Source organism: Apus apus, chromosome 8 (assembly GCF_020740795.1).
Source record: "Apus apus isolate bApuApu2 chromosome 8, bApuApu2.pri.cur, whole genome shotgun sequence".
Taxonomy (NCBI): Eukaryota; Metazoa; Chordata; class Aves; order Apodiformes; family Apodidae; genus Apus; species Apus apus.
Genome location: NC_067289.1, coordinates 8677418 through 8749506, shown reverse-complemented (window position 1 = coordinate 8749506; position 72089 = coordinate 8677418). Strand labels below are relative to the sequence as shown.

The window sequence follows — 72089 nt, the reverse complement described above, 5'->3', positions numbered from 1 at the left end:
GGGCAGGACCTGAGTGTGAGGAAGCTGCTCAGTGCCTCGAAGAGCCAGTACAGACCCAAGGCAGATCTGGATCAGCACTGAGATCAGTCTGCAATGCTGCAGTCCTGTCAAACACAAGGAACCTTTTCAAAAAGAGGCTAAGGATTTCCTGCAGAAATCTTGCACAGTCCTGTAACTGGAAATCTTTTTGACGTAGTGAACAACCATGGAAACTTTTCCAGGAAACGTGTTTCTTTATTTAAATAAAAATTAGTGCCAGTAGAAACAATAAACTTTAAATACATGAGACAATTATATACAACTCAATGTTAGGAATCATATACATCAGATTTTTACAGATACAAATACCTTTATACCAAAGTAAAAGGACGAAGGAGAAAGCAATGGAAAATGTGACAACTCGCGCATGTCAGTCTCGTTTGGAAAGTTTCAGGATTCAAGTGATTCCAGGCAAAGTGCCAAACTTAATTTGGCTTCTTTCAAACTTAAAACAGCCCCCTTTGGAGTAAATCTACCAAAAAGCTTTATATGGTCTGATCCAAAGTTCACTGAAGTGGATGGAAAAACTCCCACTGCCTTCAGTCTGAGCCGAATCAGGCCCTTTCTGAGCACAATGGAGCCTTTGTTCAGAGAGAGACAGCGATACCTCTGCAGGCTACATCCCATCCTATTAACCCTCCAAGCCAAAACCAGAGTTCCTCCTTCTAAGTGGCAGAAGAACAGCAGGCTCCTGCCTCAGCTCATTTCTGCTGTTCAGTGTTCAGATATTTCAAGCTGCCTCTCAAGCTCTAATGCCAGTGGATAAACCACAGAGCTATTTTAACACAGGAAATATGTGGAAACGTTTTGCAAACATTTTGCTGTGCAATGCTTTAGATTCAGGCTCTTTGGCCCTCATGGTTCAGAACTAATCCAAACATTGTAATAAGTTATTCAAAAATATACAGCATGATTAAAATAATCATACACTGCTACAATATTAACATTACTTCTTTCAACAGTGCAATAATTTAGAAACTAATTTAACGAGCATTTGAAAAAAATCACAGTACCATTAAATTAGGGGAAGTTTGTGGTGGTTTTAAAAACTAGTTACTAATGACTTTATAGAAATGCATGTGTCACACGCAAGCTGATTTAAAACAAACAAACAAAAAAAGATGTAATGCAATGTTTATCTACACTGGCTTAAACACAGCAGAAAGGCCAGATTCTCTAATGATGTAAATGGGTACAGCTTTATTGATCTGAAACGGAGAATTTGACCCCAAGAGAGAAGCACAAAATCTTGTGCATGTCAGGAAGACTCAGCTGATTACTTCAGTAGGGCCTGGATTTCACTCTTGCTAGGTTAAATTCTATTTTGAATTCCACCTATTTTTCAAGGGGGCGTAAAAGAGCAGCATTTGTTCAAGCCTTTCTACGTCTTACACCTTGTAGCAAAGATCTTTTAATGTCTTTTCTTAATTTACAGATCTTTGCCATTAGTGACCAAATATACAAGTCTTTAAAAAGTACAAAAGAAAAACAAAAAAAAAATTTTCCTACTAGTAACTCATTCAAAGGCTGGATTGCAGCAGAAGTTAGTGAACCCGACCCAGCCAGTACAGGTACAACTTAAGCAAAGATAGATATAGTGGCACGGACCTGAAACTGAGCTTTACAAACCTCCTAGAAATCTGGTGCCTCTTTTTATTTTTTTCTTCTTATTTTTTCTGTGCCTGAGGTCAGGCTCCAGCTGTGCTGCAATCTGCCTCCAACTACAGTATTGACAGCTTTTCAGCTTTTGAGGTCTCACTGAGCTGGTGGCTGTGGATTGTTATAAGAAAAACACAATAAAAGTATTTCTAGTCTATCACACTCCTGTGGGAATGAGCATTACCAATTGTCTTTAACAACCAGGCACTTGTGTTAGGGTAACTTTCCTAAACATTTCCCAGATATTTGCAGAATTCTGAAATATGCAGAGACATGCCAGTAATAGTTACCTCTTTAAAAGTTATATATATATATATTCTCCTTGTTCTTAGCTCTTATGGCAAGAAATAGTAATGGAAAAATTAATAGAAAAACTTCAGCATCCCAATTATGTGCAAGTTGCACTTTGAAGTTGGGCACCACTGCTTCCTTGTCCTGCCAGCTCTCAGGAACACCTCAGGCCCTGGGGCACAGGCACCTGTTGAGAGTTCATTGGGGAGCAGGAAAGTAAACCAGAAGATCTTAGTGGAAGCTCCACTCACGCTTTGGCAGCTGATCAAGGGAGCCCTGCAAGTGCTAGGAGTTCTTGTGGATGTTTTCTGCAGATCCCTCACTGCTCTCGTTCAGGAGCGTTTCTGACACTTCCCCCAGCTCAGCATCCAGCACCTCCTCCTGGATGGTGAAGTGCACGTCTGGGGAGGAGGATTCGGAGCTCACGCTGCTGCCTTCCATTGAGCAGATGGCGCAGGACAGGGAGGGCACCATGCTCTCCTGCAGCATGTTCAGCATCATGGGGATCTGGGCAGATTTCAGCCCCGCTATGGTTGGTAGGGGCTTCACAGCTTCCCCCCACTCTCTCTCCTCATCTTTGTAGAGCAGAAGCAAATTGGATGACTTCTCTTTTCTTTTGGATTTCATGTAGCCCAGCATTATCCCTATCAGGAAGATCCCATAGAAAGACATGACGATCAGAATGTAAAAATACTCATTGCTGTTGTTCTTCTCCACGTTGCGGGATTCAGCATCAAGCATGGCTTGAGTCATGTTTGCATGGTCCATCTTCAGCATGGAAAGTGGTCTGCCACAGCTAAAGCCTGGAGGAGATTATGTATGTGTAAGACCAAACATCAGATCAAAGATGTGAAAGAAATATCTGAAAAATGATACTCCCAAACTATTCCTGGCTACTTGTAATTTTGCCAGCTTTCAGGACACACCTGATTGAAGCTTGCAGTCTATCATACCTCTGCATTAATATTGTGAGTGAACTGTCATTCAGATACAGAAAACATTAGTGGAAAGAAAATAATTAATATTCAATCATGCTGAGTTCTATGCTGAATTATAAAAACCCCAATCCATATGATTAAAGAACGAAAATTATGCAGAAATACTCTGCTAGGGACTTAAGCATAGTTTTATGGTACTTGACTGGGTTTCCATCAAGAGGGAAAAAAGTTAGAAGTATTATTTTATTCAATGGTGCAGCAAAAAAATCATAAAGCAACTTACGTCGGTATGCAAATAATTCCTCCTTTTGCAAAGCTCCAGAGACCTTTCCTCTAGCAAATGCCGGGAGTTCTGAAAACTTTCCTCTGCTGCAGTTGGAATAAATAGCTCTCAAGAAATGTTTCATCACGTGTTTTAGAGGCACAGTTTATAATAGTTTTGTGTTGGAGTCAACAGATGAACTTGAAGGATTGCAGTTCAACCCACTGAACTCTTAACAGCTGTGAAAAGAAAAAGAGTTGGGAATTCAGATTTTACTCTTTCCTAACCAGTTCAGCACTGGCTCTTTCACTTGTGAATCTGTTTCTTTCATTGCCATCCTAATTGCTAAATCTGACCTGTTACCCTGACAGATGCTGTGTAGAATGGAAAACCTGCAAAACACTGTTGTGTGTCTTGTTTTAATATATATATACACACACACGTGTGAACTTTACAGTAGACACTATCAAGTTATTAATATGGCTGCTATACACTGTTTCCCTAAAGACATGGAGAATGAAACAGGTTATTTTCACTGCCTGGGACCAGCAACAAAGCTTTACAAGGTATGTGCAAAACAAAGTGGTGACTTTGGCAGCTCCTCTTTGCACAAGGTGTGGGGCTGTGGAGAGCTGGGCCCTGGGTCTCAAGTGAGTTTTGGATGGAGGGGTGCTGGTGCTGCCTAACTTTGGCTGTCACAGCAGCAACTGTGGGATTTTGATTCCCTGTGTAATCAGTGGAAAGGTGCAGACTACTCCAAGGAGTAACTCAAAGCTCCTGAAGTTAGGACAAGGAAGTCTGCTGCTCCCACTGTTTGTAGAAGAAGCCACAAGTTACATGGTCTGCAAGCTGTTTATGCATACATAGATCTGGAACTCTGAGTTAATGCAGATTTTAACCTGAGGGGATGTTAACAACTTCTGGGCAGAGGGATGCTCTCTGAGTGGCTGCTGGGCTGAGCAGGATGCTCTTAGGCCACTGGGGAGGGCAGAGTTATGATGCAGGCTGGGTGGTGGGGCCCACAGAGTTCCTAGTCATCAGTTCAGTGGTACAGGAGGCGCCGAGACCCTTTTTCAACACGTAAGCAACAGTACAGGCCATGGGAAGAAGGAGGCCCTGCTTGCACCTTGGGGATTTCACTTCCTTATCCTCTACATTCCCTTCTTCACACACAAAGCTCAATTAGTCAGGCCCCACATATGTGATGTGAATGTCACCCCTTCTGCAATGCTTCAAGGATGCTTATGGAACAGAACACTCCACTTCCAGAAAGTAGCTGGAAGTGCTGCAGTTTCCCAATGGTAGGTCTGGGGTTTTTTTTTCCTCTGCAGTCACTGGTGGATTCTTTGCTCAGACAGCAAATTCTTTTCCAAACTCTGCCCTCACAATCCCTCTGAGGTAAAGGCAGACAGGCTTAACCTCTCTTCACATATAGAAAAAGACAAGAGAGAGGAGTTAAGCAACTTCAAGTGAAGAATTCAAGGAAAGACCGCATTGAATCTGTGTTAGGACCCAGCATTTCCCAGCATTTCCCTGAACAACTCAACAAGGAAAAGAAATTTTAAAAAATTACATTAGCCAGATTCCCTTTTCTGCCCGTTAAAATAGAGGATCCACCCTTTAGGATGTTGGTTTTATCTCTTTACGCATTCCCATGTGATAGCTCAGGAGCTGTTGATGTTGGACTAAAGTCTACTGGGATTTCATCTGACAAAATCTGTCTGCAGCACCAGCTCGCCAAGTCTGGATTCTTCTTCCCTGCTCCTGACAAATTACTGAGCAGGCAGCAGGAGCACATTAGCTGGTAGGCTGAAGCATAACCCTGAGCAAGTCTCTGGATTTTCTAGCTAACTTTAGGGAATTTTTATTTCACATCTTTCTCAGCTTCATGCAATATTTGCTGCCCCATTCAGCTCCAGAAATTAGGAATTTGAAAAATTAAAGACAAAGTGCACTAGATTTTACCAACACCCTTTTAGGCAGGGCTTTCAGAAGATGGTGAGGAAACTCCCAGCATTGCTGGGTCAATGCAAATTGGGGCAGTATGAGGAGAAATTCTCTCTGTGCCCATGACACCCTAGGAAACCAGCTCTGAAGCTGCTTAATTCTGGGAACAAGAAGACATAAAGCCTGTCCAGTTGCCTCCTGCTGTCAGTGCTACACACGGAGCATCATCCACCCTGACCCAAAGAGCACTCTCGGGTATCCAGAGTCACCAACACCCCACAGCTCTCACTAGTGAGTCACCAGCTCAGAGGCCCACCAGCTCTCTGCAGCTGCCTGCAGGTGCAAATGGGGTCTCTTATTTGCTCCAAAGCCTAGCATTCTTCATGTAGGTAAGCTCTGTATAAAGTTACCAAGATGAACAGCAGCACGCAACAGAAATCCAGGAAGACTGCTCAGGCTGATTCATAGTTTTATGCAACCCCCCAAAGTTAAGCCAAAAGAAGACTGAATTGCATAATTATGCATAGTTATTGCTGAAAAGTCTTTGCAAATATATTTACTTTGGCTAGTTGATGACAACAACTCACCTCCATCTGTTAGCCCGTGATTCTGAAAAACAGTCTGATTTTTAAAAAGCCTGGAAGGAATCCCTGAGCCTTCTATGGACATGAAGAGGAGGGATAGGAAGACACGGGGGAATAACCACCTGAAAAACATATGCCCCATATGGTGCCTAAATCAGTTGTCTCAATCTGTACCCTGGAGAAACTAGATTTTTATCTAAAAAACAAACCTAGAAATTTGAATATTGGAGCCTTTTAACTTTGTGTTTCAAAATTATTTTTGTTGCAAATTATATTACACATTGCATAATGTGAAACTGTTGACCATGGCAAAAATACTTGCTTAATTTGAAGTAATTAATTTTTTGGAGTTAAGGTCACTAGCTATTTCTTATTTGGGGTTTCTTTCTTCCTTTTGCATCAAATATCTTTTTCCAAACCTCACAGAATTTCCACTGCAATTTCTCTTAGAGGCCTTTTACACTTCCAGCAATTGCCTCACACATGTTCCTCTTCATCTTTGCATCACCTCCCAGCCGAGGCTTAAGGCATTTAAGAATGATCCTTATGCTGTTGCTCCCACTTTCCAGAATCTCTCTTTGGAAAACATTCAGACTAATAAAGCAGAGCAACAGCCAGGCACTCAAACGATGAAAAGGTCACAACATAGTTGCTGATGCCAGATTTTTTTTCTCAAGGTCCCTGTCTCCTAGAGAGCCTTTTGTGGCAGCAACCTCCGTCACCAAAGGACGCAAGAGTTGAGGCTTGAGGCATCCCACAGGGCAGGGAATTTTTCACAACATGGCTTAAGGGATAGTATAATGTGAACCCTTTCTCCAAATAAAAATTTGAGGACAATCAGAAAACTGAACAAAGACAGACTCCATTATGAAGACAACATGGACTGTCCTCAGAGACTCAGATGATTCTCTGCAGGCTGCCACAGAAAATATATGCCTAACCCATCGTTGCAGGCATAATCCATCGTCTGATGCTGCATTTGTCTCGCTTTTTCCAGCTAATGAGTTAATAAGACTAAAATAGAAGACACAACTGTTAAAGGGCTAGCTCCTAGGAAAAGCTGGGACTGTTTGCAAAGTGTATGCTGACAGTACAACTCTAAAGAGGACCTGGGCATGTGCATTTCTAGAGTAATAATCTGAAAACTGAAAGATAAATGGGAAGGACAGAAAAGTTGGGTTTTCTTCCTGTACATGGGCCTTTAATGGAAGCAATGGTTGGAAATTTACTGCTAGGAAGAAAAGCGGGGGGAGTGCCAATATTTATTAGTTATGACTTAGACCTTGCAGACAGTGCAGCTGGGAAAGGACAGCAAAGATGATCAATATCTTTCACTCACATATATTATTCCAATTCCACCATGAAGAGAGGCACAACGGAAAGGGCTGTTTGTGCCCTGCATCTGGTCTTGCGGTCAAAGACCTGCCCTGCTGAGATGTATGACATTTGGTTCACTGCAAAACAAAAGCCTCACTCAGGACCTCATCCAAAGTTCCTAGAAGTCAAAGCCCCTTAAAGTCAAGGCAGAGCCTTACCTAAAGCAAATCAGATCAGGAACATCACCTGCTCCTTTCAAGTTTCATGCAACTCAGAGGCAATTCTCAGTGATGCTTATGAATGTCTTGGAATAAGAAAGCTAGTGTAAAAGCAGCGAGCAAGTCATGCACTCATTCCCAGAGTAGGGAATGAACAGCAGCTCAACACAAGCCATGTGCCTCCTCACTAGCAAGCTTTCTCACAGGATGAAATTTATGAGCTTTACTATATACTCTTAACATTTTTATGCCTCAGTTCACTCACCTGTAAAATGGACATAATCAGACCTACAAAGGGCACGTGCTGAGAGGGTGCAGTAGGTAATGCACTTGCAGATCACCACCTGAAGGGGTAATAGCTGTGGTGTTCATAACCACAACAGCATTGCCACATGGCTGGGCTGGCATCTGAGCAGTTCTCACACAGCTCTAAGTTTGCTGTCATTTTCCATCACTCTGCCTTATTTTTCATACTGCAGAAATAGATGACTTTTAAAATATACTTCACACAAGCAATTTCTAGAGGAAGGTGGCAATTTTGTCAGTGTCATCCACAATATACGTGGCTACTGAATGGAAGTAACATTCTGCCTGGTTATTAAATGTGAAAAGCTTCGTAAAATGCCCAGCTCTGCCTTACAATCCTCACTAGGGAAAATTTGCAGGTATAAGTCCAGAAGACACATGCATCAGCCTTCTCTCCCACTGCAGCTTTTAGTTTCCTTTAATTCCAACTCGATTTAACCTTTGTAGCAGATGCCCATATCATGCAGCTTCAAGTTTGTCAGGCATTCCCCGTGCCCAGAGCAGCAAAAGCTCTCTATATTCATCAACAGTAGCAAATAGAGGATTTAGAAGCACCTCACAGCCAAGGTGGCCAACTGCCCTAGCAGTGACAAAAGATTTCCCAGAAGTCACCTCTGGAATATTGCAATTGCCCTCCAACCACACAGAAAAAGATTTGTTACAGCAAATTGGTTTCTGATCCTGAGAGATTACAAGCAACAGAAAACCTCAGTGATATCCACAATAACAGTTTACAATAAATTCAGTATATTCTGTTAGCCATCATTTGTGGGAGACGTGGAGTTTTGGGGTAGGCATCTATTTGAAACTTCTAAACTGAATTTCAGAAAGCTATGAGTGACTGGAAACAAATCAAGTGGAAACAGGTAACTCTCATGATAGCAGTAACATGAAATTACATTTAAAAATTGAAGATTTTTTTGGTGGCTGATATGAGAATCTGAATCCAAAGTAATCACATCCTCAATTCTCTTTCCTGTAGCTGAGATATATTACAAAGATATTTTATCTGTATATATTTCTATACAATAAAATGAAACTTGTATTTCCTATTACCTTACTTTTTTCCCTTGATATGGCATGGAGGATGTAGCTACTTTTCATGTGAAAATACTTTTTCATTTATTTTTACTTCCCCTCCCACCCCAGGAGAATTATCTTTTGGCTGCATTACCTTTACAAATAAAAGAAATAAAAAGCTCTCTTTGCTTTCAGTGTCAAATATCAAATTCAGTTACCCTGCACGTGATCAACTGTGTTGAACATATTTGCTCCTCTTTGGAATTTAAAACAGGTAGCAACATACTAAATTTTGGATGCCATTATAATATAAATCCAGAACCTCTAAATTTGATTATCAGAAATTCACTGACAAATCCAAACACATTTCTGTTTCTTCAGTGAAGACACAGTGCTTACTCTTCTAGCTATGCAAAGGTAACTTATATAGGACCACACATCCTCTCTGAAAACTGCTTCTGACTGTAATCTGCTAAGCATTAGCACTTGAATGTACATATTTGGAACTCAGGACCACGTACAATAGAGAACACAAGTGTCACAGTGATCTTCCACCCTCCCGAGGAGGGAAAACACATACAGAGGTAAGTCCATGCTCCTCTCCCAGAAACAGGTGTGTAGCAGAGATGAAAGGGACAGATCGTGCTCTCTCAGTGGCACACAGCCAGCCCAGCTGAAGCACTTGCAAGGCTTTAGAGGAACAAGCCACATTTCTCTTCGTTATTATTTTTTCCAACCCTGGAAACTCTATTTGCAAAGTAAAAAGCAGCCCATGCTGTTTCACAGCCATGTCAGTGTAGCATCCCAGGTCACTGTGACCTTCACCATATACAGGATTTTTCACTTTCACATGGATACCAGATGTCCAGCTCTCTCTCCATCTGATGTTCAAGGCCCTCGGGCTTTTGTACAACACCAGACACACAGCACCATGTGTGTCTGTAACTCCCTTTGAGTTTTTGTTGTGAAACCTCCACATTTACTGCAGTTGTTGCAGCAAACATCACAATCCATTAATTTCTGCTCTCAACCCTGTTGACCTGAATCTTCATGGGACTGCAAATGTAGTTTGGATTTCATCACTGCCTTTTCCTACAGCAATCCCCTTTCAAGCTGAAGCAACCAAGACAGCACTTCAGTTTGATTTATTACATCTTGGCATCTGTTGACTGCCCTTACTTTTAAAGCATTAAATAACCAGAACAGCTATTTACATTCTTATTCCAAAAGTCTGCTTTGGAAATCACAATACCAGGCACAAAATAGCAATCTGGAGTGTAAACAGCACCAGTTGGGTGAACCTGAGGTGCACAGCAAAGAGGCAAGAAAGTACACAAAAGAGGCAGCATCAACACGTGCGTCCCCGCTGAAGGGAGGGATCCTGCACAGCAGAGGGGGGAGAGCACAAAGCTGGGATTTCTGAAACCTGAGGCTGAATGCCCAGTCTCAAATGCTGAACACATCTGCAGTTTGCCTTTGGTTCCTGTAAGGTCTGGATTTCCCTTTAGTGCTCCAAGACATAAAGATGATTCCTGAAAACAAGCTGAGATCTGTTTGTGTTCCCGTATCGGTGCGGGGCCCCCACTGGGGGCGTGCAGGGCGCGAGTTCACTGTGCGTAACGTGGAGAATGGGTTGTAAACAGTGCAGGGTAGTGCCAGCTGCAACAGAACAAGACTTCTTCCTCCCCAGCTGAAAGAAAAGCTGCATTTCTTTCAGTCAACACAAGCACTGATAATCCACTCTTGTGTGGACTTACGGATGGAGTTCGAATGATGCCATCTACCATTATCAGGACCCTGATTTATGTAACAGTCCCAAAACCCTCCCATACCTGCTGCATGAAAGAAATTCCAGAAGAGCTCCGAAAGACCTAGGAAAGCCCAAGGGGAAGCCTTCCTGACATCTCCCTCATCAACACAGCAAGCTGGCACCCTGCATATGAAGCACACACCATGGGTGAACACAGCATCAAGTGGAACAATGTGCAACCCTCTGAGAACCCCTTTCACACTCCCTGGGAGTTCCACAGCCTCACCATCCCATGGAAACCCATCCCCAAGCTGCACACTGAACAGAAAGAGGAGAGCAAGCAGGAATTAACAGTGCAGTCAGGTTGATCAAAGAAATGAAAATTAACTTCCCAAATATATTTTTAAAAAGTGATAGCAAAGAAAAGGAAACTTAATAACAATAAATGCCTACTCTGAGCAAGGGCAGCTTCCTTGAAATGATAACAGAAATCTGAGGGGATGTATTTTTCAAGTGCAAGCATTTACATCTCAGTGGGGAGACATCATCCTTTCTTGAATGTCTTGTGTTAAAGCGAAGACAACCATTAGTTTGATGGAATTATGCTTCTAGGACTTGGGGGAAAAGAGTCTCCTCTCCTGACTGCTCGTAACATGTGAGCAATCAGCCCAAAGTAAACAACACGTGGTCTTGTGTGGTCTCTTTTTGCTCTTCAGAGGAGGCTGGTATTTCACTCCCCTCTAGGAAGTGACAGGAAGTGGGGAATTCTGCGCAGCTACCAGAGATCCTGTGCTTTCCTAACAAGCTCTAAAAATGCAGCATGTTTGGGGAAAAAATTATTGCTGTTCCAGGTGGGAAATACAAAAATAATACATCTAGACACACAGAATGAACTAGTACTCCTTTGGGCTACATAACTGAAGAATTTTGATGCAGCCATATTCACAAAGCTTCCCAACTCTTCATCAGCATTGGAATGGTCACATGTCAGTGGAGCACTAATCAGTTCTTGAAGTGTTAGAGGAGCTCCTGAAAGTGACACGAGTGCTGTACCACCTGTAAACACAGCTCAGGGTGAGCAGTGGCTGCTCACACAAGTCATCTACTTAGAGAAGGGAAATTGTGCTCAGGCAGATGAAAGGACTCAGCACAGCAGGGTCCATGTTTCCTTTGCTGTTGTGCTTAGGCAAGGATCCTGGAAAGCAGTGACTGTTTAACACCCTGCTACCCGTTTGCAAATTAATATTGTGGAGTGGAGGGAAGTTCATGTTGGTTTTCTTAACCATCACTTGCTCACCCAAACCCAGCACACTCTGCCTACACCCATCACGGCAGGAGACACACACAGACCATTTACTGAGTGTTTTCCAACTGCCCACTCCCTCTCCCTACCACACAACTTCTCTTCCACATGACTCCTCCATGTGGTCTTGACCTCCACCTTGCCAAGCCATTTGGTCCAGCTCAGCCAAAACCTGGCAGAGGTTTGCTGCCTCCTGGTGACTTGGCTGGCTCCCTCTGCCCATGCTCTGTGTTGCACAGGCAGGAGGACAAAGGCTATTCTCATATCAAGACCTTCAACTGTGAACTGAAAAATGCAAACTGGAAGCTGTTGCTTTGAAAATCAGAACTCAGGGTTTACCTCCTCCTGAGCTAAAGCTCCCTCCACACCTTCTCCATCCATGACGCTTGCCCCTCAACTTTAATTTCTCCCATGTTACCTCATTTTCACCATCAATGTCCTTCTTGGACAAGGTTGCCAAAGCATCTCGTCCAAACCCCTTGAAAACCCACCTGCTTGGTTATGGGGAAAGGGGGGGAGATAGGAAAGAGACTTTAAAGAAAATCTAAATAACATTAAAAGACAATGCAAAACATCCACATGCACATCACTCAGCACCACACATCCCTATTACTGCTCCATGTTATCTATAGTTTTTCTCTGACAGTTCAGTATATAAACATACATACCGAGTCAGACCAAACCACACTGCTGTGTTTTTGCTGGGGCAGGACTGTGACTTCAGTGAGATACCTCGCCTGTTTCTGCGCCCTGAAAGAGCAATCGCACCCCGTGCGTCTGTCAATGCGCTCAGCTGGGACAGCTCTGCAAAGCACAGAGTGGTTTCCCAATAGCTCCCTCCAAGAAATAGCTGTCAGAAATGGTTCCTTCCTTATCCTTCCTCATCCCAAAAGATAAACTCTCGTTGCCGCATCTCCCTGAGGGTGCGGCTCAGCCCTCGCCTCCTGCCGGCAGCGGCGCTGGGGCTTGTGCAAGGCACATTCCAGGAATTCTTCCAGCCAGCTCACCCTGTGCTTCTAAAGCTCCTCCTTTTCCTAAATGTTCAGCCATGGCTTAGCCAGACTTTTTTTTTCTTTTTAAAGTTACTCATTCTTGAGCAGAGATGGCTGCACCCGTTCTGGAAGGTTCCCTGCCCAAATCCTTCTTGCCTGGTACATCTTGGATTACAGCCCAGTCCTAGAAAATTTTTCATCTGAAATAATTTGTGTTTGTAAATAACAGATTAAAATGAAAAAGCTGCATGCAGATTTCATTGCTGTGGGTATAATAATCTCAGCATTAGGATTAGCTAGCAGCATAAGCAAAAACACCACCAAAATAAAACCCAAAGTTTTTCCTAAACCCAAAAACTAACAAAATAAAATAAAACTAATTTCCATCAATGTTTTGGTCTACTATAAAGTATTTTTTTAAATATCAAGCTGACTCTCTGAAGACTGCAGCAGGAACTAACTGAAGAGCAGGCAGCACAAAACTGACATGCAACTGCATGATGAGCTGTGCCAGGCTGCACATTTGAGGCAGTGAGGGCAGAACCACCTTGTTCTGGTCTCCTGTGTGATGTGGGAGTGAATGAAACAAAATTAATCCCTTCCAGTTATGAGAAGGATAAAAAGCAGCTGCAAAATCATTCAGAACAGAGCACAGATGGGAAACTCCTGAGGATGCCACATCACTTTTTTTTAAAATCATAGTTTCTACAAATTGTGCAGGATTCAGACTTGTCACTGTTGACTGTAGAAGAGGATGCTTCTGAAGTGGCAGCTCAGTCACTAGAGAAGCAGGAGCTTTAAGGGTCGATGCTCTGGCTCTGCCCTGCCTGGGCTCTGCCCTGCCTGCAGCTTGCCCTGGAGGCAGGGCAGGCTGATGGACCTTACAGATCCTCAGAGCTCCCCACAGAAAGCTCACAGCCCCTGTGCTCTCTCACAGACTCCATCTGCACTTGATTTAAGGCAAGAAGGTATCTGCTCTGTTACAGCCAGCCAACAATCACAGCCTCAACCTGTGAACTGCTCACTTCCATTAGACACAGCAAATCCTCACAGGGGTCACTTCCCACCAAAGTTGCTGGGTTTGTTTGTTTTTCTATAAGGTGAATCATATTCTAGCCTTTGGGCCTAATCTCTAAATCCTCTTCTGGTGGAGATTTCCAGTCACTCAGCTCTGTAAATTGCCAGGATCTTAACCTCGTATCCCATCAACCTCACTAGCAATGAGGGTTGGTCACCCCTTCCAAGTGCCCCAAAACACCGTGTTTGTATCACTACAAACCTGTCCCTTGTGCAGATGCTCCTGTAGCACCTCCAGGTCTCATGGTTTAATGTTTGCCAGGCCCTGTTACTACCCTGCCATCACCTGCCCCTCACACACAACTCATCAGGACCCTCTCCTCAGTACCCAAGAAATCCACAACAGGCTTCAATGCTTCATACAGAGGGAAACTGCAAAAGGTCCTATCTCATCATTGGAAGACTCAGAGGGGTGGAAGCGTAGGTCACCATCAAAACAATGAGTTGTCCTTTTTAGGTTTTTTAGTGTTTGGAGTTGTTTTTTCTCCTTCCCCCTCACGACTGGTTTCAGGATCTGATCAGTCTCAACAAGGAATAAAAGATACAGACATTGATTCGGGTAACCAGCATCAGACACTTCAAATCAATTGCCCAGCAAAGCAGCCAATTTGCTAAATTAGAGATTTTTGAAGTCTTAGGAGTAAAGTGAGCCTAGGCTTTCTCCCCTAATTTATTAACAGTTTCAATTAATTCCTCTTCTTCAGCCCGTCATCTCAGAACTGGTCAAGTTTCAACCAAGTGGGTTCATTTATCAGACGGAAAAGCCCATGGACGAAACTAGTGCTGCTGACTGTACTGATGCCCTTAAAAATAACAACTATGGCTGGAGCGAGCTACCACCTCAGGCTCCCCTGTCACCCCACGTTGCCATGGCTATGAGCAATGCTGCCAAGGAGATGAGATTGCCATGACACCCAGGCAGGCAGGAGGCTGCACTGGGCAGGTAACACTCCAAATACTGGATGTCCTCATTGTAATTAATAAGGGAATATTACGTGGCCACTTACAGGTAGGTAATGCAGAACTTCAGTAGCATTTCTGTTGAATTAGGAGAGGTTTCCATCTAGCTTTAAAAACAAACGACCAAAATGCAAGGTTTTGTTAACAAATTACAGACAAAATAGATTGGATTTCTATTGTTAACAATAAGTAGAAACAAATAATATACACCAAACATAAGTAAAAAAACAAATGAGAATCCCTTACATCTGTATTAACTACATATTGCTGCCTTTCCAAGACGAAGGGTAAAGGCTTCCCAGGAGTCAATTACACTGCAAGAGAAACCAAGAAAGAAGCAAACTCCTCTGTACCAGTACCTTTCATACTTGTCCATGACTGGAGCTGTACAGGACTCAGCCTGTGTGACCCACACACACCCTTACTTAAGCAGCACCCATGTTATCACCTCCTCCCATTTTACTAGGTACTTTGGCTGCTGAGAAACTCATATCCTGCTCATCAGTTGTTGCCAAGACACCGTTCACATTTCTGCTTCCCCATTAGCATCAGCTAATAATTTTCTGCTGGCAGGTTTTCAAAGAGCTCCAGAAGGGTTCAAGACTGCTACAAGAAAAGAACAAGGCAAGAGAGAAAAGCTTGTTCTTACAATCAAAAGATATCTAGCCCATGGCTTTTGCATGCGTCAAATAATCAGGAAACCAGAAAATAAATCCCCAAATCCATTACTTTAATCACTTGGGAAACTAAGTGGTGAACTTTCAGTAGCTTGCTTGGAGTTAGCAGTTCAGTAATCACCATGTTTCCAGGGCTGTGTGTTCTGGCCCCCGCATTGGTGTGACACTCAATATGTGTTGGCAAGGAGGGTTACTGTGGCAGACAGAGATTAACCCCAAGGAGCAGGGAGCCAATGACACAATAAATGTCCAACTGCCCAACATCTACCATAGCAACAAGACTATCCTTACCCTCGGGTAGAAATTTGTTTCAGATCTTATTTCAGCTTGACTTGATAGAAGCCTTCAAAAACAGTTTAAAAAAATAATCCACACATCTATGAAAACAGTATTGCAGACAAATGAAAGTGGTATGAGAACCCCAAGCTCTTATGTTTTGTTCTGAGGTTGGTGTGAAGGTACCTGGGCTTGAGGAGTGGAGATTTCTGATTTGGACCCTTCATTCCGTCTTTGACTTGCTGGGCTTTGGCACAGGCCCTCACTCAGCAGCCAGCTGCCCATGGTGGCACGGACTGGGATGGGAAAGCATTCCAGGGCTCTGCTCTCCCACCAGAAAGCTGCTCTCAGCAACAGTGGAGGGAACCATGGGCAAACTCCTCAAAAAGAGAGGATGAGAAGTCACCCGCTGCCAGTGACAGTGACATTCCCTGTGACACTGCCAATCCAACCAGCTCCAGTCAGACCTGGAAGGCGAAGGGAATATCACAGGAAACCTGGAGGTACAGCCAGATGCAAAGAAAAAAAAAAAGGAGCATGGAAAAGAAACAACCAAACCCTTTGAAAAACAAGTCTTTAATTAAACAAAAACTGAAAGAAGCTGGGGAGTGTGCTGTAGCCTGAGGTGAGAAAGGAAACAACAAAAAACATCAGCTTGTGGTCTGAAATAGAATTTCATGGGCTTTGCTGCACTGAATCAGCACAGGAATCTGCAAATCTCAGTGGGCTAGAAATTTTTAGCAGAAGAAAGCTGTTCTAAGTACTACCGGAGCTTTCTTGAAAAAGTAAATAAACAAAGACAAACAGATGGAAATAATTACAATCCAAATGCTTGAGATTGTTGGAGTGCAGTTTTCAGTTATCCCAGATTGACCTGGGCCCTAACAATCCATCCAAACAGCTAAAGCTACAAAGGGGGGAAAAAAACCTCACTCCTGGCATGAGGAGATGGGAGGTTCCTGGCCTGGCAAATGCCAGCAGGGCCTCTGGTCCACAGATGCTTTGGGCAGCAAAGCCTTGGGCCAGGAGCTCCCCAAGGCTGCAGAGTCACAGGATGGTTTGGGTGGAAGAGACCTTAGGGATCATCTAGTTCCAGTCCCTGGCACGGGCAGGGACACCTCCCACTAGAACAGGTTGCTCAAAGGACAAAGGAGGGGCAGAGAAGCACTCTGTGCTGCCAGCCCCTGGGACACAGCCTGGGACCCCTGGCACCCCCTGCCCCACAGCAGAGCCAAGCCCACGGAGCAGGAGGCTGCTCCCTGTATAGGGGCAGCCAAAGCTGGGGGGCTGCACTGGATCTCACAGGAGAAGTTCTAGCCCTGGCTGAGGGCACCCCAAAACCCAGGCTGCTGCCCCACTCCTGGCACAACCCCCTGCACAGCACCCCGAGCACCGTCTGCTCCAGAAACAGGCCCAGGCTCAACATTCCCGGATTTCAGAAAAAACTTGCCAAAAAAATCTCTGCCAGTCAAGATTTACAGAGCATTGTGCCTCCTCTGCAGCCAGCCCACTGCACCTACATCTAATACAGGCCAGATTTTGTGATACCTGTAACAAGGATAAAGTACCAGTTCTGCAAAAGGCCATGCCAGAAAGATCCCATCAGTACATGGCATAATGGAAAGATACTGGCAGAAAAAGCTGGTAGAAGTAAATGGAAAAATCACTTGAGAGCAAGTATCCCTTCATACCACTGGGAAGCATTCTGGAGAGAGTCTCAAACCTCATTTATTTATGAAAACACTTGGATGGCCCATCAATTAATATTAAGAGAACAAAATACAAAAAGGCAGATCCTGGGTGCTGGAGAGCATGCGTGGGCAGTTTTCTGCATGCTCAGTGGAAACACCATAACTGCAATTGGAAGGACAACTCATTTTGAGCAAACTGAAGTCAGCAGCTCCTCGGGTTTAGCACCCGAAGGAGACCAGCCCTGGGGAAGGACCATCCATCAGCAACACAGCAAGGTCTCTGTTCCCAGAAAAGATCACACAACGTGTTACTTGCGCACACAGCAGAATAACTACATGGGAGGTATGTTCAAATAAATTTTTATTGAGCTTATCAAGAAGTCAAACAAATAAAAATGTGTTGCCTCTCAGAATCCACCATCCCCTAGAAGGTCCACACTGGTCTGTGCCAAGCAGGGACAGCCCCAAATCCCCTGGCCCAAAATACAGGACCTATTCCACCTTCCCGCCCTGTGGCAGGTCCCCTACACAGCATTTGCTTGGGCATGTCAGCAAGCATGAGTGCACCTGCATGGGCAAATATCCTAGTGGAGTCACATTAAATCACAACTTTATCAGCCCATTTTGATACAGGAATTATTCTTGAAAATCTGCCTCCCCCCCATTGCTAATGTGGTTCTTACGCAGCTTTGGCAAGAAGGGGTTGGAAACAGGATGCGATGCTGAACAGGCCAGATTGCTCATTAGCATTCTCAGATTTCCTAGTAATTTTGTCAGGCTGTTTTACCTGGAACAGACCAAGACCTGAACTGCAACAAAATTAAGCGAAACCATTTCATTTCCAAGAAGCCTGGCAGTAACACCCAGTAAACATGGGTGAGAAGTGATGAGACACAAAATTCATAACGAGTTCTAACAACTGGTTTCCTTACAGCTTGTTAAGCATCCACAACCTACGTCCGAAACTGCTTTCCAAGTAATTCTTACATCTTTTATTTTATACACTTAAGCTCTAAAAACAAATATAGATACATCTGGTACCAAGAATAGCATAAAAAAAAAGCAAGCTTGCAGCAAAATCCTTGATTCAAATCTTACTTGGAAAAAACTGAACTGCATCTGATCAGCATCATTAAAGTAAATCTCTAAATCAAATCTGTATGAATTAGCTGAGCATCCAAGACTTTTTACCAGGTTTGGATACAGTGAATTTGCTGGGCATTTGCCATAACAGACACTCTCTTTTGCTATTAATATTTTCATGTTTTAAAATGACATTACTTTCTCCCCCATCTCCTTTAGGAACCAGAAGTATCAGAAACTCTATGGAAATGTAAGGATCTATATAAAAATTTTGCCATTTCGGAGGGATTAAGGACACTATCCATCAGACCTGTTACTAGTTACAATAACTGCATAGCAATGGAAAGCTGTATGAACTTTTCCATGAAAAGCATCCACATTCATAAAGCTGTCTCTCGATTATCTGGAAATAATTACCAAAAAAAACCCAACACAATCTCAAACTCCAACCCTGCCATTAATAGAAAGCATTACAGTCTTAGGGGGAAAAAATTAACATACCCATTGCAATAAAGCTGGAACAAGCATATAAAAATATATGGATTTTCAGAGGGATAGGGATTAACATGTGGCACGTGGCTTTTCTCCTACAGTTGCACTTGGCCGTGGTGCATAACCCTGAATTCTAAAATAAAGCCTCTTTTTTGTCATTACCTACATGGAATACTCCATTACATACAGCTCTGCCATGCTTCCAGGTAGGTGTGTTCAGAGCAAACCTTACCCACCTACCAGGTAAAGCAGGAGTGAAAAGTAGAAATGCTTGGTTTAAGCCAATATAGAATGAAATCCGGGATTCAAATCTTACAGACACTACTCATAGGAAGTTACAGATATTTAATATGTAGTAGCTTCAGCAGAAAAAACGTTTACACTCTCTGAAGCCTGTGTCCCCCTTCAACCCCCACAGCCAGATCCCACCCAGCCAGCCACAGGCACGCAGATTCCCACCCACATCACTTCTGGCCCAGTTATCCACCTGCAAACGCTCTCTCTCCTGGGAACATTTAGTACTTTCTCAATTTTCACTGGCATCTCTGAAGGCAGCTAAAAATTACTCAAACCTTTTCCTCCTGAACATTACATATTTCTACCACTGGCTGCCCCAGCACAAAGCAAAGGCACATTTATCAACTGTTCCCCTAATGCTGACAAACCCACTTGATATATATGACTTCTAGGGGAAAAGTGGTGATTTTCCACACCAGTTGCCTTTACATCTGCTCTGGCCTGCAAGAAAACCTTTCAGAGGGGAAGGGGCAGCCAGCCACAGCCCCCCAGCACAGAGGAAGGCCACTGCTGAACTCCCCCACAGGATGCCCATAGGAACAGGTACTAAAGAAGTGCAGCACAGACATTGCCCTTAGTTTAAGGCAGAAGTCATACACACACAGAATTATTGAAATATTTTCAAAAATACTATATCTGTGTATTAAAATTCTATATTTAAAAAAAAAACACTCACTTTTTCAACCATTTGGGTAGTCCTTTTCCTGCTGCCTCCCCTGTATTATTCTGGTGTAGATGACAGCAACTCAGAACTTCAATAGTTTTATTTGCAATTTTGTTGCATGTATTATTTTGGATGCTACGCCTAATAGCTTCCTTAACATAATATTCTCAGAAAACTAAAGCTCCTAAAATGGTTGTGTTTTCTTTTCTGAAATTAGTTTCTATAATAAATTATCTACTATAGTAGTTCAGAACTTGTTTACTTCTCTTTATTTTATTGAAGAGTCCCCTTAAAAGAGGCCTTTTAGCAGCTTTGGATGCCTGAGGGGAAAAAAACTAAACAAATTTTTAAAAATTAATATAAGTGTGTCATATTATTCTAAAGAACCGTATTTTTGAAGGAAAGAAAACAAACAACTAGTCTGAATATAACTGAAAACCAGGAGGAAGTTGGAGCCTTCATGGCTGATTAAAGGGATAAAAATAAAGATCAGCTATGCAGCAGGCAAGGTTTGACATTAAGCCAGCACTATGACCCCTGGCATCTGGGGAACTTGTAAATGAGAACCCAAAAAAAAAAAAAAAGAAGCATCTGTTAAGTTGATCTGCCTCCAGGTTGAATGGTTACCAGCATGGTTTGTGAGTTTGTTATCAAAACCTTCAATTTAAGTGCTCAAGATCTTTTACGAAGTCTAATTGCAAGCATCTAACATCTCTTTGGGATCTAATCCTTCAGCCCCGAAACTCAAGGAAAATTAAACACCAAATCAAAGTCCTGAGACACCTGGATAGTAAAAACAAAAATGCCAGCAGTAGAGCTTTACATAAGCTGTTACCATAGCTAGTGCTCTTCAAAAGGGTGACTGGCAGATCAGATGCAAATAAACCACACAAAGCAGAGTGGTAACTTCCCAGTAGTGCCAAACCAGGCTAACCTGGTAACTAGCATTCCTGCATTTGGCTTGAAACAGTCATGTTTATTTTGAATATTTGACAAGACTTGAAATTATAGCTTCAAAATACACAAGTTGACTAAATTCCGACTGTACGAGGTCTTGATTCCACTCCTGAATTGGCAAACCTTTCACGTAAGGGTGATCACTACCCAGCCTGGATACATAAACTCAATGCCAACAATATTTACAGAAAAAGACACCAGCAGAATCTCTAAGGCACAAATGGCTGAGCAGTCAGACGAACATTCACCACCCAAGAAGCACAGGTGTGTAACTGTCAAGATCTCAAACACAAAGAAGGCAGAGAAGGAGCCTCTTACAGAAGGTTACCAGCAGTGCGAGGCAGGGAGCAAAGCAGGACGTGCCTGCCAATAGACAGGGCTCCCTGGCAAAAAACACCCATGGACTCAACTAATGTGATTTAAACTCACTAATTTATGACTGTAAATTATCTAGGCTCAGAGAGATAAAAAAGAAATGCTACTTAAAAACTGGACGTATGAGGCGTGATTTGTGAAATTAATTTTATTTTTGAAACATGATATCCAATTACAAATAAATAACTCATACAATGTAACTCAATGAGGATATACAATGTTCAGGCAGTTCATAGTAACAACCAAGACCACATTGAAAATGAGTTTACATTAAATAACCAATTACAATACACAACTGGTCATTCAATTAACATTTCAGCCTGGTCCAAGGTGTAGGTAAGTTGAAGATTGTTCCTCTCACCAGTAAAGAAACAGATGTACACAATGAGTGCAAAGTAGTTAATGCATCACATTAATGAAAATTAAAAACACTGCATTGCATCACCTAAATGTAGTTTTAGTACAGAATATAAGCTTGCAAATTTTAGCAGGATGAAGGATATTGCAAAGGAGTCACATCCTACAGCAATCTCTGCATAAACTGACAAGCTTTACAGGATGTTTTTAACACATCATTTCATTTCCATACCCTTCTCTGCATCCTATCTCTAAACCCTGTAGGACATAGGCATGCATTATGTTCTCCATTTCAGTTGCACATTGTTTTTCACTTTCAGTTCACCAAAATACTTTACTGCCAAGATACAGCTTCCCATTGAGGTACGGTCCTGCTTAACTGCAGTAGCAGCACCATCACTAAACTTGCAAGGTCTTCTCTGACACGTTATTTTTTTCATTTCCTAACCTACCCCAGAAACACTACTCTCTGCAAAGAACACTTAGGACATGAAGATTGAGTTTAGCCTAGAATATGAAATATGTTAAAACAGTTGTAGGAATTTAAAGGAGATTCACAGCATTTCTTGACGAGTCATGTTTTAAATGGAATGTGTAAATTTTCACAACAGAGTATGTCGTTACAACTTCCAATGATTCAGAGTCCTGGCATGTTTACATTTACTAAAGCTTTTTTAAAAAAAATCTCCCCCTTTCTGGGGCCCCTCAGGTGATGTATATGCCTCTTGTTCTTAGTTTGAACTCAGAAAGACTTCAAAAGTTACAGCTCTTTCCATTACAAAATTCCCCACGTGACAGAGCCTGTTACTTCCAGCCTGTTACTTTACAGCTGTCAGCAGCCTTTGGAACAACATGTGCAATACCTTCCAGCAGGTACTTTTGTTGTTACACTGAGCATGGGAAGACACAGGAGGGAACAAAAAAAAACAAACAAAAAAAAGAGAGACCAGGTAAATTCCTGGCTGACTTGTAGTGCATCTATGCAGGGTTTCAACAAAGTCCTCAGAAGTTGTCATTCTGCTCAGCAGTGCAGGAGCAGAGGGTGACTATGGTGGCAGATGGAAGTATCTGACAGGCAGAGCAGTCTGCAGGACTGGGGCTGCTGGAGCAAGGAAGCCCCAAATATGAACAGCAACTGTGACTTAAGAGCCCCACCAGCCCTGGTTAATTAATGCTGAGAAACACGAGCACCCACAGGACCGGTGACCTCAATGGGACATGGAGGAAGACACTAGGAAGATGGAGGAAGAATCTAGCAGTATTAGAAGTCTGTCTCTTGTTATAAGAAAACGCACCCATCACAAACCTTGTATATTCAGCACTGAGGATAAAATTAATGAACTGCTTTATTTTCAACATTTGATAGAATAAATGTCCACAATGAACCTGATGTCTAAAGAAGGAGGAAATATCTCTATGGACATCCATTTCAAATATAAAAAACTGGACTGTCAAATCAAATGCACATGTAGACTGCAAGCCAATCTTATGACTGGATTAGAAGAAAAATTAAAACTACTATTTCCAAGCCATTTCAGATGTTTCATTTATGCAATTTATCCAAAAGTGGATTTAAATCCTTAGGACAATACTAACTTCAGATTTCTTCTGAATTAACCAATAGCAGATTTATTTTCTTAAATCTGCTGCACAAAGCACCAAGTGATATACGTAGTACTTCAGCAATTTTTTAATTTACACTAAAAATCACAAAAATTATGAACAATGTACACTGAGTGCTGAGTTTTAACTATTAAGAACCTGTTGATGAAGCACAGATACATATTTAAGCATTAGTATTGTCTAACACATGGTGTGACAGCTCCCTACAGACTTGGCAATTTCCACATTAGTTTTCTTCAGATATTTTCCAACATTAGTCTCACCTCTATTTGCCAGAAGGTTTTAATTGATGACCTAGATATCTGATCTCATAAATGCAGTTCCCATTTCTTGTTACTTACATTACCAAAATACACCAGTAACAGCCAAATTCACCAAATAGTAACAGTTTTTCAGAGACAGCAGCAGGGAAAATCCATGAAGAGTGGGAGAGATAATGTAACACAAAATACAGCTCAAACCTTCTCATAGTTTCATTAAAACTAAAGCAAAGGGAACCTACTTGACAATTTTCGACTCCTATGAACTGCTTTCTATAATCAATGAAAAGTGTTAATTTCTATTTCAGAATTTGTATCTCAAACATCTCCCAAAACTTCCATGTCACAAATGCCAACAACAGGAACTCCCTCCCCCAAAGCTGCTGCCATTCAGAACTGCTGTGTGGTACCACAGTAGAATACGAAATGGGGATCAAGACCTTGATTTTTAGTACTACAAGTAAATGATACATGAGAGAATCATCTCCAAATTAAAGCCATTTTAATATTTGCTCCATCACAAAGTTGACTGATATATGCCTTTTCACATTCTCATGTAACCCTGATTAAAATATTCCTTCTAGAAATATTTTGGAAATAAAATTCACATCTGAAACAGATTTAAACACTCAGTGAAGAAGAAAAGATCCCCCAGAGTTCTCCAAACAATATTGATATATCTATAATAAAACAGAAACTGAGACTCCTTCCCAAAGCAAGAACTGGATGTAACAAACCAAGCAACATGAATAACTCTGGCTGACAAAGACCTGTTTTTAAAGCAAAAAAATGCTAAACAAAAGAACAAAAAATTAAAGGGAGATTTTTAATGGCACAAAAGGCAGCTAGGCACTGTGTGAGCTGAGAACGTAACTGTCATTATGACTTTAAAAATCCCCCAGTAAGATTTGGGTTGCAGCTAGGGCAGAAGAGGGGTCTTGCCAGACTTTCACAAGCAACCAAAGAGCAAACCCAATGTCCAAACGTAATGAGAAAAGACAAAAGTTGTTACAGTCCCTCTGCTAAAAGGACATAGTCTAACAAAGCGTTAAGTGAAATTAATGCTGAGACTTCTTATTAGCTCTACACAATTCAACTACTGGATGAAATGGTCATGAGCTATTTCAAAAAGGAGTTTCTGTATTTGAGATATTATTCTTAGGTTTAACTTCTGCTGTGTTAATAGCATTTTTTTGTATTAAACAAGCTTTAACTAACAACTGCAAGAGTACCTGCCTTTTGTTGAGCTGTGCCATGACCGTCTTTTTCATTTTCAGATAAAAATAAAAGTAACCATTAGGCACATATTGAAGGTGTATTACACAAGCTGGAATGTCCATGTTCTCCCTCACATTTATACAGGAAAATAGCACAGCAGCAAATAACCTGATTCTCTGTTCAACAATGATCTTGTTACAAGCATTTTCAATGTACATAACGTCACAACATCGATACCTTCTTATCGTTAAATAATTAGGTAAAAAAAGGCCCCCAGTATAACCATTTCTTATATACCCAAGTTCTCTCTATATACATCCAAATTTTAAAGATACAAACAAAACATTATACAGGATTTATAAATGTTTAAAAACTTGAGGCTTCAGAATCATGGTTTCCCAAAAAAGACTTGGGAAAATCCACAGGTAGCAGAGAAAACTGGAAAAAAAGGAGACAGACACAAGTTTGCTGCCGTAACATTTTACTAAACTTGCCAGTCATCATGGTGAAGTTATCAGAAGTAACAGTTTAAGCTGCAAATGAGGAATGGTGGTTTTGTGTGTTGATCTCAAGTGTTGAGACAGGCAATTCAAGTATTTCCTATTTGATCCAAGCTCATTGTAGCAAAGTGGTGCAGAAAAGAATTATTTGACATTTTTTCCATACATTCGGTCAATGTCTGTCTGGTAATATGCTGTAAGCTCTTTGCGTTTTAGCTTGAAAGCATCTGTCACTAGACCAGTCTCAGGTGTCCAAGGATCAGGGCTCAATCGAATTTTTACTGGTATTTCAAACTTCTCCAGATTAGCTAGAAAAAGAAACGTTTTTAATACAGAACAGAAATGTAACCATTTTCCTGCAATTAAACACAAAAGAAGGAACTGTTTTGTCCCACAGAAAAGCACGTGACCTACATGAAGAGTGTTCCTCAAACCCCCACGGTTAGCTCTGAAAACCCTTGTGGTCACAATCAGTGACAGGACCCACCAGTAAACTGTTCTCCAGTTTTCATAAAATACTGAAATAAACCCTGGCTGTTCAGGCATCTGTGCTGCTCCCCAGATTTAGAAAAGCCTCAGTGAATGGAGTGACATCCTCAAAGTACACACTGTTGTATCAGTGTCATGATACTCATCTTCTGGACAAAAAGTCTTAAAATCCATACCACTTAACACTGAAAAAAGAGGCAGGGGTTTTTTTTTCCTGATAGTCCTAATTTGATTGAAGAAACCAAGTTCATATGGTAACTGTTCCCCTTAGTAAAACAGAACAGTGCTCTGCATGTTAGACCTTTAGCCCAAAACACTGTATCATTTGCAGGAGCTTCTGCAAATGGTTTCAGACAGAAGAAGAAAAACAACTACTCTAAGTAATCAACAGATGAGCAATATTAAAGCCATTAGATTAGTTTCAAGTTACATTTAAAAAGTAATTACGAATGTATAATTATCCTTTGCAACCTGCCATTTTTTTGTTTTGCTTCACCTTTAACTTCACTTGACATTAAAACAGTGGGTTTAGGTTTTTATTGCAATTTAGCACTAAAAATCATAGTATTACTCAACTAACAGCTTTATGAAAAAAGGTCAGTGCTTAGTAATGGTCAAAATCAAAAGCAAGGCAGAAATTATTATGAAAGAACAAACAAAATATCACTGTGCCACTGTTTTAATTCTGCACCAGAGTAGCTAAGTAGGCTGCAACCAATTAGCATGAAAAAGATACAGCTGAGGAGGAAGTATAATAGACACTAAAAAAGAAAATCACAGATGCCATTGTGACTGGTCACTGCCTCTTCCCATAGAAGAGCTTGGCAGACCCAAACTGAACTAGCAGATGGCAGTGTTAAAACAAACAAGGGTTAAAAAAATCCAGAGGCATTTCTTTACATGAACATAGCTGAGCCGTGCAACTCTGCCATAAGTTAGGGTGGATACTGGTAGAGAACATTTACCTCACTTTAAAATGTGACTAGAAGAGTTAACAGAATAAAAGTCTACCGACACTAACTATAAATACAGTGCTTTCAGTTTAGGAAATCCCTCAGAGGCAAGTCCCTGGAAGCTAGGAGAGCCCTTGCCATCACAGGCTTATTTCAACTACTCAGAGGCATGCAGCATGTGAGACACACATATCTACAGATGACCCACATCCTTTCGACCAGCAGCTAAGGCCAAAAAGATACTACATGACATCTTAAAGAGCACAAGACGCACACACACGGGGGACAGAACTGAGCTTGTTACATTTGCCCTGTTTTTATATTCTTCCCTCAGCTATTGGCCAGTTAAAAAAAGTTACATGAACCGAAAGGACATCACCCAACCCATGTTTTGGTTTGGTTTGGTTTGGTTCTTGTTGTTGGTTTTTTTTAAGAAAATTTCACTTCATACATGTTCTATGAAACACATACACTCAAGGAAATATTTTTAAGGCCTATGTTTAACTGTTTCACAGACACTATGGTCCACAAGATTCATACTATCTACCCAGCTACTCACCTGCCACAGCAGCCTCAGCTAGAACCTTCAGTACCTCTTTCTCCATTTCAGGACTGTTACAGATCTCTTCCCAGGTTCCTTTAAATCCTTTCTTCCGAGCTAGTTCTGCAAGCTCCTTTTGATTTGGCACAACAAATCCAATGACATAAGAATGGAAACTGAGAAGTATAATGGACTTTAGTATTAATTCTGTAAAGTTAACAAGTCTTCAAAAATAACATTTCAAGTTGGGGGGGTTTGCACTTCATACAGAGATATTGCTCTTAACAGTTGGCTTTTGTTCACCTGATAATCTTTCTGAAATAGTACACACATCACCTTTGCCTGCTTAAAAATAAGTAGAAAGAGAAGCTACTTACCTTACAGTAACTGGATTGCTTCAAGGTGTGCTGTCCATATGCATATTCCACTGTGTCCCATGCTCAAAGCTTTGGGGAAGCAGTAACCCATACGATGTCAATGCTCCCTGCCTCTCCTCATGTTTTGCATCCCGGTATGAAGACTGGTGTGCGGCTTCCCTACCTCAGTTTCCTCTCAACTGCAGAATCCAGTTACTGTAGAGGAGTAGAGGACTGCAGTGAAGAGGGGTTGGAGAGCAGGTTGTGGAATGAGCATATGCACAACACATCTCAAAGAACACCTGCTTCTGTAAGGAAAGTGACTTCTCTTTCTCTTTCAAGTGATTGTCCATATGCTCACTCACACTGCTGGCAATCTGCTCCTGATATGCCTAGAATGTACGAAGCTGTGATCTCAGAGCCTTAGGAAAACACTGAAGCACAATTCACCTTGAAACAGGTATTCAAGACTCTTCAGATGGTGTAAAGTTTAGGGGAAAATGTGAACAGAGCCTCACATAGCAACTCTACACTTTCTAGCAAAGCTGATGACAGAATCAGAGAGCTGAAAGTGATGTCAGAAGATGAGCTAATCCTTTCACCTGCCTTGAAGCAAGGCCAGCTACATCTAACAGATATTTTTCCAACCCATTCTTAAATATCAGATGAACACTAATGCCAGTGCTTCAGTATTCATAACACTGGAAAGCTATTCTGATGGCTATTCCTGACTTCTCTCTGCAGTTTACATTAGGTGTGTGTTCACAGAGCCAACAGTTGGCTGTTCCTCTCCTTTCCACAGAATCCAATTACTCATTCATAGACTGTTACTATTGTTTTTTCCTTCTCAACTTGCTGGTCTTACTTTCTTCCTTAAGTTTCTTTAGGAATTTAAGCAATGCCCTTTCCTCCCAAGCCATGCATCACAGATCTCTGCCCAGATGTTCCCATTTTTCACCTGGACTGTTTTCAAGAGGTCCAGCTTTCCTGAAGTGCTGCATGTGGAACTCAGACTCTAATGCCTGGTACAGCAAAAAGATCATTGTGCATCTTGTAGGCTATAATCTGATTATGCTGTATGCTTTACATTCTCAAAACAGCATGGCACTTGTTGAGTCATGTCAGCTCCTACAGAAATGCTACCATCCTCATCCTGTATTTTTGCTGTTTATTTAGTTCTAAGTCTAATTTACATTTCCTCTCTTTAAACTGACTGCTATTTTCAAGCAAATCTCCATTTAGTCAAGCTTGTTGTTAATTCTAATTCTGTCCTCCACTGTACCCTTGGTCCTGCCCCATCGTAACCATCTACAGATTTATTAAATCTTTTCAACTCTCTCACCAGACGGATCATTAATGGGAAATACAGAACCTTAACCCCAGCATAGAGGTTACTTCATCTTATCCTTTAAGGTCTCCATGATAATTTTAAAATACTAACTCCAAATACCTAATTTCCTCCTTCGTTACTGGTATGAATTATAATGGGCATCTTGCAGCAGCTGTAAAGACTGCACAGAAGTTCATTACAAACAAAGCCTCCCCAGCATCATCTGTCCACAAGCTTTGCCTGTTGGCTGGCTCAAAACCATTCTCATTTTTCTCTTACTAAGAATGTGCTTACAGAAAGAACCCAGATTCAGTATCAGTATCACTGCTTCAGTATCACTGCTTGTATCTCACCTTCTGTCTTTGCCTCTGATTCCCCACACACACACACAGACTCGTGCTCTACTCTGTACTGAACCCTCGTAATTCCATCTAGAGTTTACTCTGTAAATGTTTCTGTATTATGTATAAAGGCATCCAGCACACAAGGACTCTGGCACTTTCATCCCTGTTCCTGCAGTCTTTTGACATGCTTAATGTCATGTCCAGCAATAACACCAGTGTCTCTGGGAATAAACAGCATATAGAAGTAATCAGTTGGCTGGGTAAGCCTCAAACTTTTGGATCATCTAAAATTCAGCCTCTTGCGTAGAAGCGTATTCCTTCTGGGCAAATGGGTTCATCCAACGATGCTTTTTCCTGGAAAGAGCTCCTTGGAGCTCACAGCTCCTGGAACATGTAAACTTTTTGTTCTGTGCCAGTAAGTTAAATCTTCACTCGTTGCAGTACAAATGCTAGACCACTGTCTGTCATGAGAAGGATCCTGAAGACTACCTCTTTCTAAAGCAGCTACTTCCCTCTCCACTAGTGTTCCTTCTGCGGATCTTTTGTATCTGCTAGCTTCCTCAGTCTTGAAGGTCATAACAACAGCACAAAGACATTTTCAGAAGTTGGTCCTGAGGACCTCCTTAGTCATCTCCTCCATGCTAACAGATTCTGCTGAAACATCTCTCCTACATGAGGCATCCTCATTCCCTTGTCGTGCTTGAACTCCTCCCTAGCAACAGCCTCAGACTTCTGGTAAGAGACAGACACAGTGGCATTACACGTTGGTATCACTGTTTCTGTCTGTTAAGCCTGGTCCTAATCAGCTCTTCTGGAGCTTCATGCTGGGAATGCCCTTGGGTTTTTCTTCCATGTTTTGTTCATTCCTCAGGTGACTGAACTACTTTGTTTTCCTGACATGATGCTCGAGACCCACTGAATACATCTTGGATGGGGGAAGTGCAGATAAAGCAGCAGGAGCCTCCTCTGAAGGAGCTCCAATCATGATTCCTTTTAGCAAACATTTTCTTCTTTATCTCAATTTTGTTTGAAGGGGTCAACTACTATAGCTTCTGAAGAGGTGACAATATGCAAATACTTCTGATTTCCTACTACTGTTTTGAGAGGTACTTGGCAACCTAAGATGTTAGGTCAGTTCACAGATTTAAACCATTTTGTAAAAGTCTGCCTTCCCTGTCCTTTTGCACCTGGGAGACAGAACAGCTACAAATGAAGAACTTGCTTTGTATACAAGATCACCCAGGCAAAGTATAAGGAGAGACAGGATATGAGAGGTCACGGGCACTGCTAAGAAAAAAGTTTCCAAACTCACACTGCTGAGTATATACCCACAATGAAATGTGCATATGGACAATCATTCAAAGATTCTATATTACATGGCTACTTAAGCCAATCAAACACATGAAACTAAGAAAAATACAGCAGCAGCAAAAAAACTAATCTGGGATGTACTTGGATTCTGTTTGCAAATTACCTCTAGAAATTGCTCACAGGTTTTCCTATTTTTAAATATACAAGACACAGACTAACAGAGTCAAGTGCCTGTCTGACAAGCACACATCAGCCTTCTGTGTTATGTCGACCTGGCAAAATTAATACAAAATTTGAGAGTACATTTTCAATAGCAAACTTCAATCCCAGAAGAGCCGAAATTGCCATCTGTAGGAACCTCTTTCTCCACAGACTACAGAGCGTGGTCAGAACAGGCACATAACCACCAGCAGTCAAAGCAAGCAAATATAAGACTCACTTAATAGGTCAAAAACCACAAACAAAGCTTAATATGATGGAAGATTTCCTAGCAGTGGCATGCCCAGTGAGGGTTAGCCTGTTGATCCAATACTGTAAAAACTGAAGATATAGGATGACTAACTAGCATTAGTCAACACCAAAAACAAAACACCACAGAGAACCAGGTGAACAAACCAAAAGTTAATTTTCCATTTATTACCACTGAGCAATTCTCTGGTATGCTTGTCCTGGCCTCCTTCAATCAAAGTTACCAGCTGGGGCTTTTTTGGCCATACTGCCAATGAGAGCATTTCCAATCATTCAGAAGCTCCAGAATTACTTTTCAAGTATCAAAATGACAATGGGAAACAAAGACCATCTGAAGTATATTGATATATTTAAGTCTGTATTATGCACAGGCAGGAAATTCTAGAGATAGAAACTTAAGACATGTTTGAGCCCTTTTATGCCTAATTCAGTAGTACATATAGAAAGCCAATAGAAAGGACACCTGAATATAATTTATTAACTGAGTGTGTGCATTTACAGCTCTCTCTCAAGCTTTAAGACTTCTGCTGGTGTACAGCAGGGCTTGAAGAAAAGTATTTTTAATGTGTAAGGCAGCTTCTGGGCTGTTGGGTGGTTTTATTCCCTACCCGCCTCTGAATTGCAACAGCACTTCCTCTGAATAACAGATCAGCTAAATACAGTAAGGAACAAGGTGTCCTAGGGCTTCCATAGGTCATCTCTAAAGTGCTTGAGCGATGTCCATTATGAACTCAGAGCTTAGCTGCTTTTCACACTGGGGAAAAGGGAATTAAAGACACTCATTTTTGGCATTTTCCAACAAATTGTGAAGAAGTGGGAAAGGAAAAATAAAATAATACATTTCAGATGTTTTAGCTTTGATGGAGAAAGTTATTCCATTGTATTATGAATAAAAACCTTTTTCAACTGGTTAAAAAAACAACCCACACATTGAGTGGCAAAAAATTTTGCTTAGGGCTTCAGCAGGACAGACAAAGAAAACAGCAGTAACTAAGTTATCAGCTGTCTCTTACCTGCTTGCATACGCACAAATATTGTCTACCAGTGGAAGATTCTTTAGAGCTGCTTCTACTTTGCCAAGAGAAACATATTCTCCTGCCTGGAGTTTAACAAGATCTTTTTTACGATCTATTGAGAAAAAAAGGAATAAAATGTTAATTACATAACACAACATTTTAGACATTGATTTTATACTTTCCTGAAACACGTGTATAAATGCCAGAAGGTGAGCTGACTCATGTTTGATGAATGTACCGGAAACATTTAATACCAGGTTTCCATGCTCTGCATTTTATCAAGCTCTCACATAAAAATGAGCCGTATTTCAAACCCATGCATTTTCTGCCTTTAGAGCTGCACTTCCTACATGACAGCACCGTGATGTGTATAGAAGACAACTAGGATTACGCAAAAGCCAGGGTTTGACTAGCAGCACACATTTTGTGCTGCCTGGTCCAGATGCTTAAGGCAGGAGATGCACCATTAGGTGACACTGTCATTTATTCCCAGGCTAATTCCATATTGAAAGAACAACTGTTTACCTGTTATCTGAAACAAAATAACAGGAACCAAAAATTAAGCCTAAATTATTTAAGCTTATTCTACACAGCCCAAAGGTGAGTAGAGGGCCTTATCCACCCAGCTGGGATGGCAGCCAGTACTACTGTTCATTTGCTATGGACTTCATGCTGCTTTCTGCAACCAGGCAAGGTAGTTTTGTAGCTGTTTGACCAGTGCAAGGCAGCTTCAGTGGGATCTAAAACTCTTGTCATGTAATAAACCAAATAAGCTTAGTTTTCAGAGTTAAAGAGCACCCTGAATTTGCTGACTCCAAGAGAAACAGCTGGTAGTTTATAGGGCATCTATTATTGTACCTACCTGTGTCGAAGAATTATGAGCCTATTGCAGGCTTATGTATAAAACCTTCCCCTTAGTGAATTTTTCTCCTAGTTCATTAATGATAAAGGAATATTCTCATTATAAAGAATGTCAACAGAAAAAAATGCTTTTTCAATTCCTGAGCACATACTACCAAAAGAGCCCTTTCACTGAATCAAATTTCTCACTTAGAAAATTATCATATCTAAGGCAGATTATCTAGCTCCATTACCCTATATTTAAGTCTCTAATTACTACCAGTCTCACTCGAGTGGAGTCAATGTTAAGACTGTTTTAAAAGGAAGCCATTGTTGTAAAAATCAGCTTTAAAAACACAGTCAAGTTTACATTAATATATCAGAATTTCCTTGGGATGCATTGAAGGGCTTTGGACTACATGCCAAGACAGATAGGCTTATTTATTTTTTAAATAATTACAGTGTTTAGTAATCCTGAAAAATGTACACGTATGTTCACCTGAATTTATTAACTCACCAATAATTTTTAGGCATCCATCTTGCTGAAACTCTCCAATGTCTCCAGTATGGAGCCACCTTTGCCCATTCTCATCAACAGTGAAATCTTTTTTGGTTCGCACTTCGTTTTTGTAGTAGCCCACAGTCACATTTTGCCCTCCAATAAGAATCTCACCTCTAGGATATGGTTTATCAGTGTTGTAATATCCACCTACAAGTACATTTTTTACTAAGTTAACAAAAATGAAAATATATTCCAAAGCAAGAATTCCTATTATTGTTGCTATTTGACTATAGAACTAAACACTTCAGTAAGTCCTTAGCCAAAGTTACCACTTGTCTAAGTGTTGTTCAGTAAGAGAAGTAAGAGAAGTTCAGTAAAAGAAGAGGCAGTTCCAATTCTTTTCAGCATATAAACAACTTTTTAACATGTGTTTACAAAGAGTGACATTCACATACACACAGAGGGCAAATGCCTCCTTTATGAAATCCTTTTGCCAGGACTAACATGCTCTACCAGTTTCACAGAGGCTCAAAACAAAAAGAAATTTTGCCTCATTTTAGAACAGAAAAAAACTAAAATTTCACATTAGCCAAAAACATCTATAATTATTATGTATTTCTACTCTACAATACATAAAAGCCTGCAGTGAAAGGAAATCACCTAAATACATTTCAAACTCCATTAAAAATATTTCATATAGTATCCATTAATCTTCCATTCCATATGCCAAAACTTTTAATTATTTTATTAATCATAATATTAACACTATTTTAAAATATTTTTAATGGCAACTGAAGGTATCATGAAGGCACTTTTGTTGAAGTCTCCTGAATCCAGCATCTCTAAGACACAACATACCAGACCTGCACCCTGTCCTGCAAGACCCTTGGTCTGAATCAGGAAGAGCTCCAATGCTGTGTACATTTACATGATATGCATGTATAATTATGGTGACTGGAATCAAAGAAATAGAATAGCCAAAGTGTCATAATACAACCTAGTCAAAATACCTCTCATGTTGATAGCATCTGTCTAGATATTTTTAAGTTTAAAAAAACAGAGGAATTTATTTTACCTTTTTTCTGCTGCAAAAATCAAGTTTTTATAGGTAAAAGCAGCATTTAAAAGTTTAAAAAGCCAATAGTCTTCTAATTACTATTACTGAGCAAAGCCCAACAGAAAAATAACTATATAAAGTTCTTGCAAACACCCTATAATTCAACCACATACAGAAATTCTCACCTTCTTCCCAGTTCATCAACTTAATTTCACAACAGACCAAAGGTGCTCCCACTCGCCCTGTAGTGTAGTCCCAAACTAGAATTTAAAAGAGAGCATTTTCACAAGAAAATGTTAACAAAACTGATTAGAAAAATCCTTGTTGTTATGCATCTTATATAGTGAAAATTAAATGCTATTTATTTCTGTAATTCATAGAGCAGAACTTCCAAGAAAAACAATGGTATCAAGGTAATGGATCTAAATTCCTTGTCCTGCCAAGAGAATAGCTGGCTCCATTTACAGATACTTCCAGTCAAATCAACAGCTCTTTGACAATAAGCTGGCTATGTGGATCCCACTTCAGAAGCAGCACAACCACCTTAAATAGTGTTTGCTGGGCTCTGAAATAAGCAGCAGTACTTCATAACAACATAACAACAGTTCAGAGGTTCTGTATTTTGATTCACCTTCCTAAAGTCTCAATCCCAAGCACTTTTGCATCTGGGCACCTTCCAAAAGAGCATCAATGGAGACTGTATCATTTGTATTAGAGTTTCACTATTTTTTCCCAAGCTACCAACAGAGCCATTTCCAAGGACTTCTTGAAATAAAAAACACATCACAACAGTTTGTGGATCACCAAGGATCGTAATAAATACATGTTCTACCATCTGGCACAATCCAGCAAGGACTCTGGGTACTCCTCATACAATTCTTATATGTAGATCACACCATTGCCAAAAAATAGCAGCTCTGGCTGTTTCTGCCACCACTGAGCATGAGTGAAATTTTAGGACTAAAAGGCATTGAAACCATCACGTTCTCTTATATGAAATAAAAATCTGCAGGCTTTTGCCTTCCATTTTTTATTTTCCTAATGTCTCAATACACTCACCAAAATTAGAAACAATTTATTCAGTTCAACTGGTAAGTGCAATAATGCTAAGATCCCATCCACACTATTCCAGGTTTCTCTGTCACAAATGAGAACATTCATTTCATATGCAGGTCAGAAGCTTTAGCACTGTGTGTAAGGATTAGCACTCCTCCTGGTTTATAAATTTAAGATGCCAAGGAATTCTCAGGGTTCCCCAGCTATGCTTGGTGACATGCACCAAACAAGCAAGCAAAGACAACATAGGCAGAGCGCTCAGCACAGATCACAGCGCTTGGTGGGAGGCACCAACACCAACCTTCTGTGATTGTTCCTGCTCCAGCTGATTCAGTGAGTCCATAGCCCTGTCCCACAGGGCAACAGAAACAGATGTTCATAAACCTCTGTGTTGCTGCAGAGAGGGGAGCTCCACCGCAAAGCAGGACGCGGATTTTTCCACCCAGCAACATTCGGACTTTTCGGAAAATAAGGCTAAAATACAAAACCAGGAGCATATGTTTGTTGCTTAAAAACAAAAGAGTACCTAATTTTGTATAAATTGAAAGCTTCCACCATCTTCAAATAAACTTTCATGGCATTAAAGGAAACTCTGAAGTAGCACATTTAAGTTTGCAAAAACATAGATTTTGAAGCTTGTTTCCACATTCTAATTTGTAGATGGGTCAAATGTTTTGAGAACATAGTTATTAAAATAGTAAAGCTCTGTGATTTCCTCCTCAAAAATAATTAAAATAATTTGCATAAATTTTGCAATTATATTATCCTTTAGTGTAATTCAAGCTGGGAGTTGGGACACTGATCCTTATGGGTTTCTTCCACCTTGAGATAGTCTATGATTCCCTTCTGTGAAAATGTGGAGTTTACAGTTATCTATAGGAATAGACTTCCCATCTTACCAAAGAAGTGTATCAATTCATTATTAAAGTCCTGATGGAAATAATGCAATTAATATAATATCCAGTCAGTTGGAAGTTAAACAACACTCACCTAAATTATTATATCAGTAAATACTTGAAACCATCACACAAACTACAGTGGTGTTTCAATGCACACTTAGTTACAGACTAATTCATGTTTAAAGTGTCAACATTAAAACAAAGAATAAAAAAAATCAGATACAGCTCAAACTTTGCTAATCGTTTTTTTCATGCCATTAAAAATAAAATTAAAATTACCTATCACAGAGAGGGGTTGTGTAACCTTTGGAAATCTGTTCCATTTTGTAGTTGTAGGCCAATATAAATAGGTTACGCTGGAAAGTAGTCATTTCATTCACTTTATTCATGACATTTTTGTAGATCCGATCCATGATTTCCTATAGTTACATGAAAAAACTAACTTTAACTCAAAGAAACAAATGCTAAATTCAGGATTACAAAAAGGGCACGTGATCTAGAAATTCTAGAACATTTCAGATGACAATCTGCTCCCAAGTTGCTTCCTCTTCCACCATGTTCACAGGAATGAGGAAAACAAGCATCTGAGCAGGAGCTCTAGTTAATCTCAAGATACCTGCTGCCAAGTATCTTAATTCCATTCATTTACTAGGATGAACAATAAATGACTCATTAAAATGGCAACCTAATCCTCACAGCTGTTTAAACTTTGAAAAATGCTGACACACATAGAAATAAATACCAAAAATACTATTTTAAGCTAGCTTAACAAAGATTCTACCTTTTTTATTTAAATGATCACTGCATTCATTTTGTTAATTAAAATTCGAGTTGTATTTTTTTAAGTATTTATCCTCCAGTTACTTACCGGGACAGCTGCCATTAGGGTTGGCTTCAGTGTAGTAACATCACCTTTGCTTCCTTTCTTTATTTTAGAGGACTAAAGCAAAAAACAAGTTTACTAGCACACACATTTGAGATTTTTAACATGAGAAACAAAATGACATAGCACATCTTTCAAACAATCCTTTTCATTTAAATTCTATTTTAACAATTAAAATGAGTCCAGAGTGCCAGTCATAACCACCAACACCCCATTTCATGCATTGTAGAAATTACTTGTTGGAATATTTTTAAAGATATATTAAAAAGGTCTGATGCAATTCATTATTTTTTTAACATAAGAGCTTTCATCTAACACACCTGGTCAGCCAGTGTCTGAGGCGAGGAGTAACCAATGCGGCATCCATGGGACAGACACACGAGTTCAGCACTCAGCTCCAGAACATGGGCAAGAGGCAAATAGCCAATATAGATGTCTTTTTCCCTGTAAAAGATTTTTAAAAGATAGGATTATGTTGTACCCACTAGAGTCCTAAGATGAGTTCATGAAGGTAAATTTACAGAGCTTACACAGAACTAGAGAAAGTAGAAAAATACCTTGGAGCTTGAGTATGTATTCCAAATAACATGGGTTGAGTTTCAACAGTTGTGTCCTACATACAGCAGGTTTAAAGCATGAACAGTGTGATGTTTACCCATCCCAAGACAACTAGCCCTGTGTTATGGCTGCAAAGGCAACGCTGTGGACAAAATTAAAAATTGGACGAGACAAAGAAACCACAGAAGACAACCCTAAGGAAAGGAAATACTGCTTAGGGAAGCTTTCAAGCACCCTAGTGCAAGGTGGCCTCACAAACTTTTGTGTACTGGTCTTGTCCACATACAGAAGATGAGAGAACAAACAGCACATGAAGTTATGTCATTTAATGCAGTACTGGAAGATGCTCAAGCATCAGCACACAGTACAATACGTCCCAGATAGGCAATACAAACCAGTATTTTACACAGCAATTAATCCAAAATCATATGCAACTACATGACTTATTTACTGGTAAATAAACCATTGATGCGTACCCCAGATCTGGAATCCTCTCAGCCATTCCAGTTATCCCAGCGATTATATTGCAATGGGAGATCATAACTCCTTTGGGAACCCCTGTGGATCCACTTGTGTACATGATCACTGCAATATCCGAGGGCACAGGCCTGGCCTGCTGTTTGTTTCCTGTAATTTGTGTTAAAAAAGAGAATGCATAATGTGTGGAGAGCCCATTAGACTGAGAGAGCTGATACACAGTTTCACTAGTACTTAAAACTGGTATATCAAAAAAGGAAAATAATATTTTAAAGAAACGGAGAGGTTATGGCGTCGGGAGCAAACCTGTCATTCCCCTGAACATCAACAGCAGATGGATTAACTACCCACCCTACTCTTAAAACAAAATTCAAACCAAAATTCCTGTGCCTTCAGCGTTTAAAAATATTCTGAAAACACAAAGAACCAAAAAGCAACTACAGAACATAATGAAATCTTAAGATATAAGGTTTAGCAGCTCTTCAGAGCCAAGAATAAAACATCATAGTTTAAACACCTCCAGAAATTCTGAATTCAAATTTTAAAAATGTTACGTAGACTGGAAATAAATTTAAATAAATTTACATAGCAGAATGATACTTCCAGAAATGAAATACAAGTGACCAAGTTCTGTCAGATTTCAAAGGCTATTTTACATATTATTTGTGAATTTAACAAAACTTAACGGTAGCTCCAAATAACCTAGTTTAAATATGTCTGATCCTAAGAATGCTTCCCAAGTTCCTATCCTGGCCTAAATGCTTATCCTGAAAATTATTCTTCAACGCTTGTTGAGGAGAAGACAGTTTTCATTAAAATAATTTTACTCTATTCTGTTGAAAAACACAACGAAAAACACACACTGTAAATTCAACCATAACCAAACCAAAGAACCCACAGATTTTATTTCAAGAAAAAGCAGATGATAAATGTTTAATCGCTGCATTATTTTTTTGAGATCTGCCATTTCCCAAGTTTAACTGAAAGGGTCAAAGTAGGACAACAAAAGACATGACCCAAACAAAAAGAAGAGATAACCTACCAATTTCTGCCTTGGCCCCCATAGCTTGCACAGAAGCCATAGTGTGAACAATGACACCCTTGGGAAACTCCGACCACGTTGTTGGTTTCCCATCCACTGTAATAATATGTCTTAGCAGTGGAACTTGAGAAATAATTTCCTGTGGAAATGAACATGTGTTCAGAAATCAAACATGAGGTTTGTGTCAACAAGAAGGCAAAAAACCATATATATCTACTGTATACATTAAATAAGCACTGACATAAAATATCAGAGATTTTGAATTATCAGAGGATAAACTTGTCTAGCTCAAAAAACTGCAGAACTTGAAACTTTCCACATTTTGATTCACAGAGCTAATTGAACTTTCCACTTACAAGTCCAAAAACTTTTCCAGCCATTTACTGATCTGGGTCTTATTTCAAGAAAAGCCCACAAATAAGACTGCAGTTTTGTAGAGACAATTGACTTTCCACTCTCATAGAACACTGAGAAGAAAAAGTGACAATAGAGCTCACAATTCTTATGTTGCTCCTTCATTACTATGCTACTTAAAATAAGCAACAGCTAGCAAAAATACAAAAAAAAAAATCATTATTAAGCACTAGCTAAGCATTCCAAACAAAATGTGAGTTTTGAAATTATTATTAGTGTTTTAGTGGAAGAAGAGATGATTATCATCTCTGGCAGAAGAAATCCATTCTCTTACTGCAAGCCGAAATAAACGTGTATTGTATATACACTGTCATTCTAGTAACTAAAAAAATAAGGTCTGGGAAATTCTCATTTACAATTCAGCAATAACACACAGTTTTTAGTTAAAATAACTCCCTTATGTGAAAGATCTAGATCCCCCAAAACACATAGTGATGAAACTCATGCAGCTCAGTTGTTCCACTTGTGTATTCGATCCAGGTCAGTAAGTCAAAAAAGTTTTTGGACTGTTCTCAGTGTTTACTAAGCACTCCCCCACACTGGAAAACAGCTCCAACTCTTCAAACACCCATCTTTAGATTCAAGAGCCATTCTCTGCAGGGAAAACATCCAACAATAAACCAGGAGGTTGATCACATTTAGCAATTCATATACAGTTCATACATTTTTCTGTTCTTCCCATTTGCCTAAACTTACAGGCACTAAATCCATCCAGAAACCAGAGCAGTTCTTGCAAGGGTGTTCCAGGCAGCACTGCAGCTTTTCAATAGCGCAAACTGCTCACTCTGTTCTCAACAAGTCACCAAGGAGCATAAATCCCACTGAAGGCTAACTATGTTTTTTTCTGTACATGAAGACAGATACGTAAATCTTACTCTAAAAGAAGTATCTGTCCTATAGAAAGGCAATAAATCATTGCTCTGTACAATGGAACCAGGCCTTTTAAAAACAATGAACAGGTACACTGGAAAGAGAGAGACAAAGAACAGTTTTCTGACCTTCAATTTTGTTTGCATCAATTCTTTACTAGTAATGATGGTGGTCACCTCTGTTTCATTCAGCCCATGTACTATGGCTGGGCCTCCCAGAGTAGCATAGAGAGTAACAACTGGAACAGACAATGGGGGGGAAAATGGTGAAACTCTTTCAGACTTTCAAGCATAGCTTACAGGAAAGGGATAAGATAGACCTATTCTAAAGTAGGCAAAACAGTAAAAATATTTGTCAACTAACATCAAAATAGTATTATTTCATGCTTTAAAAAATACATATTACATGGATTTAAATACAGCGTAATTTTCAGTTACTGCCAGAAAGAACAAAGGACAACCACTGTCTATGTGACTGCTTACTATTTTTCAACCATTTTTATGTCATTGTCTTCTACATCTACTCTTCTGTCTTCGTGGCTTTTACAATTTTAAAAGTAGGCATCTTTTCTCAGCTTAAGACACTGTTTAATAGCCCTCTAGTACACAGGAAAGAAACAGCTTTAATTTATGTGATTCTCTTTTCAGAACTCACATGCTCTGTTACTAGCCTTTTACAATTGACTGCTAATAGGAAATTATTACAACACTGCAACATATAATGAGATTAAGTCTCACACTCAGTAATAAATTTGTGACTATCATATTCTCCCATTTATTTAAAACAACATAATAAAGGTTTAATAATCACAATCATTAGACAATTAACTGACATGAGAATATAGAACAGAAAGGAAATTAAATATTTAGGCATCTATTAGAAACACCAATTCCTGTATTTAAGGACAGCTCATTAGCAAGAGTGTTAAACAATTACTTCGTATTAACAATTTTGAAATCATATTTAATTTGCTGCCATTTTTATGGGAACTGTATGAGAAAAAAACAGGACGAGTGGTAGAGAGGCATTGCTCTCAAAAAATAATTCCCTATTTTCCAAGCAGAATGCTAAGTAAGGGCATCTCTAAAAAGTTGTAAGGTCAGTTAACACAATCATTAATAACTGTAACATCAGTGCTGGAAGTTTTGTTCACATCAGGTACCTGAATTTCTTTTCTATTTTAGGGTGGATTTAATTGAGTATTTTGAAAACAATTATTAAAACAAGACACCCCACTGTATGTTATGGCTGTCACTACATTATGTTCACTGCAGAAAAAAAAAAATCAAACTGTTACATTCTAAAAATCCAGGGAGTTACTAACCCAATGCAGCATAGTAAGGAAGAACTCAAAAGCATTTTTCTTACACAGAAAAGTAAATAGTTGACCTCTACTTATTTTTTCCTTGTTAAAACAGTCCATCATAGTTCAGAACTGTTGCAGGGCAAACACACATGCACTGTGTTTTCTTTAATTTGGTGGGAGCAAAGTCCAGAAGAGTGCCTCTACTAGTTCCCACGAGCTCTCTCTACTTACTGCAGTGACCCCTGTTCTATAAACATCTAGCAGAAATGCAGATTCCCCAGGCCAAGAAGCACAACCAAGACAACGCACCGCCTGGAAAGAAAAGCACAATCCCTGAAATCTCTACATTCATATAGTTAATTACTCATCTACAAATAAGTACCTCGAGGACAACTTAGAGCTGTGTGACAGAGCCAGCAAGCTACACCATTTAGATGATGGTGTACTGATGTCATGGAGACCAAAAAAATTATTTGTGAAATTCTCACCTCTCCACATTGGCACCTAAAACTTTTTCAGGCAAATCTGAAAGTTTAGGTAAGTTTTTCTCTCCTTTTCCTCTTGAAGACATACTGAAGGGATTAACTTTCGTGTTCATCTTTACACGATACAGTACAAGTGAACCCTTGATACTGGACTTCTGCTAGGAACACTGCTCTAAAGTCTGATAAAAAAGCTCAACACCACTAAATCTGCCAGCTGACAGACAAGAACAAAGCCTTGCCCTAAAGAAGCAAACAGAACTTTTGCCTTTTACTTCAATAAAGCTAAAATGTTAAATTCAATATTTCAGCACCCAAACTACATCAAAAAAGCCAAGCATACCTCTAAAGGCTTCAGACAAATCAATTCTGACACAACCACTTCTACTCAAGCTTCAGAAGGCAGGATTTAAAAATGAAACATAACCTTTTCTATTGATTTCATTAGCTGGTTGTACACTCAAGTGTTTTATTTGCCCACACTGGTGAAGAGCTCTTCACACAGGTGAAGAGGAGATACTTTGGAAGAAAATCTGTTTTCATGTTAGTACTTCTTTTTTCCACTGTTGAAATAGCAATCCGACTCAACCTCCAGCAAATACAAGACTTAGCTTCAAACAGTGTAAAACTTATAATAAAGCAGGTATTTCTAATCATAAACCCACTTGTTTGTGCAAGTAATCCATAACGTAAGAATTACTTCCCTCATTTCCAAACTGTAGACAAAAGGCATTCTCTCCAACACTAAGCATAAAGCAGATGAACCTGCTCTCTTGGCAACGGTTCTGATATGGACCATCAGATTTAATACATTTCAGAGACAACATCACAACACTCCCACAGCAATCAGCTGCTGTGAAACACGGAAACTGAGAACGCTTATAGGTCATTCAGCAGTATCTTGCCACATTACTTCATCACCATCTGAATGTTAAAATCCATCCAGCAAACTGACTCTTTGAATGCTGCACGATGATGTCATCTCTGCCAAGACACAAGTCAGCCAAGTTCACAGAAGATGACATACAGCCTAGATGCTAAATGCCATGTCAGACAGTGTGCCGGAGCACGTCTCAATAACAGAACTTCAAACATTAATCCAACAAAACCAAAAACACAGGCATACCATTCTACACACGACATTCATCCACTATCTCAGATTTCTTCCCCCCCCCCTCAAATTACGAAATCTTACTAGGAATTGTGAGTGCATTTCACTTCCAAAGGAAAAATAATTGACACAAGCCTTTACACTGAAGTCCCAGGATAGCCACTAGGAATCTAACCAATCCTAAAACTGATGAAAGGGAACTGATCTGGTGTATGATGAGACATAGAATCATAGAATCTATGTAGTTTAAAAGCAACACAAGCATCTTGTCTGAGAACAGTCTGTGCAGATCTCTGCTCTGGCAGGCAAGTTAGCAGCAACCTCTCACTGAAGAAAGGATCAATCAAATTTTCCTGTGTTTCAACTTGTGTCTGTTGCCTCCAGTCTTAACAAAACACACCTTTGAGCAGAGTCTGGCTTTGTCCTCTCTGTGCACTCCCATTAGATAGGTTTAGACAGCAACAAGATCTCAACTCACTCTTCTTCATGCTGAACAGACCCCACTCTATCAGCCTCTTCTCGTATGTCATGTTCTACAACCTCTCCAGCATCTTGGCAGCCCTCTGCTGGACTCACTCCAGTGTATTAAAGTCTTTTTTTCTACTGGGAAGCCCAAAACTGGACACAGTACTCTAAATGTGGTTCCACTACCATTCAACTAGAGGAGAAGGACCCTACACTTCTGTTACTACCCCCTAGGATGCTGTTGTCTTCACTGCAAGAAGGCACTGCATCATTATCCACCAGAACCCCCAGGTCCTTTTCTGCAAAGCTGCTCTCTGTCCAGTTGTGCCTCAGCCCATAACATTGCATGAGGTTATTCCAGCACACAGACAGGAATCTGTAATTGCCTTTTCTGAACTCCATGAGGTTCCTGACAGCCCACTTTTCCAGCTGACAGGCCCCTCTGAACATCAGCTCTGCCCTTCACTGTACTGCCTGCTCCCACCAACATGCTATGGGCTGTGACCTGATACGTCTATACTGTCTCATCATCCAGATCTTCAATAACGACATTAAACAGTACTGGATTCAGTATCACTCCCCAGGGGCTGTCAGATAACTTTGTCCTGCTGATCACAATCATGTTTAGAGCAGAGAGTAACCATTTTAGATACAATTTTGTTAGGCTTGCTTCCAAAATCGAAAAAATCTAATTATGTGTATCTTTAGTGTAGCTAGGTAATAAATCAGGAATTTCTGCACATCCAGCTTTTACAGCCCATCTCTTAAAGGTGGCAAACCTGAGACCAAAGCCTGTGAGAAATAACAGCTTCTAGAGTGCCCTGTGGGAAAATGAGAAATGTCCCCCCTGAGAACATCACAGACCCAAGGGCCTGCAGTTAGGTGAATGACTTGTTAAGGAGTGATGATGAAGACGACATTTGAAAACAATTGCTATACCAAGCTGAGATCAGCACTCAGGAAGTTTCTCAGCAAGAAAAACAAGCCTAGAGCTCCTACACGTACCCTTGTGCCTAGGTTCAGTCTGGGCTAGGGCACAGAGCAGCCTTCCACTGTGGCAGAGATGTACCTCAAACACAGTTGTGGCCCTCTCCAGAACCCGAGTGAAAGAAGAATAGACTTAGGTTTGCATTTCTCTGTGCCTGTGCTGCGAAGTGAAGCTGTGTAAGGACACCTCTGTCCTATTCTGCCACTCCTCAAGGGCACTTCCAACTGCTCAGTGAATACATCCTGCCAAGAAAGCACCTTCTCCTTCTCGAGCAGGCTCAGCTCTGCCCCAACACAGTCGGTGGTCTCCACAATAAAATAGCAGAAGAGTAAGGGATAAGGAGCTAGACAGCACAGGACCAAGACTGCCGTGGCACAGATGAGCTCCAAAGACACTTTTCCTAGAGTCACTCCATGAGAAAATGAAGAGAATCATCCACGTCAGAGAACCAAGCCTCAGTCCACTGCCAGGGTTAAGAATCCAGTTGGTGTATGATTAAAAGAGATCCTAAAAAGGACAGTGAGATGGACTTTGAATAGCTCACCAAAACTAAACACAGTCTTAAGGTTTCTGAAGTAACACCAAGGACTCAAGCTTGACCTTGAGCAGTCTCAAATCAGCATTCAGATTAAATCAGGATGTACTAAATTACATGCAACAGACTATGAGACAGTCAAGAGGCAAAGGGAAGAAAGAAAAACACAAAAGTCTAAAAAAATTATCAGTCTCAACCTAAGGTTTGAGTCAAAGAATGACTTACAGTTTCGAAAAGGAGTTACTAAGCAAACCTTTAGTTCAAAAGAGCTGTCCAAAGTAAGTTCAGGACTTAGTCATTCCTTTTCAGTTTTTAGAAATAATAATACAATAAACTCTAACCAACATCACAATTAAGGAGTTGACCAAATATTCAGTTAAAACAAAAATTACAGGCACAGAAGAACCTTTGAGGTCAACTTCTGAAACTGAGTCAATGAATTAATGTGTGGTTTTTGTTTGTTTGTTTTTAGTAACTTGGGAATCTGCACTGATTTGAGATTAAAAGAAATAAACCTCTCTCAAATTCATTGAACAAGATACACTTACTGAAAACTTACTCCACCTGCAGATACACATTTCTCCTTTCAGTAAGGCACAACACGACAAAGTGCACAGTCCCAACCTTATGTAGTATTTTTCACTTGTAGTTTTAAACCCTCTGTATAAACTTTAAGAAGTTTTCTTAGTGTTTAAAGTGAAGAAAGAGGTTTGTTTTCAAATTGTGTTGTAAGATCAAAAGACATGAATACTGGAGGAAAGATGCACACTTACGCTGGTAGTTGCACATAAAGCAGGCCTGGGCTGCAATCATCCACTCCGCTCTTGTCTCACAGAAGATGGCAATGTTAGTCTTTGGTTGTTGACCCAGTACTGCTAAGCCATTTCCAAAATTAACAGCTTTAATATATACCTCTTCATAGGAAAGCCAGGTGTACTTGCCAAGGATGACCTAATAAGAAAAATAAATTCAATTTAGAAAATGAAAATCCTTAACATGTCCTAGTGCATCTTTATCCACATGAAGAAACCATAGATGTTTGAAGTTGCTTAAATTCTACAAGCAGTTTATTCAAGATCACGAGTAATATTCTTGCCAAAAACTGCAGGGATTGTGGAAGTTCCAACACAAATACTGCAGTATCTCCACACAAGTTAGCACCTGTTTCTGTTTTCACATTAGGAAGTATATCATTTCCCACCACATTTCGTAGTTTGAAAGGCCAAGGTTAACTGACCCAAGTGCCTTTAGATTTCTTACAAAGGTTTGTTATATTTTTAATAAAGGATAACAAGCACTAGTGAATACAATCCATACTCTATGTTTACTTTCTTGGATATTTGGGCTACGATTCAGCTACACAAAAGTGATACTTAGGTGTTTGTTTTTAGAAAAAACACACACACACAAAAAAACCCAAACCAAACAAAAAACTCAGGGAAACTGGAATCCAGAACACAGTGTATCAGTGGGACCTCAGGAAATTGTGAAATCCCTCTGCCTTTGTTCGGAAACAAATGCCAGGGGGAAGAGAAGTAATCTTTTCGCCTTTTTTTCCTGCTAAAAACAAGTGGGGCAGACTGGAAATTACTGGCAAATCTCATTACTGAAAAGTCATGTGGAAAGAGTTAAGCAATTTCACAATTCTTCTATATGGGAAAGCTGGGGCACAGTAAAATTGGATCTGAATTTACAGTTCACTACCTGTCTTAGATTTCTAGGTGTGCACCTACACTTCACAGAACTATTTTCTTACAGAGCAATAGATTTCTTTGATGACATCCTAGAAATTTTCATGTACAGATATAGTACAAAGATGATTTTTTGCACTGAAAAATCATACTTAAATTATTATACCTTACCTGTCTAGTTATACAAGCACCATAACAATTTTTCTACTTAGTCAAGTATTACAGACCTTAGTAAGAAATGCAAGCAATTAAAAAAAAAGTAAACCACTAGAAAAACAATCCACTCCCTCCTTCCTCCATTCTGTTTTCCAGATTTCATTTACCAACTTTAACTAAATTTCAAGCTTGTGGGGTATAAGGACTAAGAACTTTTTGGCATGTAGCTACATTTCTAATGAGACTTTCCACATCCACTTCCTTGATTGAATCAATTTGAAAATCTCTCTCAAAGTCTAACAGGAAAATAAAATCTAGTAATTTTACTTTATTAAAACACTTTTTCAAACTGCTGAAGTTTACTTTTGGCTAACTGAGTTGCACCTACTACAGCCTTGCTGCATATTGCTGATGAACCTACCCGTTCAGCAGGACAAACCTTTCTTAACTCAGAACAGAAGTACATGCAGCTACTTGGAAATTCCACAGACATTTTATGGGAAAACACAATTTAACAAAACTGAAACCCAGTACTTTCCATCAATAACAGTATTTAACAATTTCACCAGAAAATAAACTTTTCTCACACAAATATTTGCTCAGGTTTTCCTGTTGCATTTACAGAAACTCAGCTTCATTTGGAAATATGCGATTTAGGAGGCAGAAAACTTTCTGGAGAAGGAGCCCATTGAATTTCTCTGCTGTAAGGGGTGAGAGGATCACAGCAGAAGAGCTGCCTGCCCACACACACACACACAGGACCTGCACTCAGACCTAAGGCCCCCCAGGGAGAAGGACCTGTGAGTTCCTTCCTGTTTTGACACACCAAGATGCCCCTGGTGTGGCAAACTTCCACTGCTTCCAAAGAAAACACTGCACCTCTTCCTGTCCACCCAGATTTCAGTAACTTGGAATTTTAATAGCAATTTGGGACATTCTTCCCCCAAACAGTTTTTTTGGCAGTCTTGGAAATTCTTGATGAGCACATTAGCTGAAAACAATTTATAGAAGTTAATCAGGCAACACCTTTTCCACCATCATACTCTACCTACCACATGTCCTCAGGGTTGCTGCTCTCAAATAAACAGGCCAAGAAATACAAGCAGATTCTTGTTACTGTTTCTGGTAAGTTTGCCAATCCATAAATGAACAGGGTTTGGTAAATAACATCATTCACTACATAACTCACTAAAGCTAAAGTAATAAAGTATTAGAGGATCAAAATTTCATCTTTCTGAATAGCATGTGATTTTTTTTCTTCATTTTTATGCTCTTAAATAATTTATCTTCACATCTTAGAGAAGATGGATATAAAGTGCTTGAAGAAGGCCTTAGTGGTGCTTTCCTTTCTTAAGAGGTTAGAAAAACCACAGCAAGGAAGTATAGCACTGTTATAGTTATTTTTCTATATACTGAAACGTATCTCTGAAGGAACACTGACGTGAACACAGATGAGAAGACGTTCTTCAATGCAGCTATTTTGAGTTTTACTTTCCAACTGCCTTCAATATATTTAACATCCCCATACCCAGTGTTTCTCCTCTATTCCCTCCCTACGACACATTAACGCACTGCCTCTGTGTCCCATTGTTCTGCACTTCCCTATCTGCTTCTTTTGCGGAACACATGGCAAGTTACAGTTTCTCTCATCTCCCTTTATGTTTCAGGATGTCTCCAAACACATCTCCCCTCTTGGCCTTTCCCTCAGTAGCTTTCACTGCTGTTTTCCATTGTTCATTTTCTACTCTAAATCACTGTTAAAGACTGATGTAAAGTGCCATCCTATTTTGAATTTAATTTTACAACTTTCAGCACTTATTTCTGCTAGATAACTTATTTAAACATGTAAGGAAAGTAGTCCAAGAGTTTGCAAGGGAAGGGCCCAAGAAATCAAGATGATTGAGAAATTATTAAACAGACAGAAAAAACCAAATACTGCGTCAGAAAGTACAGCACCTCTGAATGTTTACTTCAAAATACTACATTAAATGGAAAAATACTGCCCTCTAGTGCACCAGCTTTTAAACATACTTAAACTGCAAGTCAGTTATTTAGAGGATTGAATATTAAAATATTAGTACTCTTAATATTTGGAAATTCAGCAGAGTATAGAGGCTAAATACATGCTACATGGTGAACATTTCTTTATTCTGGATTTTAGGGCAACCACATTTAAATTTTTAGTGCGAAGGTGCTCTCAAAAAATGCTGCAGGCACATGTAGAGTCGTTGAACTACCTGACCTCAGTTGCCTTTCAAGGTCTTCCTAAAAGTAGCTTGTAAGACTGAAGAACCTTGACTACAATTTAGAAAACAGTGAACACAAATGAAATACATTTCTGTGTAGAAAGTATATTAAAAATAATACTAAGGAGATTATTTGAAATGTTCATTTTTGACCTTTTTTACATGAAAAGAGTAATTGCAGCTGAATGCTGCTGTGAACCACCACAGTACAGTAAGTAAAAATGTTACTTACTCCATGTTTTTCAACATCATAAACTACTCTTACTGCTCAATGACTTGGCATGGTAAGAACCTTCTTGCAACTTCACAGTAAATTTCAGTATCAGCTACAAGACCAGCCAACCCCCAAACCAACCAACCCCCCAGAATAACCCAAAAGAACGCATTATTAAAGGACACTACAGAAGGAAACAGAAAAGCTAACTACATGTGAAATATCAAATGCAACAAAGTAAGCAGAAGCAAGTATGTGTATTTTATTAACATCCATGGATTTCTGCTACTTTGGCAACCACACAAGAATAACTCTATCTTTTGAACAATGTAATATAAAAATTCAAGGAACTACGTATTATCTGGGATATCATCACTCTCTGAATAAAGTAAAGTAGTATCTGACCTCAAATATCAAGCTTTAAACAGTATTAGTTAAAGTGTGAGCACACATTACTCCTAAGAATCAGCAGCTTAGTATGTTCCTTTGCTATATATTTACCCCATTAATGAATCATTAATTACGCTAATTGCAATTAGGCCTATTGCAATTTGCAAAGAGACATCTTCTAACAGGTACTGCAATTAAGCACACACAGACCCATGAGCTACACATCCAGATCTGCCTCTGATTTGCATATGACCTGAGAAACATCCGTCAATCATTCCAACACTGTGTTCAATTTCAGAAAGCAAAAAAAATAATTAACAGGCTTGGCAATCTATGAGGTATAGAAATTGCATGCATTATATCTAAGAATTAAAATCATTATGCACCTTTCAAAAAACTGCATCAAATAAATCTCAGCAAGTTGCCTTTACTAAAGGGAACCAGGCAATATAAGGATTCATGTTATGAAAGACAAAATAAAAAAAGGAAAAGAAATGTGACATTTAGAATCAACACGTGTCTCATGAAAGTCCCTGATTTTCCTCACTTGCTAACACATGTTACAAGGTATTAGGAAACACTGTATTCCTTCATTGGAAAAACTTCTAAGTAGACTTAGGTGATAATGCCCTAACTTGGAACAAAATGCCAGGAGGGCAAGTATGGCAACCAACCATAATGAACTGTTGTGACAAGCTTAGACAAAATTACCTAACTTAAGCAATTTCTAAGTCCAAATACTTGGACGCAAGTAACTTAAGTAGGTCAACATCAACATTCTTTAGCTTTCCAATATTGAGAACACTTTGCTTGCATAATGGAAAAGGCTAAAACTCTTAAGTTCTTAAGCCTTACATTACTAATTACATTTAAAAAAACATACCACAGAACACGGGCAGCCAAAATTCTGATTTGTTCTAAGAACCCTACTTTGTACAATGTGAACTTTCTGTTCTTTTATAGGGCAATGAGGCAACAAAATGTGCATCAAGAAAGATTCTATGTACCCATTTCTCCCAGCTTTTCCTTCAGACTGAAAAGTTTAACCCCACATCTGAGAGTTAAGTTTCACTAAAAATTAAAGCTTCTGTAAAGACAAAAAGAACTGAACTTTGCCACTTATTGGATATTAACAAAATTCTACTTTAAAGGTGATAACTTCTCTATCAGAATTTAAACTAGTAGTACTTATGGAATTCTTTTTTATATTAAGCATTACATTTTTCTTCTGCAGGAAAATTAATCTTAACTAAAAGTTGTCTTTATAGTGTGTAGTTAACAACTTCTGACACAGAAGTGCAGACCTTGAACACATATCCACATACACATGCAGACCCTGTCAATGCTCGCTTCACGGGGTCAAACTGCACTTTTCAATGCCTCTGAACAATGAAGTGCAGCAACTGACAATACAGGCCTGAACTAAAAGACTATAAAAAGGCAAACCCTTGAAACAAGAGTTTTGTATTGAAATGACAGCTCCCACACACCCCATGATTACAGATGAGCAGACAAGTAGTTCACCTTAAAGGAGACTGAAAGGAAAAACGAAACAAAAAGACTCCTTCAATTAAAGTCTGTGCAATTCTTCTCCAAACAAAAATTTTATATAAGCTCTGAATTCACACGGAAAAGCAGTAAATACTTAAGTTACAATTAAGTTTACTGGAAAGGAACATCTGAGTATAGCCATCTACTAATTTTATTATATTTATCTGATTATAGTTCAGAAAACAAAGGCAGACTTTTTTTAAATTCACCTAAAAGGAAAACTTTAAAGCCAGTTACATCATCAGCTAAATATTAAAAAACAATTCCAAAAACATTTGCATCTTTTCTTGGCTGAACCCATAAAGGATACCTACTCAAGAATGCAAAATGGTTTAGATTTGTTTTAAATGCTGACTAATGAAAAGCTGGGAATTGGTAACTTAACTGTTTTCATGATTACTCAATCTAAACAGAGACACTTGCCCCAGCCCACCTGATTTGCTTTACTGGACTGTAAGTGTTGCAAAGGAAAGCAGACACACCTTAAAAAAATTTTTGAGGGCAGACTGCAAAAAGACTTACCTTTTTAAAAACTTTTCCTGATGGCTGGATTTCATCTTCCTCTTTCAGAATTTCACGTGTTCCCAAGAGTTTTTTGTCCTTAAATTTAGTTTTAGCATATTTAAAAACTTTATCGAGTGTATCACACCCAGGATATAAAACTGAAGCCAAGCAATGCAGACTGTTAACAGATCTGTACGCGCTCCCAGGCTTGTTATTCACAGGTTTAGCTTTAACCTGCTTGGCTTTTTCTACAGCCTGCCTTGATCCTGAAAATATGTACCATGGAATGTATGTGACAATGGAGTACACCAAGATTATAAAGTTTATAAACTGTAGAAGAACAGGGTTGATGTCATGCTTCAGCTTCATTTTGGCTGCTTGTGAAGATTACCAGGAAGAGTTCAGAAACATGGATCAATTAGACAGGGATCCGAAAGTACCTAAAAAGAGAAAAGAAAATACTAGTATTTTTATTTTGTACTAATATTTTTATTTCTTTGGACACTACAGAACACAGAACCTAAGGAATTCAGGACCTGGATTTTTAATTAAATGGCATGTGAATGGCATGCATTTGTCTGAAAATCTTAAGTGATCATATAATTTTAAAGATCCTCTCCCACCACATCAGAATACACCTACATGCCTGTATCTTCACGAGGCAATCTTTATGACCTGTGACTGTAAATCATCAATCTCCACACAAGCCCCAAGAAAACATCCAAAGTCCCCACTCTGTACCTGGGAAGCCCAATCACTACGTTTGCTGAAATGCTTTCCAGACATCATACAAGCTGGGACAACTATGTAAGGGAAGAAAGCTGTAACCTTCCTCCATGAAGGCCCTTTATGCAACACAACTTGGCTGGTTCTTTTCCTTCTAGGGACTTTTCCATCAGTCCCATGATTTCAGCCTCAGTACCAGTATGCAATAGGCACACTTGTCACCTAAATATGACAATAACCAATATTTGGTAAATACTGGAAAATAGCTTAGAAATAGCCCCAAAATCCTAGCAACAACACTATGAATGAACATTTTTTTCCAAGGTCGCTAACGATGCCAGGATATTCAACTAGACTTTTTTAAAGCATCATTTATCATATCTAAAGCACACAACAATGCAACTTTCTCATGTATTCTACTGTAGAGGTAAGAAATTATTCCATCTATCTACAACATCAGAACCAAAATCAACAAAATAATTAAAATCACAATGGAAAACAGGGACACTTGTCATAATGACTGAAGACTGATTTCTGCAACGGCTACCAGTTATAAATCAGTGTTTTGCACATAAAAGTAAAATGAACTGTAAGTACACTTAGTTAACTTTTAAAATGTATTGATACAACTGTATTAAAAGCAAGACCATAATTCAAGTTATTAATAATGATGTGTACATAAGACGCAAAATTTGATAATTCTCTCAAATACATTTTCATCCATAAGATACACTGCCAATTACTGTATCATTCTTTGCTGATGTTTTACATTCACTGACTCTTTGAAAACCCTAGTGAAAATAAATTTTAGTTGAAAAGACTGACATTTAAATCATGTAAGATCCTTCACTAGTGATGGAGAGAAACATTGCTTCCTGAGTCTTAGATTGATAGGTCCCTTGGGGAACAGATGAATCAAATATCCTTGATTTGTAGGACGAGATTAATTCCATCTTTCTCTAAATTATACGATTTCTACAATCCCAAGCAAAAATATTTCACATCAACTTCTTCCCTAACAAGCTGCTGTACCCTCATCATTAACCCTGCAGGCAGTTTGAAGGAACCAAGCAACATCAAGGGCTATTCTGCAAAGCACCCAGAGACATGTATTCAAAGAAGCGTAGGAGCTCTTCACAGTAGGGACTTACTGGATCAAGCAGCAGAGGAGTAAAGGGATTTAAAACCTAAAAAGTAAATAAAATCGAAGTGTATATACTTTAATTTTCAGATCAAAGGCAAAAACTAAAGACAAATTAAAAAACCTTACCTAGGCCAAAGGGCAACTTCAGTAATCGTTCAAAGAGACTTAGGTTCTTAGCCTAGCATTGAAGGATACTTAATGGAAATAATGTGCCAGCCAATAAGCTAGAGCAGTCCTGAAAAATTATAATGTTGTTGATAGCAGCACAGAACATGATGTTTTAAAGCTGAATTCAAACAACTGAATTTTACTTTTTTCAAAAAGTCATACACTGTACTATAATTTCATCTATCCCGATTCAGGGACACACTTTTTTTTCTCCTTATCAAGGTGAAGAACTTCTCTGTGCCTACAAAGTATAAACAGAACTTAAGTGAACACTCCTATAAGCAAAATTGAAGGCAACAGATTTAGTACATTTTGGAAAATTTTTCTCCAAAGAAATTCACTGTCTGACAAACAACAGCCTGTACAAAAATATTCTCTCTGGGTTTCATAACCTTCCTTTCTCAGAGAGGCACTGAGCCCTTCTAGAATAGCAGCTTCCCATTTGATTTTACAGTTATCCCAACAGCTTTATTACTACCTCAGAAGGAGAGAGGAACCTTTTCCACCATTTCTAATATAATCATGCCAAGGTCTCATGACAAGCTCTCAGCTTCTGCTTACCTGAAGATTTGCACCAAACCCCCAAACCTGAAAATGTTTGCTTGGAATTGCAAATCATTAACTGTGCTATGCCAAACATTTCATAAAGGCTGCACTCCAAGAAGGGGTCTCAGGAACACTCCGACAGGACAGACTAAGGGGAAATACTGTGAAATGTCACCCTGGTTCAGAGAAGATTTTTCATTCTTATGTCCATCTGTTACCCTGAGTAAACTGCCAATTATTTCAGTTTCTCCTTCAAGAAAGCAAGGCTGTTGCAAGTAATCTATGTAAAGGCTTCACCTCTTCCCTTGTAAACCGTAGAAGGCAAGATGCGTCCTAAATCATTTAACCTGTTTCTTCTAGTTGCTGAAAAGAAAAATTCCAGGTAAGCATCAAAGATAATGTATTCTTGCAGTCTGAAGTGCCTTCATCCAACAGATTTATCATTGCCATTCTCAGAAGAACAAAACTGAATTCAACTGAATGGATCACTAATCACCCAATAAAAACATTTTGATGACAATGTAGAAGCAGAAGTTAACCTTAACTTATGACTGGAGTGCTAGCAGTAAGACAAGTACCTTCTCCTTGTGCTGCAAGCAAAACCAATGCAGCTGAACATGACAGAACATTCTTGGGTTTTGGTTTGGTTTTGTGGTTTGTTTTCTTAATAAAAGGTTATTTAACCTCCAAAAAACCCCATGTTTAATGACATGGTAAAAGCAGAAGATTGTTTCCATTAAGGTACAATGCTTGCACATGCATTTTTCTCTGTAACAACTGCTATTTGGAAATTTTATTGTACAGTATTTTAAAAACTAAAAATGAAAATACATAATTAATAATCAATGTGCAGAACTAATCTGAAGACCAAAAGTTTTACAGAAATTTTCCAGGTTATCTAAAATGTTAAAGACTTGAAAGGGATGCACTGTTTGCTGTTTAATATTCTGCCTTTTAAAGTACCAAACAAACAAAAAACCCCATCTTTTGAAAAACTTCATTAAATACTATACTGGGCCTTTAAAACTTCATTGAAATACAATTTGTAGTCACCTTGTTAATTCTGGAAGTATCTGAGTGCTTTTGACCAGAAAAAGAGGGCAAGTAAACAAAACATTTTGGGGCAGTGAAGGGAAAGCAGACACCTTTACAAAACAGGATTTTTTTTCTTTGGTAACTCCTGCGTAATTACTCAGGGTCTTACAGAACATGCATTCATTCTGGTTCCACATAAGCCTGTTGGGGTTTTTGAGGAACCAGTGTTCAAACCCTAACTAGTGATGCAGGAAAGGTTGGCAGATGAAATCCTGGAGGAAGGAGTTGCTGATTTATGCACCAATACAGCTTACCCACAAACTGTGCAAGCCAATGTTTCTGCACACATGTAAGAGCTGTTCAGTTTATAGGCAATTCTGCTTCTGAAAGCAGTCACCAAAGATGGAAGTATAAGACCACAAGTCAAACATTGCACTCTTTTTAACAGCGATGAGAAGAAGCAACCAGCACACACGCTCATGCATCTGCAGAAGTAAACCAGCAGATTTCAGGACTGATCCTGCTTTATACATAATCAGTGATTTTGCCTGACACACACTACTTACACTAATACTGTTATACCCTCTAGTTTTAGAAGAAAACTTCTGTTAAAAGAGGAAAAAAAAATCCGTAAAGGAATGTGTTTACTAACTGACCTGCTTAGAATAATTACAATGAAAGCATGAATTAACAAGAAAAAGAAACCTTATGCAACTTCTCATCATGGTAGGTACAGGTACAACAGCCGATACAAGATGTTCCTGTCTCAGTTGACTCAACAGAAGCTATCATAGGCAACTGCATGGAGTCTAGAAATGGAAAAGTCCCATAAAATACTGCAAGTACAGAACACATTGCCATTCTTTCACTTGGCCTTTTTATAAAAAAATCTTTCGCTCATCTAACATGGCAATTTATCACTTCAGAGAGCCTAGGCCCAACGACATCGAAGTGAACATAGCAAACAACACACAGCACAACTGAGCTGGCTGGAACAGCATTAAATTCAGCCACCCACACACCGTGGCTTCCTGACAAACTTGTGACTTCCCAGTGTCCTCCAGTGGAACACTGGTTCTACTATTTGGAGTGGAAAAAAATACACTATATTTGTGTATCTATGTATCTTTGTATGTGTACACTGAGAATACATTTCAGCCAGAGTAATAAGTATTCCTGGACGCTTTTTAAAAAGACTACATAAAATAGTAATTATTACATATACTGACTTTGCTCTATTACACATCAAGGTTGTATTATTGCCATTTGTGGAAATAAGGCTCATTTAAACACCTGTGCAGCAATTCACATTCAAAATACGCAGGAAATGTAAACACTTAGTGCCTATTACCTGTCTGCAAACACTATTATTTACACAGCTACTCAGCTCTTAGGCAGATAATCTTTTCTGGAAAACAGTTTCAGTGACCCAGCAATTTGCTGCTTGAGGTAAGTAGCCATGGTACACACACGCCTCAATTCTTGACTTCCATGATCTCACATGTACTACTTGAGCAAAATCGAACTCCAACCCAGAGATTTCAAGATACCCACATGGAAAAAACATCCCAGGCAACAATTTGTAGTCACAGGAGTACATACCAGATTTCTCTTATCAGCAAATCTTGCAAAAAGAAACTGATTTGTTAATATCCACATAACAGATAAAAAGGTCTTTTACAGGGTTAGGCTTCATTAGACAAAATAACTTAGCATCTTCATGTATTGCTTGATAACTCCATAATAAAAACTACTAATTTGAGTGCTCAATACAATATAACAAAGCCCATAATGGATAGGAATTGGCTGGATGGTCACACTCAGAGAAGCAGTCGATGGCTCGGTGTCCAAGTGGAGATCAGTGACAAGTGGGGTTCCTCAAGGGTCAGTACAGGGACTAGTGCTATTTAACATCTTTGTCGGTGACATGGACATTGAGAGCACCCCTGGGAAGTTTGCTGATGACACCAAAGTGTGTGGTGTGGGTGATACACCGGAGAGAAGGGATGCCATCCAGAGGCACCTTGACAGGCTCGAGAGGTGGGCCCATGCCAACCTCATGAAGTTCAAAAAAGCCAAGTGGAAGGTCCTGCATGTGGTTCACAGCAATCCCAAGCACAAATACAGGTTGGGCAGAGAATGGATTGAGAACAGCCCTGAGGAAACGGACTTGAGGGTGTTGGTTGATAAGAAACTCAACATGAACCAGCAATGTGTGCTTGCAGCCCAGAAAACCAACTGTGTCCTGGGCTGCATCGAAAGAAGCTAAGCCAGGTGATTCTACCCCTCTGCTCCACTCTGGTGAGACCCCACCTGGAGTACTGTGTCCAGTTCTGGAGCCCTCAACACAGGAAGGACATGGAGCTGCTGAAGCAAGTCCAGAAGAGGCCATGAAGATCACCAGAGGGCTGGAGCAACTCTCCTATGAAGATGGGCTGAGAGAGTCGGCATAGCAGTACCTTCCTCAACAGCTCTACCTGATCATGCAGGGCTTGTCTGGGTTACAAAAAAGTCTTTGCTATAGAAAGATCAAAGAAAATAGGTACTGCATGGCTGTAATGGTCTGACCTATACTCAGCTAGAGGTTTTCCTAAAACTTTTTGAAGTAGCCAGACCCAGAATGAACTTAATTTCCAAATCATCTCCAGTCCTTGATTTCTCCCTCCAAATCCTGAACAGCCATCTCCTGGACTTTGCCTTATGTGTGAACTGCTATTAGCTTGCACAGAAAGAGGTATAGTAGTGGGAGACCAAAATTACTACTGATGATGGCTTTTCTCTCAAAAGGACACAGATTTTTCTGGACGTGGGGAGAAAAACTCCGTGCACGCACATCTAGGGTAATTTTGAACTACTCTGCTGAGACAGCTGTAGAGCCTTCAGCTGTGACCCACCTGGGTGAATACTCAGCCTTAAGTGCTTCCATTTGCACTGCTGGGGATCACAAACTCATGCAGACAATTGGAGCCACCTAAAGCACTTCCACTCCTGCTTATACAACTCACTCCTGGTAAGCCTCAGCATAAGTAAATCCACACCTGAACTCCTGTCATGACAGCAATTCATGCACTTCTGTGCACAAGTGTCTTTCTGAAAAGTACACAAGCACACACATAGACCCTTAGAAAAGGCACATCATTATTTGGGACAAACCAGTTTCCAAAGTAAGGATTTAACAGATCGATGGGGCAGCCAAGGTTGCTCCTGAAGTGCATGGCCTGAGGGTATGGTTTCAGTTAGGCTCAAGCAGATTTAACGCTGAGCTGCTAATAAAAACAAGACTGTTCATCTCCAAAACATAATCCAGCTCTTTCCCTCCATTGTACCAACACACAAGTGCCTGTGTAGCTAGGAATGAGTCAGATTAGCTTGTTGATCCAGTTTAAACCTTCTCTTTCTTAGGGCAGAAGGGTGGATTTCCCTTTGTATCAACTTTGGTACTTACTTAAACCTAGGGTGAGTCATTGCCTGCACCTAAATCAACAGAAAATTAGCACTACAAAAGAAGTTATTCTTTTGCTATCTCCAACGGGGTAACCATGGATAATCATGAATGCCACCACAGAGAGGGAACACACAGCTGGAGGAGCGGGGGAAGGAGCCTGTCAGTCCACTTGTCTGTAGGCAAACCAAGATCAGCACTGACACAAGTGAAACACCCCGTGACTTGGTCGTCACCGGTACCCTGGGATCAGAAGGACTGTGCTCTGGAGGATTAACCTTCTGCTCTCACTACTAAGGATCTCACTACTTTTTTTGGAGCTCACCCTTGGTGGTTTCAAGTGCCGCAGCCTAAATAACTTTAAATTTTGGATGTAGGCTTTTAAACACTCCCGTGAATACAAAGGAGTTTTAGTTGTCCTTCGCATCCCAATGAGACACTTGGAAAATGACACTTGTACCTCCTTAGCAGGGAGCCAGAAGGCACGTCATTTGGATATATACTTATGTACTTGTTAGACACCCAGATATTATTATGGCAGGAATTACATGAACCAAAGAGGTCTTTTACCCTAAGGAGCAACTTTCTACTATATTAACGACATTTTGAGACAAAGGATAGTTTAATTACCCAGGAAAGTCTGCAAAACATTAACTTTTCCTCTTAATAGGCCCATTTATATCAAGTGCGAAAAAAACAAACAACACACCTAGTGGTAGCACAGAACTAAATTAGACAGAAGCATCTGACATTTCCTGGGGATCTTAAAGGGATCATTGATATATCCAGTTATTTCTAAAAAGGTAATGGTAAGTAGGTGTAAAAAAACGACCATTTGCCATCAACCTCTTCTGTGTACTTCCATGCCCCACCTCTATGAAATACCACTGCATGTTGCAGGAGTGATAGGCTAAGGTTTGTAAATCTATCTTCTCCTTTCTAAGTGAAACAAAGACAGTAACACTGATGAGGACATGGAATTTAAAGTAAGTGACAATCACAAACAAACAGCTTCATTTTTCCCAAAAAGCTCTGTGACCTTCAATGCACAGACTAACTGCATGGACTACAAACTGGAGTTTAAACCTTCGCTACAGGTGAAAACTAAAACTAAAACAAAATGGGCTGAACACTAATTCAGGAGCAACACTAAAGCTACCATTACCTGCAACACAAATAATCAGCCAAGATACTAAAATCAGGTGAAAACGCAAACCTCAATTCTGCATCTTAGAAATTTTCCTACTGAAAACATTTTAAGACTTATTTTTCTTACATATATAAAAAGCCTTATTCAAGACAGATTAAATATTCAATGCATTGATGAATACACCTTCTATTAATAAGAGTAATAACACAGAGATTTAGGGTAAAAAATATTGTCCACCAACCTGAAAGCAGTTCCCAAGAAGTTAACACCACAGTTACTACTAATACAGAGAGGAAAATAGTGCGATAAAAACATTTATTCCAAGTCATTCAACTAAGTAATGGCTACACCAGCCACACAATCCAGCGCTGCTACATGTCTCCTTTTCTTCCCACTACATTATACTGCTCATGGCAACCAAGCATATTACTAATTCTAGGCACTTTGACTTATCAAAGTGTCAATACACTGCTTCCATTCCTTCTCACAAGCAGTTATTAGAGCATTTAACAGATTCATTTAATGCCAAACAATCAATTTTTTTCACATTTGTGTTGGAGAAAGAAAGAAAGAAATGGATAAAGCACCTTACTACTGCAGAATCCCTCTGAGCAACTTTGGTATCTGCAAATTAACTACCAAAGAGACAAAAATATCAATTTCCCAAGTACGCCATTAGATTTTTAAACCACCGATAAAAATTAAACATGTAAGAGCACTCAAATAAGAACACCAATACCACTGCACACACAGCATGAAAAAAGTCTACATAAAGATAAACCAGAGGCTCTACCATTACCCCCAACTTTTGGCTTAGTGGAGAAGTGGAGTAACAACACATTTTTCACTGCCAGTTTATCCGTGTCTGAATTCCTACAATCATTTTCCAATTGTTTAAGACAATCCTCCAAAGTACTTCCACTGGGAGGCAGACTTTGCTTTCCATTTAAATGGAAGGGAATTACCAGAACGGTTTGATTTGTCATTTTCTACTACAAAATACAGCCTTAAGCCAGTTCTTTAATTTCTGGGAAATCTGAAATGCTAAGGACTGAACAGGTCTGGTTTGTTTGTTTCTTTAAAACCTAATGAATGCTCTGTTGACACATTCGTTCTGGTTGTGTGCTATATTCTAGCCATGCACTCATCAGACCAGAACAAAAATATAACATAATGATAAATTATCTTTAAGGTCCCTTTCAACCCAAACCATTCTATGATACCCAAGATTTTTAGCAGCAAAGCCATTTGTTGTTTGTTTTTTTTTTTCTCTCTAGCAGAAGCCTTACATGCATAAAAATGTCCTGATTTACTTTTAGATTAATTAAAAGCTCATGTAGTGTGACGGTAAAAAATTATTACCCATTACCCCATATTCATTTAAAAAAAAACAACAATGAATAGGCAACTAAAAAAATCTTAGTAAACCCATGTATTTATATCGCCTTTGCCTTCTTTCTGTAAGATTTCTTTATTTCACAGGCTTTTTGTTAGGGATAACCTTAATTCAGAATCTCTTTAAAGAACAAGCAGCAGATGAATACACTCAAGCAATAAAGCAAACCTGAGAGAACAACATTTTTATATAAGCTTCAGGAAAAAAATTGAAGGATTTCTTTCAAGTCTTTAGAGAAGTTCCTCACATGAAAAACATCAGCCAGATGAGCAATACTTTCAAGAGAGAATTTACAATCCATTTCAAAGGAATAAGGTTATCTACAGCATGATCAAAGTTAGCCAAGTGATAAAATAGTATCTTTCACCACTTGATTTGAAAGGCTTATTTGTTAACATTTTCAAAACACTTTCTTTTTTGAAGGATAGATACATTTTCAGGTTCCAATTGCTTGAGTTTTGGTTTGATTTTTGTTGTGTTTGTTGTTGTTTTTTTTAACATCGTTGTGTCCAGACATCTGAAGGAATTTACTACCACACAAAAAAAATTAATAAGAAGGCTCCCTCAGGAACACCTGCATTTCACCACCACCACCACCACGCCCGCCCGCACCCCCCCCCTGCACTGTTCACTCTGGTGACTGGATCTCCAGAACAGAAGCAAACCCCTTCCTCCGACCAGTGATGGAAGTGACAAGTCCCTCAGAAGGGACCTTTTCAGGGAAATACTACACTCCCAAGCCTACGTTCGTGCTTCACTGTGTTCATTCACGATCGATACAATGAAGAAATCCCTCCCAAGCCACACAGCAGAAAAGCAACATGAATGTAATTTATAAAACTCACAGACCCAGGAAGCATCGCCTCAAGCCAACGCTTGCACAAGACTTCCCTGAGTGTTTCCTACCTCCTGAAGTGAACCTCTCTGCAAGGACTCACCCAGACATATCAAAAGCAGCACTTCACTCCAGCAACTATATAACTTGTGGAGCTTTTTCTGAAAGTAGAGGAAAAATGAAATTTGCTCATTCAAAGCTATCTGAATATGCAATATTTAAGTATAGCAGCCTTCCCTCTGTCATGAGTTATAATCCTATTCTCAAAAACACAGTCTTCTGTTCTTCAGAATTCACTTTCTGTGAAGTCCCACCCCCTAAACACACAGGTTTACAGATTATTATCCTTGACTCTTAAAGTAGTTCTGCTAAAGATCAGTTATATTTTAACATATACCCCAAAAGTGTACTGCAATGCACAAAAATTGCCTTTCTCTTAGTATTTTTCATCACCTAAAGCTGAAAAATTGCTTGGCTTACTTAACTCTGTATTTCAATAAGGCACAAACTACACCAAACTGTGATTTATAAGACACTAAGAAGGCTGCACACACAGTCAACCAGTAGCAATAGGACTTAAACAGGTGTTTCCTGTGGCTATAAGCACAGCACTACAAACATCAAGGTGCCAAAAGGAGTGTCACATGGAAGACACTTCAGAACTTTTCTGCCTTTGTCACAGAGTCCTATTCTCTGCAACACCAAAGCTGGGAAAAACAGTTCCTGAACTAGACACTTCAGGAAGTCCAGAAAGGCTACTACAAGAGCAGGTTTCAGCTTCAGTCCCCCATATAGTTACAGAGAGACAGAATTCTCTCTTTGCACTCAAAATGTGGGGGGTGACCCACAGGGAGTCACATCACACAACAGCTGAAGTCACAGAAAGACTAGCAGGCTGTTCTATGGCAAAACACTTTATAAAGCTTTTATTTCTCTTGGCTGCTCTGGAATTCGAGTGTCAGGAGGGACTAACTACTATATTGCAAAAGAAAGAAATAACAAAGGAAAAATGTATTTAAAATTCAGTGTTTTCCTAAAGAGCTACTTTATCTAGGTTTTATGTCTATACTGCTTGGGGAAATGACTGCTATGTTCAAAATCCAGCACTGGAATTTATTTAAGCATTGCACACGATACCTCCCCTGCTCATCTGAGTTATCATCCTACTTCTAGCCTCAGAAGTAAGAGTAACAAGACAAACTCCTCCCCTACATCTCACTGGAACAAATATCCTTTTCTTTTTATTATTCTCTCCCTTGTCAGTAAGCAAAGCAAGGCAGCATCAGTTATGAACATGCCCAGCAATTGCATAACATGAAACAAATGCAAAACCAGGACTCATTAGAGGCCATTTTATTCTACGTGAAGAAGTATTAAAGAAGTGTGATCTTCAGCTCCAAGTCTTTATGTGTCTCCCTTAAAACTTACAAACACAGGTGCTGAAAAATCAGAGAACAACATCCAGTGCCCACAGATATGGACTAGAGAAGATGAAGCTGAGGAGATAACTTAAGTCCTGACAGGTGATGATTCAAGTCAGTCATTCACAACCAGTATACAAACACTAAGTAGGTAGATGTGTGTTTTTGGCAGAAGTTAATCCTGTTTTTCTCTATTCAAGGAAAACAAACACACCCTTGGACTCTGATTATGTAAACATGACCAAGTTATTGAAACACTTAGCTGGCTAGAGTCTTCACCATTAAGTTTTTAAGAACAAGAACACTGACACATTTTAAAAAGAAAGATGCCATAGTACCAACAGCACTTGCAAAAATTTGGCAAATACTCTCAGGCAAAATTATTTTTCCATGTTACACAGATTAACACAAGCTGACAAGTTGGAAATCCAGAATAGACTGTTAAATACTTCTAGAAGAATATAAATAAAATACTTCATCTGTTTCGTGAGCCCATAACGTTTCAAAAATGAAAACGGTTACATCTTGTATTTTAGATAAGCCCCAAAAGAATCATGAAAGACTAAGCTAATGATGTAGTTAAAATGTATACATTTTCAACCACTGTACTCTTAAGACTCTTATCTCAGCTGTATCACATCTAGAGATGCCTAGAAAAAAAAAAATCAGGCTAGCAGATCTCTCCCCATTCTTGTCACAGCCTGGACCTGGCCACAACTGCATATGCGAATGCATGAGAGGATGCAGACAGTATTATTTTTTTTTAAGAAATCTTGAACTGGTAAATGACAGACTTTTGAAAACAAAAGTTGTCATAATTTTCTTTATGAATGTCTACTTTAGTTAGCATTCCTGATCAAAACCCCTCAGCTACCTTCCAGCACCCACTAAGAGCCTTGGCTTTGTGGCTACAACACACACACAAACTCACAGCCTTGATGGGGAAGTGGATTTGTACCTGGTTCTTTAAAGTATTGGGTGTCATCTGGTTAAGCTATTTATGCAGATTGTAAGAGAACTCGATAAAAATCTCCATAAGCATCTTCCCCCCAAGTGAGGGGAACAAAAAACACATAGAAATCTACATAGCTACCAGCACTGCAGAACTGGAAAATATTTTCAAGGCACCTCAAAGCTTTCCACTAGGAAAACGTCTCTGATATTCAGTTTCCCTATAACAATACGAAGTAGCATCAAAACATCAGCCAGAAATTACTGACAAGCCCTGGCATCAGAACTTTCCTAGCAGTCTGTGAACTTACTGCTGCAGAACCGACTGAACCCCCATTTTGACACAGAAAATCAAGGTCCCTACCTGAGCGCTACTGGGACCACTGCCTGCCTTCCATGCTTGTTGCTTTAACTCCCTCCTCTTTAGCACTGACCAAACATAAATCCTTACAAAATCTGCAGACAAAAAAAAGCAGATGTATCCCTCTACATAACCACTTAAATCCTTCTGCAAAGCCATCACCTCCTGCTTCTGCTGTTCCCTTCTGCTTTTCTCCATACCCATATACTTAGAACAGACTGCAGACATCCTCTTCACCACACAAATCTAAGTGTTAAAAAACTAACCACACCTGCTTCACTTTCCACATTTTCATAGACTCACAGAATGAGCCCATAAAGTTTGACATCTGTAACGGTTTGGTGAAAAGACCACAGGCCATGCTCCACTGATTCACGGCCTACGTTCTGATACAGTCTTAAAACTTTGGTTGGTAGAAATCATACTGTATGTCTGTTCCAGTAAAGCTTATGCCATAATGCACACTGATGTATGATGCTGCACTAATTGCTCTGAAGTCTTCTCATCAAGAAGCAAAGAACCTGCAAAACCTTCTTATGGACAGTCGAGGTTTCTGGCATATCTCAGTAGTCAACCTGAACAAAATGAGGCACATTCCACACCCTGTCTTGGACAACTGTAAGGGAAAGGGAGAAAAGTCTTCGCTCTAAAGATGCAAAAAAACCTGTTTTTTATAGAGCTTTCAGTTCACAGCATCCTTATGAGTTTATCACAGGAGAAGGGAATGTTCTACACTGACAGTAATGTAACACAGCAAATAGATGGGAACAGGATCTGGCAATGCAGTACTACTGCTGTTCTGCTGCTTAATCTTCAGCAAGTCACTTCTAATCTTTATTATCTACTTTCCCCGTTAGGTTTCATACTGGTTCCATCTAGTAGATGCAGACATTGAGGGTAAGGATGGTATATACAAAGGACCTAAAAAAAAAAAGCACTAGGTTTCCAATTTTAACATGAAATGGGAAAAAGACTTTCAGCGGGTTATTGTTGTTTTCCACTATCAACAGTAAAAGTCCATAACTTAGTAACTTTCAACAGGCCCATCTTCCCTGCTTTTCAGGAAACTCATAAAACTGAGAAGCCAGCTTGTCCCACTTCAGATATTATAATTAACTATCATATCTTTGTAATTAACAAGACTCATGAACACTGAGGGAAATGTACTTCCCAATGCACCCATGTTGACAAAGCGCCACTATCTCCTCCTCCTCCAGCAGGATTACTGGCAGCACCCTGACTTCCCTTGAGCTGCAGGCCTGCTTAAGGAATGAGAGGACACGTGTGAATAATTCCTTCTCAAGAATCAGTAAGGACTGTTGTTGCAAGTTTTGAAATAGGCCAACTTTAAAACCATTTTGATTATTGAACTACTATTCTCTGATTTAGAAGGTAGCACAGAATAGGATTTGAGCTTCCTTCACAAAGCTGCACTTTGTTTCCCTCCAAGGTCCTGGATTTACAAACAACCATTCAGGAGATGTGATTAGAATATGGGCCTGTCCAAGTGATTTCCTTCAACATCCTTAAAATCCTTAGATCCTAAACTGTATCTCAGCAGAGTCCTGAAAGCTTCAAGAACCCTTCAGGCCTTACTACACAGCAAACCCTGATGAAGACCAGGATCTCAGGACAAAGAGCAGTACTTCCAACTCTAACTGCATAATTAAACAAAGTCCTGCCATTTGAGAGCTGCTTAAGACTGGCTAGAGTGTTTGCTATATTCTTCCAAGCACTGCCAGACCACACACAGACCTAAATGAGCTGGCTCAGAAACATCCACTGTGACTGCTCCCTGGGCAGAAACTAAATAGAGCCATGGGATAATTCAGGTAGGAAAGGACCTAAGGCAGGCTCTGGTTCAATCTCCAGCTCAAAGCAGGGTCACCCATGAGATCACACCTACCTTCTCAGGGCTTTGTCCAGTTGAATTTTTAACACCTCTGTGAAAAGAGACTGCACAAGCTCTCCAGGAAGCAAGCCCCACTGCTTGACTGACCTCACGGTGAGAAACGCCTTATAGACACGGATCTCTGACTTCAACTCACACCTGATGTCTCTCATCCTCCCAGCACACAGCACTGCAAGCAACCTGGATGCACTCTCCTGAAAACCTCCCCTCAGGTGCTGAAAGGGTCCTCCCATGCCTTTTATTCTCCAGACTCAATAACAAGAGCAGCTCGCTCTCCCTCACCTCACAGGCAAAAACTCCTATCTCAAGACAACCTTCATAGCTTTCCACTAAACTCACCCATTTATCAACAATTCCTTTGTCCTGGGAGCCAGTACAACTGGATGCACTGTAACTAATGCCAAGTGGACGGGGATAATCACTTCCCTTGACCTACTGGCTGTGTTCCTATTAATGCAGGGCACACGGCTGCCTCGTGCTGGGCTTGCTGTCCACCATGAGCCCAGGGCAATCTCAGAAGAGCTGCTCCCCAGCCAGGCAGGCCCCAGGCTGTGCTGCTGCAAGGGGCTACACATGCCAGGAAGCCCTCACCCTTCAATAGCTGCTTAAATGGTAAATTTGCTTAGTAATCAGCAGCAGATGAAATGGATAGAAATCGAAGCCAAGTCTTCTTAGTGTTAATACACCTTACTTAGTAGTACTAAGTAGCATCTTAGGGCCATATTCAGATGGCCTAAATTCCACATAAATCCTTCTGCCTCCTATTTCTTATTAGCTGGCTTCCAGGCAGCTACCCATTCAGCATCTTACGTAAATTCTCGGAACTGCTCTCCAAAACCACCTAGATTTCTCCACTGAGAGAAGGGGCTTGAACGGAATGCAGACCACCTGAATCTAGTCTTGGTTCCAGCAACACTGCAACATCAAACTGTGTTATTCCTAGAGTCCTGACACAGTGCCAGTAAGTAGCAGCTTGTTTGTCATGACAGGTTTGAGATTACTCTTCCACTGGAATATATATATATTTTTAAGAAAATGTAGATTTCTAAACAATTCAGGGTTCAGTTCTTCCTGCTGCCTTCTGGAAAATTACATTGTAGCTGGATCTTCTTGAACGAGAATGGTTTATCCATTTTGTCCCTAGCTATGTGTACTTCTTTATTCCAGACATCTTGATGATTCCCTGATAAAAGTTTGGCCTTTAGTAAGAGTGGGGCTCAAACCCTTCACTAGTCTACAAACAGAGGAATAAAAGCCTTACATCAGCACTAAATGTGGGCTGGGGGAATTGATGGCTTAAATGCTTAGCAGTTCACCAAGAGCACACCATACTTTAATTCAAGCATGAAGATGCTTCCCCTAGTTCTTCAAATGTTATCAGTTTTTCAATAAACACAATTCTGATTTTCTTCGCCTTCAGGCTGAATCACATCTTCTGGTTTGAGAAACAATTTCTCACAGGTATTACGGTTTTATAAGTGTCACAAGATGAAAAGTTACACATACCAGCATACCCAGCCCAACATGCTCTAGTCTGTCATCTAACATCATCAGGATCCTCCAAACAAGAGAGATGGAGTGGGGAAGATGGAAACTACCCACCAACACTTCTGAAAAGAGGAATCAGCTTCAGCACACCACAGTCCTCATACCTCACTTCAGGACCCAGAAACTGTCAAAAGCCCCAGAGAACTCCAGATGCACAGCTGTGGACATCCTACCTCTCCCCACAGAGCTAAACTAGGTCTCTTTCAAAGTACCAGCACACCAGCAGACACACTACTGTGAAATTAACCAAATAACATTGAGGCTGACACTGATTATCTTCACGATTACTTTGACTGGAATGGGACACTTGGAGATGGCTCAAGTTTCAGAACCAAGTGAGAGCTTATTGAGAATTGAACAGGCTATGTTAGAGTAAAATCAGTAGGCTTGCTTCTCTCCAAGGGATTCTGTTTCCATTAGTAAGAAGCTTGCTCTCCTGACCAGCCAGTAGAGACCAGATCCATACCACAGAGCCTGAGTGTGTTATGTGCTCCAGAAGTTTTGATCACACACATAGATCAGCGGATCCACCAGGTTCACTTGAATCTGTCAGCCACCCACCAAAACTGAACATACAAGGCATGAAATTTGGACCTACCTCCTATTTCTAGGGTCTAACAATAACAAACACGCTGAACAACTACAAAGACAATTAAGTCTTTCAGTTGCAATGTTTAGCTTCAACCATTCCTGAAGCATAAATTCACAGGACAAGGAAGAATTACCAGGCTTAACAATGTCTTTCCTTAATGTTTTTCAAAGGACACAGGACAGGCAAATATAACAAGATGTGCTTGGTCTCTCAGTGGTACAGATGGTTCCGAGTATAAAGTCTTACAAGTGCACCCAGAAAACTATCTTTTTCTTAATACATAATTAGGACCTAACAAGCCATCCACCATTTTTTAGTTTTACTTTTTAACCCCAGGAAAACAAACAAACAGACTCATATGCCACAATGAATTTTTGCACAATGAGACGTTAAGTCCCCCCTGCAGAAAGACTATTTCTCCAGCAGAATAAAACCAGACAAAAATTCCATTAAGTCTTTTTTCTTTCATGTTATGCTTTTTCTTTGTAAGATGTTTGGAATTATATAATAAAGTAACTTCATATCAACTCAAATATTCATCAAGACTTCTATAATTTACTAAAATATATTGAGTGAACATAAATGCCCTTAAAGAGATTTTAAAAGTACTCAAAATCATTTATCATTGGTTTTGCTCTTTTTCACAAATTCTGTACTGAGAACAGTACTCCTGAAGTTATAGAGGGAAGCTAATTAAATACAAGAACTTAGAGTTTGGTGTTATGAAACCCATTTAATAGGCAAAAAAAAAAAAAAGGCATGTTCTAGAATCTGGTACCTCTAAACAACATGCATTACTTCTCATTTAAACAAAAAATATACACTAGTTGGTCCACATAACGCTTACAGGTTTTGTGGAGGGTACTTCTTCAGCAAGTTAAAAAAAATTCAGCACTGCTCATAGACTACCTTGCAAACGTTTTTATTCAAGCCACCGTTTTAATTTCTCTGAAGGCTGCTGTTGCTAATTTCCCAAAGATTCGGTACGGGCCACGCAAACTGCTGCCACCTGAAACCACGTTTTCACGCTTGCTCCTCTCGCACGCCCCTCGAGCCCAGGCTGTCCCGGCTTTCCTCAGCAGAGCCCACGAAGGGAACGCACCTCAGCCCCAAACGCCTGGAAATCGTACCAACAGCAAGTATCTCTGCCAGCTCCGAGTCGCTGCCTCCTGCGGCCGCGCCGGTCTCACGTCACACGCGCTCACAGAGCGAGGCTGCAACCGAGCGCGAAGCCAGCGCGGAAACGCGGGCAGCGACCCCAGTCCCGGGACACGCGTGACCCCGCGGGCGGTACCTGCGGCCGGGCAGCCCCCCCCGCTCCCGCCCCCGCCCCGGTGACTCACGGCGCTCTCTCCACCTCCTCGTACGCCAGAGCCGAAACACAAAGACAAGCAGAACGAAAACGCGCCTCTGTCTGCCCGGGATTTCACCGAGCAGCCGGCCGGCCGCTCCCGCGCTCTCCCCGGCGCCCTGCGAGGCCGGGAACCGCGCGGCCGCCCCCCTCCCCGGCCTGACCCCCTCCCCGGCCCGCCCGGCCGCCTCAGCACCAGCGCGGCCCGCACGGCCGCCCAGCCCGCACCCGCCCCCGCGAAGGCGGCGGGGAGGCCGCGCCGCCCTTCCCGGGCTGGCAGCCCCGGGCGGCCCGCAGCACAGCGGGGCCGGCCGCGCTCCCGTGGGCGCAGGGCCCCGCAGGGCCCCGCAGAGCCCCGCGGGCCCCGCCGCGCAGCCCCCCCCGCGGCCCCGCACTCACCGGGCCGGGCCCCGAGCGCCCCGCGGGCCCCGAGCGGCGGCAGCGGCTGCGCTCAGCGGCGGCACCGCGGCCCGCCCGCCGCCAGCGCGCGCCCGCATCCCTCCGCGGCGCCGCGCCTCCTGGTTGGCTGAGCGGGGTGGCGCGCGGGGCCGGGCTCACGAGGAATGGCGCGGGGGGGGGGGGAGCCTGACCGGGCCGGGGTTACTACAGGTCAGCCGCGGCAGTGGGCGGGGCCAGGGGCTGCCGCGGGGGCGGGGCCGCACTGCGCATGCGCGGCGGGACCCGGGCTGGGGGCGGGAGGAGCGGGCTCCCCGCGTCCGGGGGCTGCCGGCGCTTGTTGCAGAGCCTGCCGGTGACCTGCGGTGCGCCCCGCGCTTCAGCGCTGCGACAGGAGCTCCCACCGCGGCGGGTGACCGCGGAAGAGTCTGGGTGGTGGAAAACCGGGTTTTGCCTTGGCTGCGGGGAAACGCACCGGTGCCTCCTTCCGGCCGGAGCCCTGGTGGGTGTTAGTTGTGACAAGTCTCCTGATGAGCACGTGTAGGGCACAGAGCTTGCCCAGGGAAGCTGTGGATGCCCCATCCCTGGAAGTGCTCGAGGTTGGATGGGCCTCGGAGCAACCCGGTGTCACGGCAGGTGTCCCTGCCCATGCAGAGGGGCTGGGCCTGCATCATCGTTAAGGCCTCTTCCAGCCCTAAGCCATTTCATGATCCTGAGTCAGCCAGGAGTGCAGTGGTGGCAGCTGGAAGGGGTGTGTGCCAGGGTGGGAGCCACCAGCAGCACAGGGACACAGCAGGTGCTCGGGGATCCGGGCTGTGCTGAGGAGAGGCCTCTGGGCGCTGGAGAGCGCCTGCTCACCTGCCCGCTGCGCTGAATTCCAGGGAGGCTGCCAGAGCTTCAGGCTTTGAGGCTTCTGTTTAGATTGTATTGGGTTAGA

General features: G+C 40.6%; 2 protein-coding genes across 3 annotated transcripts; both read right to left on the bottom strand.

Moving 5' to 3' along the window:
* Positions 1-213: 213 nt before the first annotated feature.
* On the bottom strand, positions 214-3302 carry KCNE4 (potassium voltage-gated channel subfamily E regulatory subunit 4). Its single transcript, XM_051626383.1, has 2 exons — positions 3211-3302; positions 214-2792 (listed from the first exon to the last, which is right to left on the bottom strand). Exon 2 carries the CDS (start codon positions 2764-2766, stop codon positions 2275-2277), a length of 492 nt encoding a protein of 163 aa, XP_051482343.1. The 5' UTR covers positions 2767-2792; positions 3211-3302; the 3' UTR covers positions 214-2274.
* Positions 3303-21308: 18006 nt separating this feature from the next.
* On the bottom strand, positions 21309-71246 carry ACSL3 (acyl-CoA synthetase long chain family member 3). 2 transcript variants are annotated; one of them, XM_051626368.1, is made up of 15 exons: positions 71156-71246; positions 52197-52618; positions 46200-46377; positions 40668-40777; positions 39256-39394; positions 38213-38363; positions 37499-37622; positions 37164-37235; positions 36575-36714; positions 35698-35870; positions 34526-34600; positions 33299-33490; positions 31939-32053; positions 27135-27292; positions 21309-25441 (listed from the first exon to the last, which is right to left on the bottom strand). In XM_051626368.1, the coding sequence occupies exons 2-15, from the start codon at positions 52545-52547 to the stop codon at positions 25278-25280; spliced, it is 2142 nt and encodes a 713-aa protein (XP_051482328.1). In that variant the 5' UTR covers positions 52548-52618; positions 71156-71246; the 3' UTR covers positions 21309-25277. The 2 variants fall into 2 exon arrangements, 1 of the variants encoding a protein (XP_051482328.1); XR_007890186.1 differs by lacking the exon at positions 21309-25441 and adding an exon at positions 27494-27688 and having other exon boundaries at positions 27203-27292.
* Between the last annotated feature and the right edge of the window lie 843 nt (positions 71247-72089).

Bases quoted from the DNA above. Each gene is read 5' to 3' on its own strand.
- KCNE4 (XM_051626383.1), bottom strand. From the start codon at position 2,766: ATGCTGAAGATGGACCATGCAAACATGACTCAAGCCATGCTTGATGCT.
- ACSL3 (XM_051626368.1), bottom strand. From the start codon at position 52,547: ATGAAGCTGAAGCATGACATCAACCCTGTTCTTCTACAGTTTATAAAC. The intron at 32,054-33,298 runs GTGAGTTAATAA...TTTTCTCAATAG, and splicing joins TGGATGCCTAAAAATTATTG to ATCGTAAAAAAGATCTTGTT. The intron at 25,442-27,134 runs GTGAGTAGCTGG...TTCTTTTTCTAG, and splicing joins AGCTGAGGCTGCTGTGGCAG to CTAATCTGGAGAAGTTTGAA.